Source organism: Syngnathus typhle, linkage group LG8, assembly GCF_033458585.1.
Source record: "Syngnathus typhle isolate RoL2023-S1 ecotype Sweden linkage group LG8, RoL_Styp_1.0, whole genome shotgun sequence".
Classification (NCBI taxonomy): Eukaryota; Metazoa; Chordata; class Actinopteri; order Syngnathiformes; family Syngnathidae; genus Syngnathus; species Syngnathus typhle.
In genome coordinates this window covers 14063755-14134453 of record NC_083745.1, presented here as the reverse complement: position 1 = coordinate 14134453, position 70699 = coordinate 14063755, and the positions used below count along the sequence as shown (strand labels likewise).

General features: G+C 45.6%; 3 protein-coding genes and 1 long non-coding RNA gene across 6 annotated transcripts; 2 read left to right on the top strand and 2 right to left on the bottom strand.

The window, feature by feature from the left end:
• Positions 1 to 5919: 5919 nt before the first annotated feature.
• On the top strand, positions 5920 to 8262 carry si:ch1073-126c3.2 (uncharacterized protein LOC555816 homolog). 3 transcript variants are annotated; one of them, XM_061285476.1, is made up of 6 exons: positions 5920 to 6048; positions 6120 to 6205; positions 6926 to 7034; positions 7537 to 7649; positions 7717 to 7831; positions 7933 to 8262. In XM_061285476.1, the coding sequence occupies exons 1-6, from the start codon at positions 6006 to 6008 to the stop codon at positions 8103 to 8105; spliced, it is 639 nt and encodes a 212-aa protein (XP_061141460.1). In that variant the 5' UTR covers positions 5920 to 6005; the 3' UTR covers positions 8106 to 8262. The 3 variants fall into 3 exon arrangements, with proteins under 3 accessions (XP_061141460.1, XP_061141461.1, XP_061141459.1); XM_061285477.1 differs by having other exon boundaries at positions 5921 to 6048; positions 6123 to 6205; positions 7930 to 8262; XM_061285475.1 differs by having other exon boundaries at positions 5923 to 6048; positions 7930 to 8262.
• Positions 8263 to 20405: 12143 nt separating this feature from the next.
• On the bottom strand, positions 20406 to 30902 carry ccdc172 (coiled-coil domain containing 172). The gene is made up of 6 exons (XM_061285654.1): positions 30824 to 30902; positions 30522 to 30607; positions 27108 to 27224; positions 26881 to 27040; positions 20582 to 20683; positions 20406 to 20512 (listed from the first exon to the last, which is right to left on the bottom strand). The coding sequence occupies exons 1-6, from the start codon at positions 30900 to 30902 to the stop codon at positions 20406 to 20408; spliced, it is 651 nt and encodes a 216-aa protein (XP_061141638.1).
• Positions 30903 to 35535: 4633 nt separating this feature from the next.
• LOC133158226 (uncharacterized) lies at positions 35536 to 39760 on the bottom strand. Its single transcript, XR_009715166.1, has 2 exons — positions 38595 to 39760; positions 35536 to 38506 (listed from the first exon to the last, which is right to left on the bottom strand). It is a non-coding gene; the product is annotated as an uncharacterized LOC133158226 (long non-coding RNA).
• gfra1a (gdnf family receptor alpha 1a) lies at positions 37918 to 67671 on the top strand. Its single transcript, XM_061285250.1, has 10 exons — positions 37918 to 38393; positions 39756 to 40058; positions 42558 to 42638; positions 59676 to 59854; positions 60487 to 60659; positions 61712 to 61821; positions 62820 to 62954; positions 63501 to 63673; positions 65319 to 65366; positions 66038 to 67671. Exons 1-10 carry the CDS (start codon positions 38354 to 38356, stop codon positions 66188 to 66190), a joined length of 1395 nt encoding a protein of 464 aa, XP_061141234.1. The 5' UTR covers positions 37918 to 38353; the 3' UTR covers positions 66191 to 67671.
• Positions 67672 to 70699: the final 3028 nt, after the last annotated feature.

Genomic DNA, 70699 nt, shown 5'->3' with positions numbered 1-70699 from the left:
TTGCTCTCCTCAAAGCACTGCTCTCCACAGCCACGTAATGCCACTGCCACCTGTGGGTAGCTCGCTCTACTTTTGTTTCCAGTCTCAAAAACATCACATTTTGCCTGAGGAGGGTTGATTTTGCCATTCAAATGACAAGTTATTTTCTTAAGCGGAATTGTTTCCCATGTCAGTGTCACGTTTTGCTAAAAAAAAAAAAGTAAAATTAGGGGGTCAAATGCTATCTCCGAATGGTTGGAGCTCAAATTACCCAATTGTTTTGGAGCAACTTCTATAGTTGAACGCATGCTTGCAGTGGCTGCCATTAAGAGTGGAGGAGATTACTAAACACACGGGCACAATTGTTGCTGTTGGATATTTGGCCTTGTTTGAAACAGGACTTCATTAAGATTTAGCAAGTGTACTCACACCTTGCACATCAAAGGTTTCCCATTTTCAAAATGTGACAGGCAATAGAATAGCCCATTTATAGCTTCCTGGCCTTTTGCAACAATTTCGGAAGATCAACTGAAATCAGGGCCTAATGCTGGCAAGAGTTGCAACTTCCCCAACGGCGGGAGGTTGAAAAGCAAATCAAACAGGTTGGAGGTTTTCAGACGACAGATTGCTCGTCAGTGGCAATAACGAGTCCGTGGCACTGAATGATTTGAGAATAAATCATCTTAATGGACAGATAAACAGACAACAGGGACATTTATAACGACACAAATTAGAAGGTTAAGGGAAAAACACTTCAGTAGTCGTCTGTGTTTAGCACAGTTGAAACGATCTGAGAAGGCAGGAAGAAGTCAGTCCTTCCCCCTTAGTTCTCCAGAACTGCACTCTTGAATCATGTTAGTCCTCAAGTAGGTTATTCCTGGACAGCGACCTATCCCGAACGAACAAGAAAAAAAAAACACAAATTCTCGATATCTTCTACCCCCTTAGTGAGGCATGATGACGCCTGATTTTGGTTATTCCAGGTGTCCTCAAAGTGTGGCGCGTCATAAAAACACAAACATGTTATCTAAATTGAATTACCCCCCAACAACTGCTCATGAATTGAGCTGGGAAGTGGCTCCACTACGTCAAGTTTATGAGCCTCCGTAGCTTTATTCAGGTGGCATTCATTTACGCCAGCATAAAAACAGGAAATTAAAGCCGTACGTCACGTAGGGGTGGAAATGCGGCTCAGGGCAAACTGCACAAGGTATTAGGCACACGCTTTCCATGCGGGCGCACGACGGGCATAATTTAGATGTCTTCTTTCAAACGAGAGCTGGGCAAATGTTTCATGAAGAGGAGTGCCGTGAAAAGCTTTTAGTGCACATTAGCCCCATCAATCCCATCCGCAACGGACAACGGGTTGCCACTTGTCTTCTTTTTATTTTATTTGTTTGTTGTTTTTAATTCATTCACGCCTACGCTGTGGCAAATTGTTGTTTTGTTGTTGTTTTTTCATTTTGCAAATGGGAGAAAAATCGCACTCTCTGTCACCGGATTACATCGCTCAAAATAAAATTAGAAACAGAGAAGGCTCAATGTAAGCCGAAAGTATTTTTTGAACTTGATGTACTTTTTTCAAGCAATTCAGGCTTTTGAAATATTTTCATTTTTTGTTTGTAAGTTTGGTCTCTAAAATTGCGCATAACGGATTTGACTTTTGTTTGACTCAATTTTATAGTCACTGTTGAAAATCAGGCACCCACCTCTTCTGAAGGCCCGACCGCTTAAAAGCCAATAGTCAAAAATTGTGACAACAATTCTTCGACTCACTTTGAATGGCTTTCAAAGTAAGCGCGCCGAGTATAACTGGTGTATCACAGCACACGACACTTTACTCTGATAAAAGTTGCGGAAAAACACACATGCCAGCACAAAGCGAGAGAGCCGAAAGGCAAAGAGTTCAATGCCAGCGCGGAGCAAAGGATGGCAAATCTCCGGGGCAGCTGGAATCAAACGCAGAGACAATTTTACGTGTTAACGAGCGCAAGCGTTTCTGCTACAAGCCTAAATTATTTATGCGGCTACTGATTGTCGTGCATCCATAATGGATCACATGGCCTTGTATTATTCAGGTGCTTGCCAACGCCGCGCTGCGACCGACACTGCGTCACGGCGGAGATGTTTGCTTTGATGCTGACTTAAGGCTTGAAAGCAGGCTCGCTCAGTGGTGTTAGCCGTCTGTGCTAAAAACGGGAGCTATCAGCACCACCTTCTGCTCCAAGCGGGATGTACATGCTGAACTTTTTTTCAGGCTCACCAAACACCTCACTGGAGGGCGTATCATTCTTGAGACGACAGTACAGTTAACTAAACTGCACGTCTTCATGGGGTAAATCACCTACCACTGCAAGTTAAAGCAAAATGTAAACCTTGACAGGTGGTTCCACAGAGGAGGAGGGATACAGCCACTGCTGCTCATTTCATTAAACACCGAGCAACAAAATATAGTAGCCAGAAACACATTGTCAGCATACCGGCCAGTAGACTTTGCACCGATCTGATCAGCTGAACACCCTGAAGCGGTCGCCAGCATAAGGCAGGGCACACATAGACAAATAACCACTCAAACCTGTCAACAATTTGGAACGGTCAATCAGCGTACTATGCACGTTTTTGGAATGTGGGAGGGAACAGGAGCAGACCAGTTTGACTCTCCAACGTGAAAGTGGTTAAACACGTGAAAAAGACACGGTTATTTTGTGTCATCTCAAGCTTACCACTTTACCGTGTCCGTCGTTTCTATAGATTGAAGGAACTGAACCATAAACAAAACAAAGTCTTTCGGCAAATCCTTCTCTATACTGACAAAAGATTTCTGAAACACTCGTCCGTGAACAAGCAGGACATAGACGTGGGAACACTGCTTGAAAAATGAAATTTGACCAGGCACTTTTTGAGGTTCTGATGCTGAGGGATGATGCAATGAGTTGTGTGAATTGATGCATCCAACAACAGAATATTTTGATCTCCCCATGAGTTATTTGGACTACAAAAGTCTCTCCGACTAAGAAAGAATTTGCAAAACCATTTGGCCATACCCATTACCCTGTTTCGTAGTGCCGCCACAACCAATGTGATTGTAATAGATAAAAATATGTACCGTAATTTTTGGACTGTAAGTCGCCTTTTGTTTTCATAGTTTGGGTGGGGGGGCGACTTATAATAAGGAGCGATTTATACGTATGTGTTTTTTTTTCAAAAGATTTCCCAAAAAAAAAAAAAAAAGTGAAACTGCGATAAACAAACCGCGATGTAGCAAGGGATTACTGATCACAGGATGTCAAAGATGACTAAGGGCCCCACGTACTACCGGCATCATTAGCGTCTTTGTTTCTAAGTGACACGGAGGACAAAGAGTTTGAAGGATTTCAGGATTTGGAGTGAGACAGAAGGTTTGAAATACTATTATGGCTTTTACGCACGCCCGGTCCTACTCTACAGAGCTCTCTTTCACCTCCGTGGATAGAAGTCGAGGGCCGGCGCTCGGCCGGGTGGCTGTCCGGGGACGGTGGATGAGGCTCGGTCATGGCTTTTACGCACGCCCGGTCATATTCTATGGAGCTCTCTTCCACCTCCGTGGCTGGAAGTCCACGCCGCCACACGCCTGGAAGTTTGTTTTGTTAAATAAAGAGCCGTTTACCAAACCCACGTCTTTCCTTGAACTTTGTTAACGGTACAATCTAGTTATATACTAGATTTGTGGAATAACGACGAGGCTGACGTCAGGGCGCACGCGCGGCGTGGGTGACAAAGGACGAGGAATTTGATCGATGGATTTAATGATTTAGAGTGTACAGATGGTTTGATAATATTATTGCTTATATAATAGTTATTTGATATCTAATTTATATATCGTTACATGGGCCTGTGGAATATTTTGAAGTGCAAGCCCCGTCAGCGGCGCGCACCCATTGTTGACAAAGGACGATCGATGGATTTAATTAATTGGAGTGACACAGATGGTTTTATAAAAGTGTTATTTATGTAATAGTTTTTTTTACTAACTCATCAGGTGTGTTCCCTCAGGCCCGTTCTCAGCTCTTCGTTTGTGTTTATGTCACGTTAGCATACCGTATCGTTTAGCCTGTTGTTGCTCGTTCATGTCTGTTCTTGGTGTTGGATTTTGTCGAATAAATTTCCCCCCAAAATGCGATTTATACTCCGGAGCGACTTATATACCGTTTTTTTCCGTGTATAGTGCGCAATATTTTACTAATTTATTGTCCTAAAATCTGGGGTGCGTATTATACATGGGTACAAAGAAAAAAAATTTTAATTTTTTTTTTTTTTAATTTTTTTTATTTTTTTTTTTTAAATAAAGTCATGGTACAACAAAACCAACAACAGGACTGACCGACAAAGTCGTGGAACAAAAAGACAGGGTGACATTACCAAAGACAGGAACAGAATGACAGTAACACATGCAATGATCCAACGGTGAGCGAGGGGCAGACAGGACTTAAATACAAAACACGTTACATCGATTGAGGTGACACAGGAAGAGCGGGGTGACACGAACAGAAACTATGGCAACCTAGACACATAGCAAAACTGGGGACGAGACATGACAAATCTCCCCCGAAATAAAACTCACCTTTCTTCTTGTTTGTTGTCAATCGCGCATCGCATTCAGCCATCCTGCCCAACACACTTAGTAAAATTCATAATTGACGACACATCGTTTGATGCGATGGTGCAATCCTCGATGGTGTGTTATTGTGAAATATTGTTTGTTTTTTAATCTCCATCGCGGACCGGACGTCATACGGAGGCCGCCATTACAGATGCGCAGAACGGTTGCGCAAGACACGTCAGCTATATAAAGAGCGAGAGTTCAGTTCTCCACCTATTAGTTTCAATTCACAGTTTAATTAGCAGTTTCAATCAGCAAATAACAAAATGCGTATTACAGGTAATATTTTATTTCACAACACTTTGCCTTGTTCCTTTCATCTCTGCTGTTCACTTCAAACACGCTCCATACGAACGCAATGCTCTTGTATCAGACGCTCGCTCGATCACCTGCTAGTTTGCCGTCTGTCACAATGTACCCTACACAAATCCGAAACATTTGTTGCGGCTCCGAGTCACGACGAGGGGCAAGTTTTGGTTTCCAAGGGTGTTTTTATTCCTCTTCAACGTCTCTCCCATACAGAGCCGCCGTGTGCGCACGGAGCGCGGTGGTGCGTTTAGGGGCAGTCGGAGAAATCAACGCCAACAAAAAAAATGACATCCAGCCTAGTTAAGACCATACCAAAGACTTTAAAGATGGGACCCATTGCCTCCCTGCGTGTGTGACGATCTTTGGGACTTAAAAAAAAAATAAAAAAATAAAAATTAAAAAAAAAAATTAAAAAAATTCATAAAAATTGGGTGCGTATTATACATGGGTACAAGCTTTTTTCCAGCATCAGCATGCCATTGTTAGGGGTGCGTACTATACATGGGGGCGCACTATACACGGAAAAAAACGGTATGTTTTTTATCACGTTATTGTGCATTTTATGGCTAATGCGACCTATATTCCGGAGCGACTTTTAGTCCAAAAATTACGGTAATAGAAAACGGAGAAAACTGAACGGAATAAAAAATAGCACCCAAACAGATCATAAAAGCATCTCTGCAGCACCTGGAGGGATAGATTACACTTTTCTACAATCTTGGAGACTCCAAGTACATAATAAAATGAATATAAAAGCAGGGATTTTCCATGATACGTCTCAATCAATCAATCAATCAATCAATCAATCAATCAATCAATCAATCAATCAATCAATCAATCATTTTCTAGCTAACAGGGACTCTGGAACCTATTTTCCACAACAGCCCAGTTCTTTTCCCCCTTTTTTAGAGGAACCTTTTTCATTACAACCCGTACTGTTTAAAAGTCGTCAACTCAAGGTTTTGAAACAGAATATTAGCCAATCCCGTTCGGGGACCGTACTTTGCTCCCAAAGGCCGAGTCAATACATTCACCGCCACTGTTTGATGTTTTTAGTAGCGCTGAACAACGAACGAAAATGGCACTGAAGGGAATATTGGCTTGGCTCTGCTTGGTTGCGGGTAAGGTTACCACCTGAAGGAGAGGTAGCCTGTTGGTGACACAATTATTTGATTTAATCTTGTTTTTGCAGCAGTGTTCCCCTGTTCACATCAAGATGACGTTCAAACAAAGAACTGCAGCTCCCATTTGCTGGAGGAGCTATCAGATGATCTCAAGGTACTTCTGTCTAACAAGTCAAATATGTGAACTGTCCAGGAAGTTGCAGGAACCTTTTCTTGTACCATTTGCATAGCTTGCTGACTTCTCCGGACATAGTCTTACTTCAACTAACACTGAAATAGATTTGCTGCGGATGCACAAAATTATTGAACAGAAGATATAGATCAGGCTGATGCAGCAGGCCGAACCAAATCAAGTACAGAAAGTAATGAAAACATGTCATAGCAAATAAGTAGTCAGAAAGCAAGCCGATGTTGAGGTGATGTTCTGGCTTGAAAGGAGGCGTGAGGTCACTGGCATGGCCCTTACTGTCCAGGGTGTACGCAACCTCTTGCCTAGTCGGCTGGCAATGACTCCAGTTTAGCCTTGTGAAACGTCAAGTACCAAATGAAATGGATGGATAGGTGTTTGCACTGTGGGAAAATATAGCCCCTTGCTAATTTTTGTTGCGATTTTCAAACATGAACAAGGAGATATCGTGCAGAGAGAAATGTTACCGAATATTTCTACAGCACTAACCGCTGACACTTGTCTTTGGTTTAGATTAGATTCAAATTTATTGACATTGAGAGCAGCACAAGTGCTTTAGATAGTGTCATATGACGACAGAATTCCATTTAGACAACAGTTGTGTGTAAATGAGCCACAACCCATGAAACTACATTCTGGACTCAGATTTAAAGACAGTCAAAACGCGTTTCAAACGTTATACACCAGATGGCAGCAGCGTGCAACACAATGTCCAGGTGGACCCCACAGCAGAGGGCGACCCTGCTGCTCTACATGCGGAATCTGACTGAGATGCTACACACGCAACATCTGAGAGGTAAGAAAAACAACTTTGTGGAACATGGGAGTCGCTGATGGTGTAGGGGTACACTTGCCTGTCTAGTGTGCCGACACCGTGAGTTTGATTTCCGCATATGACGGTGTGTGTGTGTGTGTGTGTGTGTGTGTGTGTGTGTGTGTGTGTGTGTGTGTGTGTGTGTGTGTGTGCGTGTGTGTGTGTGTGTGTGTGTGTGTGTGTGTGTGAGAGAGAGAGATCCAGAAAATAAAAATACTAAATAAATAAATTAAAAATCTCTTGGAACATCTGGAGACCGTTTTCCACATGAGCTCCATTCACAAAGTCCAATTGGCTCAATTATTTAGTCAACAGGATTGCATAAACACATTACGGTGAGGAGTATGCCAACTGAGAAGTGTTTCAAATGTTAGAGCAGTAATCAAGTGACAGTTATTGTCAAAACACTACCATCACCATCGATAAAAACTCTCCAAGAGCTTTTTTGGACAAGCCCGCCTTTGAAAGCGCCCTTTACATTCAGAGTGCCAAGGAGGCGAGCCCGTGAACTGCCCGCAACCCGAAGTTCCCAAAAACGGAGGCTTGGTGTGCACCACCGTGGCAAACAGGCGCTTCTGCAAAGCTCTGTGCAACCATGTACGTAAGCTACGCAGGAGGCCAACCGGACCGAGTTGACAAATGACGTTCTTGTGGCCGCCCTCAGGGTTACGACTTTGCCTTCCTGAGAAAAAGCAGAGTGTTTGACGAGTGCAGCGCAGCGACGGGTTACAAGTGGAGAAGTCAGTATGTTGGAGGAAATACGCTGGCGGTGTGCAATGGTAAGTGTGAAAATGGAGCGACTTTTATGGGTGCTTTCACCATTGAGATTCTAATTCTGATAGTCCACTATTATGCAACACATCTTGGCTGCCTATAGAAGCAACTCTACAAGTGGCGGGGGCCAAGTCGGCGTACTTCCCCGAGGATGAGGACTGCCTGACCACCAAGGGTCAAGAAAAAAAGAACGACATCGTTTTACAATTTGAAAAGGAGCTCAAGAACCACGACGGTGTCGACGGAGCTGTAGAGTCCCCCTGCCTGCTGTGTGGATGAACATGAAAACGATCGGAGCGTCCGCAAAGTATACAGTGCTTCACTTGGTGTTTGTCTTATCCTTTGATCTATTTGTTTCAAACACCCCTTTTTGTGACAATGTGGAAAATGAGTGGCCACAACTACTTTCCAAATGCACTTTGAAAATAAAAGTTCACATTGTGGAATTTGGCCTCTAAATGGAAAAAAAACTAACTTCAGAATTCCATCTATCCATCCATTCCTTACGCAAACGGCTTTGCGGGCATGCCAGAGCCCATTCCAGCAGTCTTCGAAATGAGAAAATAAAAATCCATGCAGGCATTGCGTACTAGAGAACAGCATGGCACCACTTATTACACTGACGTAAGGCTGCCACACTGGGAAACAAAATCATTCATTCTATTCCTCCTCGTCTATGTACAGGTTTAAAGAAGTCACACTTACGCTATTTGCTACACCAAAGACTTCAACTTCACTCAACGTGAGGAGAATGGAGAATTTAAAGATCAGCTCTACGCTATTTGCCACACCCAAGATCTCAACTTCACTCAACGTGAGGAGATTGGAGAATTTAAAGATCAGCTGTATTTTTCTAGGATAATAAAAACATTTATGAAGGTAAATCTTTTTTTTTTTTTTAAAGTAACCCTCTACTGTGTAGAGCAGGGGTCCCCAAACTTTTTCCTGTGAGGGCCACATAACTTTTCCCTTCTCTGATGGGCGGCCGGTGTCAGTTTGTAACAGAAAATGTATGACGATCGTAGGGGAGCTTAAAAAATTTATTGTTTTGCAGAAAGCCACACATAACCAAATAACGGTTATTTAATAACCCTTTCCAGGTTCTTTACAGATAAAAAGTCAGGAAACAAATAATAACACTATTGATGAAATAAATAAGAACTAAATAACCCTCTCTGAGTTCTTCACAGAAAAAACAGGAAATAAATAATAACTAAATAATAGGGGTGTAAATCGCGGGTTTTGTCACGATACGATATCATATCGATACAAAGAACTACGATACGATATTTGCCGATATCTTAAAGCCTGCTGCGATTCATTCACGATACATCACGATATAGTGCTCTACGATCGATTTGTTTTTTTTTAAATAAAAAATATAGAACAATATCCTGATTTATAACAATTCATACGCAAAATCAACAAGGTACTGCAAACTCTTTATTTAGGAAATCACAAGAGTATTGTAGTATAAAAGTGCTTACTTTAACACTGAACTTTGATGTCGTGTTTTTTCTTTAAATGTGTGGCGAGATTTGTGGTCCCTGAATATTTGATCACCGCATGGCAGGATTTACAAACTGCACGTGTCTTGTCCATTGAGCCATCTTTTCTTTGGAATCCAAAGTGCTTCCAAACGAATGACTTGAAGCCTAAAGGGGAGCAAATTTCCTCGTCTTTTTGGACACTAGCCATAGCACCAGCCCAGGAGCAGCCTACTAGTTGTCGACTCCCCTTTCACGTGCCTGCTCTGCTCACAACACAACACCGCGGCGCGCACTGCTCCCGGAAAGAGGAAGCAAGCAACAATGAACTGGATTTAAAAATAAAGTCGCGTCTAATGTCCGAAGTCAAACACGGCGATATAAATCGATGTTTACGTTTAGCATCGATGCCAATAAATCGTAGAGCATTATATCGATTAATCGAAGTGTATCGATGAATCGTTACACCCTTACTAAATAACTCTCTCTGGGTTCTTCATAGAAAAAAAAGCCATGGAACATTAACTTTCTGTTGTGCCATGCACAATCTTAACAGATAAAAGTTCAGCTCAGTTGTCAGAGCAGAATCTCTCTGACACATATGAGCAGTCTCTTAAAGTTCTTGTGTTCCTTCCTTATAATCATTTTGTAGGTTCCAGTAGGCTTGTAGACACCGCTGTCTTTTTTGTTAAAGTTTGCTAGTGCGTCATAGTCTGGAGTAAAATTTGTTGTGGCAATTCTTAGACAAGATCCGAGGTGTTGGTCCGTTTACCTCGATCTGTGACGAGTTGATGTTGACGTTCATGTGGCTGAACGTCACGTCGCGTACGTCGAGCCAAATTGGCCACTCTCTTTTAAACGCTCGGCACTGTGTCCACCTTGCTTTTCCTTGGGCGACTCATTTTAATGGAAGGATTCCAGGGGAAGGTTTGTGGGTGGCTTTAGTGTAAAACTGCATGTGAAAGCTCAGCGCGCAAATTACAAGAATGCTGTCGTCACAGCCCACGCTCTAAATTCGGGACTGATACAAATAGAGCGCGAGTGCGCCATGTCCGTACTACTGAGTACGCACACGCACTTGTGAGTGTGCACCGAGCTTTCTGACACGGCTTCCGGTAGTAAATGCGCAGGCGAGCGCTTCCCCATCTACTGGGGAAACGCAGTCATTGCAGGCAAAATGACCAAAACCGCGGGCCGTAGTTTGGTGACCACTGGTGTAGAGGGTTACTTTTATGAAGGTAAATCAATTGTTTTTTTTTCTTTTTTTTTTTAAATTAACCCTCTACCATGTGTGTGTCCACAAATACCAGTTTTTTGACACGCCATGCAGGCTCAGAAAACAAGAAAAAGACATGCTTAGTAACTAGTTACTGCATTGCACACTCTGTCACAGAGTCTGCGGCGAGGTCCAACTCAGAATTAACAATTTGAAATTGGAACTATTGAACTGGTATAATTTACAATTGACGGCAAGACCGTTTTCAGATTTTAAAAAAAGAGTGTAAACATTTCACACACCTAAACACCCCAAGATAAACATCGATGATCATCGTTTCAAGGTATCTGATACTCATGCTTTTGCTGATTGAGGAACATCTCAAAAGTTCAACATCAAACTGATTAATAGAATGCATGCATTCTAAGAATTGCCAATAAAGCGGCATGCTAGATTGCCAAAGCAGACTTGAACGACATTTTTTTTAATGGGTAGGAACCCAAAGATGAATATTTGCCATCACATATGATCTCACGACACCAAAAGCTTGTAACTTTCGGTTTGCAATTATGTCAGAAAATCCAAGGTCCACCTACATTTTAATGTTCTCCCTTGCACTGCCCACAACAACAATGTGCCGCATCTAAGGATGCTCTCCACCCTCGCAGCTGTCCACCTTCTACAAGGAACACGTTCAAAGGACGAAATGACGACAAGGGTAAAAATAACCCCACTGTGGTGTTAAAATTGAGCCTCGGTGTGCTAGCTCAAAACTGAGGGTTGGCATGGCATGAGTACGTACGCTCTGGAGGTGTTGGACTTCCATCTTGAGAGTCTCCAGTAGGAGCTCGAGATCTCCTTCCTGATGCATCTCCAGTTCCTTCCTCATCCTTGCCAAGCAAAAAAGTGGAGGTCGAAGAAACAATTACAGAACAACAAAACATCAAGATGACACACGAACACTCGATTTTTTTTAAATGTGCTGTATGTACGTATTTCCAAGCAAATGTCTGAATTTACAATTTATAGAACACCGCTCGGGTTCAGATCGGGGGGGCCGTTCCTCCTAGGGGTGTAACGATTCATCGATACACATCGATTACCGTTTTTTTCCGTGTATAGTGCGCCCCCATGTATAGTACGCACCCCTAAAAATGGCATGCTGATGCTGGAAAAAAGCTTGTACCCATGTATAATACGCACCCAATTTTTATGAATTTTTAAAAAAAAAAAAATTATTATTATTATTATTTTTTTTTTTTTTTTAAGTCCCAATGATCGTCACACACGCAGGGAGGCAATGGGTCCTATTTTTATAGTCTTTGGTATGGTCTTAACTAGGCTGGATGTAATTTTTTTTGTTGGCGTTGATTTCTCCGACTGCCCGTGAACGCACCACCGCGCTCCGTGCGCGCACGGGACAGCAAACGAGCAGGTGATCGAGCAAGCGTCTGATACGAGAGCATTGCGGTCGCATGGAGCGTGTTTGAAGTGAACAGCAGAGAAGAAAGGAACAAGGCAAAGTGTTGTGAAATAAAATATTACCTGTAATACGGATTTAGGTAGAGAACTGAACTCTCGCTCTTTATATAGCTGACGTGTCTTGCGCATCCGTTCTGCGCATCTGTAATGGCGGCCTCCGTATGATATCCGGTTTGCGTGTGTGCGAGAGCGAGAGAGAGCGAGAGAGAGAGCGCGCGAGAGAACGCTCAACCGTAGCGCGCCGCCGACCGCCCAACTGCACCGCGCTGGTCGCATTAGTGTGACAGAGCCGTCGCTGAAATTTATAAGATATTTTTAAAGTCCTGATGTACTTTCTAAAATTTAAGTGGACCTCAGTGCGCACTGCGCAGGGAGCTTAATTTGGTGCGGTCACGCAACCGCAGCGCGCCGGGCGCTCACTGTCGCATTGCTTAAAGAGCGCCTTTGTGTTTTAGGATGAACAGCAGAGACCAAAGGAACAAGGCAAAGTGTTGTGAAATACAATATTACCTGTAATACGCATTTTGTTATTTGCTGATTGAAACTGCTAATTAAACTGTGAATTGAAACTAATAGGAAGAAAACAACTCTCGCTCTTTATATAGCTGACGTGTCTTGCGCATCCGTTCTGTGCATTTTATTTCACAACACTTTGCCTTGTTCCTTTCTTCTCTGCTGTTCACTTCAAACACGCTCCATGCGACCGCAATGCTCTCGTATCAGACAAGGCTTGCTCCATCACCTGCTCGTTTGCTGTCCCGTGCGCTCACGGAGCGCGGTGGTGCGTTTACGGGCAGTCGGAGAAATCAACGCCAACAAAAAAAATTACATCCAGCCTAGTTAAGACCATACTAAAGACTATAAAAATGGGACCCATTGCCTCCCTACGTGTGTGACGATCATTGGGACTTAAAAAAAAAAATAAAAAATAAAATTAAAAAAAAAAAAATTTTTTTGTACCCATGTATAATGCGCACCCCAGATTTTAGGACAATAAATTAGTTAAATTTTGCGCACTATACACGGAAAAAAACGGTAATCGATATAATGCTCTACGATTTATTGGCATCGATGCTAAACGTAAACATCGATTTATGTCGTCGTGTTTGACCTCGGACATTAGACGCGACTTTATTTTGAAATCCAGTTCATTGTTGCTTGCTTCCTCTTTCCGGGAGCAGTGCGCGCCGCGGCGTTGTGTTGTGAGCAGAGCAGGCACGTGAAAGGGGAGTCGACAACTAGTACGCGGCTCCTGGGCTGGTGCTATGGCTAGTGTCCAAAAAGACGAGGAAATTTGCTCCCCTTTAGGCTTCAAGTCATTCGTTTGGAAGCACTTTGGATTCCAAAGAAAAGATGGCTCAATGGACAAGACACGTGCAGTTTGTAAATCCTGTCATGCAGTGATCAAATATTCAGGGACCACGAATCTCGCCGCACATTTAAAGAAAAAACACGACATCAAAGTTCAGTGTTAAAATAAGCACTTTGTATACTACAATACTCTTGTCATTTCCTAAATAAAGAGTTTGCAGTACCTTGTTAATTTTGCGCATGAATTGTTATAAATCAGGATATTGTTCTATATGTTTTATTAAAAAATATATATATATCGATCGTAGAGCACTATATTGCGATATATCGTGAATGAATCGCAGCAGGCTTTAAGATATCGGCAAATATCGTATCGTAGTTCTTCGTATTGATATGATATCGTATCGTGACAAAACCCGCGATTTACACCCCTAGTTCCTCCCAATCACGCCCTTCCAGGTCTCACTGTCATTGCCCACGTGAGCATTGAAGTCACCCAGTAGAACGATGGAGTCCCCAGAAGGAGCGGTCTCCAGCACTTCCTCCAGGGACCCCAAGAACGGTGGGTAATCTGAGCTTCCGTTTGGTGCATAGACACAAACAACAGTCAGGACCCGTCCCCCCACCCGAAAGCGGAGGGAGGCTACCCTCTCGTTCACCGGGGTGAACCCCAATGTGCAGGCGCCCAGCCGGGGGGGCAATAAGTATACCCACACCTGCTTGACGCCTCTCACCGTGGGCAACTCCAGAGTGGAAGAGAGTCCAGCCCCTCTCGAGAGGGCTTGTACCGGAACCCAAACTGTGCGTGGAGGCAAGTCCGACTATATCTAGTCGGAACTTTTCTGCCTCGCACACCAGCTCGGGCTCCTTTCCAGCCAGAGAGGTGACATTCCATGTCCCAAGAGCCAGCTTCTGCAGCCGGGGATTAGACCGCCAAGGTCCCTGCCTTTGGCCGCCGCCAAGCTTGCTTTTCACCCGACCCCTTTGGCCCCTCCTACAGGTGGTGAGCCCATGGGAAGCGGGACCCACGTTTTCTTTTCGGGCTGTGCCTTCGGCCATGGGGCCCGGCCACCAGGCGCCCGCTTTCGAGCCCCACCTCCAGGCCTGGCTCCAGAGGGGCGCCCCAGTGACCCGCGTCCGAGCGAGGGAAAACTAGGTCCATATATTTTATTCATCAGAAGGGGTCTTCTGAGCCGTGCTTTGTCTGGCCCCTCACCTAGGACCCTTTCGGCATGGGTGACCCTACCAGGGGCATGAAGCCCCAGAAAACATAGCTCCTAGGATCATAGGGGCACGCAAACCCTTCCACTACTCACGGAGTCGTCACCTCTCGAGAGGGCTTGTACCGGAACCCAAACTGTGCGTGGAGGCAAGTCCGACTATATCTAGTCGGAACTTTTCTGCCTCGCACACCAGCTCGGGCTCCTTTCCAGCCAGAGAGGTGACGTTCCATGTCCCAAAAGCCAGCTTCTGCAGCCGGGGATCAGACCACCAAGGTCCCTGCCTTTGGCCGCCGCCCAGCTTGCACTGCACCCGACCCCTTTGGCCCCTCCCACAGGTGGTGAGCCCATGGGAAGGGGGACCCACATTTTCTTTTCGGGCTGTGCCCTCGCTTTCGAGCCCCGCCTCCAGGCCTGGCTCCAGAGGGGGGCCCCGGTGACCCGCGTCCGGGTGAGGGAAAACGGGATCCATTTATTTTTTTCTTCATAAGGGGCTAATGTGAGCCGTGCTTTGTCTGATTTTCTATAATGAACACCATGTCCTCAGGTGACTCTCCTGTGAAGCTCCTGAAGTATGCAGACGACACCACTCTCATCGGACTGATCCAGGATGGTGATAAGACTGCGTACAGACAGGAGGTGGAGCGACTGGTCTACTGGTGCAGCCAAAACCACCTGGAGCTGAACCCGCTCAAGACCGTGGAGATGACGTGGATTTCAGGCGAGTCCCTTCACCACTTTTACCCCTCACTATCCGCAGTAATACTATTCTCTCCACAGACACCTTCAAGTTCCTGGGAACCACAATCTCTCGGGACCACATAGACTCTGTCCGGAAGATGGCCCAGGAGAGGCTGTACTTCCTGAGACAGCTCAAGAAGTTCAACCTGCCGCGAGAGCCTCTGAAGACCTTCTACACTGCCATCATCCAGTCTGTCCTCTGCACCTCCATCACTGTCTGGTTTGGATCGGCCTCCAAACAAGACAAGCACAGACTGCAACGGACAATCAGGACTGCAGAAAAGATAATTGGAATCAACCTCCCATCTATCCAAGACTTGTACCTGTCCAGGACCAGGAAACGTGCAAGGAACATCTCTACAGACCCTTCTCACCCAGGTTGCAGTCTGTTTGAACTACTCTCCTCCGGACGGCGTTACAGAGCCCGGTACACCAAAACCAGCAGACACAGAGACAGCTTCTTCTCCCAGGCTGTTGCTCTGATGAACTCACACCACTCTTAGAGTCTCAGAGTCTTTACTGTGCAATAACATCCTGCTCTCCACACCTTTTTTGAATTTGTCTACACTGTTTGTACTATGTGTCCTCTCTGCATCCATTGCAGCCTGGTCATCCTGAAAGAGGGATCTTCCCATCTGTGGTCTCTTCTCAAGGTTTCTCATTTCCCCTAGCTGGAGTTTTGAGTTTTTCCTTGCCCTTTTGGGAGTTTAAGATCAGGCGATGTTTGAGAATATTTGCCATTTTTCACATGTCCTGTGTTGTTAGTCACCTAAATGTTGAACAGAGGGTGTGATTTACCGAAGTCAAATTCCTTGTTTGGCACGCTCAAACATGACGAATAAAAACTCTTGAATCTTGAATGTTCAAACATAAGGGTGTCCATGTGTGCACTTGGCACCAGGACACCCTAGGCCGCAGTTCGATGATCGACTTTGTAGTCATGTCATCGGATTTGCGGCCGCATGTTTTGGACACTCGGGCGAAGAGAGGGGCGGAGCTGTCAACTGATCACCACCTGGTGGTGGGTTGGCTCCGATGGTGGGGGAAGATGCCGGTCCGACCTGGCAGACCTGTGAGCGTCTGCTGTGAACGTCTGGCGGAAGCCCTTGTCAGGAAGAGCTTCAACTCCGTCCTCCGGCAGAGCTTTTCCCACGTCCCGGGGGAGGCGGGGGACATTGAGTCCGAGTGGACCTTGTTCCTCGCCTCCATTGTTGAGACGGCCGACCGGAGCTGTGGCCGTAAGGTCATTGGTGCCTGTCGTGGCGGCAATCTCCGAACCCGCTGGTGGACACCGGCGGTAAGGGATGCCGTCAAGCTGAAGAAGGAGTCCTATCGGGCCGTTTTGGCCTGCGGGAGTCCGGAGGCAGCTGACAGGTACTGGATGCCCAAGCGGAACGCGGCTTCGCCTGTTGCTGAGGCAAAAACCCGGGCGTCGGAGGAGTTTGGCGAGGCCATGGATAATGACTTCCGGACGGCTTCGAGGAAATTCTGGTCCACCATCCAGCGTCTCAGGAGGGGGAAGCAGTGCAACGTCAACACTGTTTACAGTGGAGATGGCGTGCTGCTGACCTCGACTCGAGACGTTGTGTGTCGGTGGGGAGAATACTTCGAATACCTCCTCAATTCCACCTACACGCCTTCCATTGTGGAAGCAGGGCCTGGCGACTCTGAGGCGGACTCTCCAATCTCTGGGGTCGAAGTCAATGAGGTAGTTAAAAAAACTCCTCGGTGCCAAGGCCCCAGGGGTGGATGAGATCCGCCCAGTTTTCTTAAGGGCTCTGGATGTTGTGGGGCTGTCATGGCTGACACGTCTCTACAACATCGCGTGGACATCGGGGACAGTGCCTCTGGATTGGCAGACTGGGGTGGTGGTTCCCCTCTTTAAGAAGGGGGACCGGAGGGTGTGTTCCAATTACAGGGGAATTACACTCCTCAGCCTCCCTGGTAAGGTCTATTCAGGGGTGCTGGAGAGGAGGGTCCGTCGGGAGGTCGAACCTTGGATTCAGGAGGAACAGTGTGGCTTTCGTCCTGCCCGTGGAACAGTGGACCAGCTCTTCACCCTCAGCAGGATCCTTGAGGGTGCATGGTAGTTCGCCCAACCAGTCCACATGTGTTTTGTGGACTTGGAGAAGGCGTTCGACCGTGTCCCTCGGGAGGTTCTGTGGGGGGTGCTTCGGGAGTACGGGGTACCGAGCCAACTGATAAGGGCGGTTCGGTCCCTGTATCACCAATGCCAGAGTTTGGTCCGCATTTCCGGCAGTAAGTCGGATTCATTCCCAGTGAGGGTTGGACTCCGCCAAGGCTGCCCTTTGTCACCGATTCTGTTCATAATTTTTATGGACAGAATTTCTAGGCGCAGCCGAGGCGTTGAGGGTGTCCGGTTTGGGGACCTCAGCATTGCGTCTCTGCGTTTTGCAGACGACGTGGTGCTGTTGGCTTCTTCAGGCCATGATCTCCAGCTCTCACTGGAATTGTGAAGCGGTCGGGATGAGGGTCAGCACCTCCAAATCCGAGTCCATGGTCCTCGATCGGAAAAGGGTGGAATGCCCTCTCCGGGGATGAGATCCTGCCCCAAGTGGAGGAGTTTAAGTATCTTGGGGTCTTGTTCACGAGTGAGGAGAGGATGGAGCGCGAGATCGACAGGCGGATCGGTGCAGCGTTGGCAGTAATGCGGACTCTGTACCGGTCCGTCGTGGTAAAGAGAGAGCTGAGCCAAAAGGCAAAGCTCTCAATTTACCGGTCGATTTACGCTCCTACACTGACCTATGGTCACGAGCTATGGGTCGTGACCGAAAGAGCGAGATCCCGGATACAAGTGGCCAAAATGAGTTTTCTCCGCAGGATGTCCGGGCCCTCCCTTAGAGATAGGGTAAGAAGTTCGGTCATCCGGGAGAGACTCGGAGTAGAGTCGCTACTCCTCCACGTTGAGAGGAGCCAGATGAGGTGGCTCGGGCATCTCATCAGGATGCCTCCTGGACGCCTCCCTGGGGAGGTGTTCCAGGCATGTCCCACCGGTAGGAGACCCCGGGGACGACCCAGGACGTGCTGGAGAGACTATGTCTCTCAGCTGGCCTGGGAACGCCTTGGGACCCCCCAGGATGAGCTAGATGAAGTGGCTGGGGAGAGGGATGTCTGGGAGTCCCTCCTGAAGCTGCTGCCCCCACGACCCGACCCCGGATAAGCGGAAGAAGATGGATGGATGGATGTCTGAATTTACTTTAGAGGAGGATGATGGTGCTTAATCTTACTTGAGAGTTACATGTGATTTAAGCTCAAGGATGATGATGCGGTTTAATGAAGCGTGTCATTCAAAAGGAAGCGTTTTAATCTTGTCATGTCATACGGCTCGGAAGCAAAGCAAAAGGTGAAAAACATAAGACACCCTTTTGTAACACTACAGTCAAGTGTGACTGTATTCCTTTGTCGTCGCTGTTACATTTTTTACATTTCAATCCCCAGCAGATGTTTGACGGTTCAATAGCTCATTACACACCTCCCTCTTTTTGACTGGAAAGTAAAAAAACACTTGAGGCAAAATTACATTTTGCAAAGGGCAGCGCTTGTGTTGACTTTTATAGACCATAAAATATTTCTTTTGCAGGGGTCCTGTTGTATTGCCATTTTCCATCTATCGTTTGCGTACAGCGGCGGTGTCCTGTGTAAGCGGGACAAAAAGGCCTCACACACACACACACAGGCAAGCTCTAAATCCTCCCGTCTTGTACCTCATACGCTTTTGTGAGGGGTAGAACAATATGCGCAGCGAACATTTTCTGAACGACTCCAACACTCATTCAAATCGACACACATTCAATTTGGAGCGGTCGATGCGCGCGGAGTTTAATATGCCTCTTAAAGAGACAGCGTGGCAGGGCCTGGGGCGGGATTGATGGCTCCTGATCATAAGAATGAGGCGAGGAGAGGGGGGGCGCTTTTAATGAGGCTGACGGATGAACAGCACACACCAAGCACATGCATGATTTAGCGTCAGGTCAGCGCTGGATGGGACAAAAGCCAATAGCGTGAAGACAGCACAATCCAAACAGCCTGCTTCAAAACATTATTGAGAGGCGCATTAACATGAACCATATTCATTGCACCCTGTCCAAAAAGTATTGCTCTCATACAAGTGAGTGCTGTATAGAAAAAAAATACATGTTAAGGCATTTTTTTGTGGGTCATGGTCATGATACAAGCAATAACAATCCCTTCTTCCTGGAAGTCCACTGATTTCCCGTCCTTAATGAAACAAAAGAGGCGGAGCACGAAGAGACGGCGGCAGGGGCATTCGTTCAGCCGCCAGCCGAATCCACGTGACAGGTCACGTCACGTCGCCAAAGTTGTTCTCCATTTAGGACAAAAGAAAGATTGCCTCAGATGCCAAAAGGCAAAAGAGGGGTGTAGCGTGTCCCTATACAGCTTCTACGTTACGCGATAATTCCTCACGTGTGGCCTGCTGCGAAGCGTCCTCACTAAAAGCCCCAACCCGTACGCCTCCTTATTCAGTCGGCGTCAAAAAGCCGACAGGCTCGACAGTGTGGCCTCGGCGTTCGGAATATACGGCCGACAAGTTAATTATGCCAAAATGGGCTTTCTCAGGATTGCTCGAGAAGGAACGGCGAGGCCAGCAAGGCGCCGGCAGCGGTAGCAAAGTCATCTTGAGAAAGACGGATTTGTAGCTGCAGCTGTTAAGCGTACGTATTTAACAGTAAAGGAGCCACAGAGGCCGTTGGCGAGATGTCCGCCGGGCGATTAGCAGGAGGCGAGCTTTCCGACAAGGAAGAGAAGACTCGTTTTCACAGCCAATCAAACATAACGGCACGCTGCACGCAGATTACCAGGACGCCTCCAAACGGTTTCTGACGTGCGGCTGTCATCTGTGACTTTTTGTTTTTGCTCGGTCTTACACCTTTTCTGTGCTAATTGCTACATTTGCACATGACATTCGATTGCATATAATTACTATGTTTCTCTCAAACGTGTTAAGGTACACCCAATCATCATTAATTTATTTTCCTTTATGTTGTGTGGTGGTAATGTTTAATGTAATGTAATGTTTAATGTTTAAATCGACACTATTTGTTGTCCAAGTGTTTTGTGTGTCAACGTTTTCATGAAGAACTCACGTGACGATGGCATCATCCGTGAAGGCTTTCTGACCGACAGCCTGGTTGTGGGCCCGCAGAGCCGCTGTCATTTCTTTGGCCTCACTCAGCCGCCGCTCCGAGACTAAAGGTCGATTTGAGATGAGGGATCGGACTCATGTCGGATCCGACGTGCGATGCAGCAGTAGCTGACCTGCAAGCGTGCTTTTGAGGGCCTGCGCTTCAAGCTTGAGATTCCTCCTCTGTGACAGTAAGTCGCTCATGTGGCAGCTAGCCTGGCTCATGTCCTCCATTTCTGGATTGGTCAGGACAAAAACAAGACAACCAGAGGAACATGTTGAAATGTTTCCCAGACGGTTCAACGTTTCTTTAATGCCACTTTTTATGTGTGAGTACAGTAATCCATCGCCACTTTGCGCTTCGCATATTGCAGCCTCGGTGCATCGCGGGTTTTTATGAAAACAAATATTGCGGATATATTCGGTGCTTCGCGGCTTTTTGCGGCATCACTTGGAGCGTGGGACTTTGTCTGCCCACATGTCTTTACAGCACACTATTGGCCGGTAGTGGAGGCAAGACCAATGGGAACATGTTGATCCTTACTGCTGATTGGCTTGGAATTGTCAGAGCAGTTCTAACCACGCTTTATCTCAGCCTCCCGCAGTCATGCTAGGTATCCACTCTTCCACTTCGTTCTGTCGGCAGAATCGGAAGCATATCTGATTTGCACTTCCTTTTGACACAATCGAGACAAGACGACCAAATGCAACACAGGCTCACACAAAGTTTAAAGTAGACAAGGAGGGCTGCAATGATGGCAGAGCAGGACGACGAGGCAAGCTGACGAGCCGGTCAGCGCGCGCGTCATCGAAGCACTTTAAAATGTTTAAAGAGTGTTTAAAAATACAGTAAAGTGTTTAAAAATAAAATTATAAAAGTCTTGTGCGGATGGCCTCGCGCTGGGCCGCGGGAGCGCGTTAGCCAGCCAGCCAGCACGGCAACAGCAGAGCAGCAGCCGTGACACGTTTACACTTTAAAATGTTTAAAAAGTGTTTAAAAATACAATAAAGTGTTTAAAAATGAGATTAAAATAGTCTTGTGCAGATGCCCTCGTGCTGGTCCACAGGGGCGCGTCAGGCCGGCAAGAGCAGAGCCCGTGACACATTTACATTTTAAAAAACTGTTTAAAGTGTTTACAAATACAACAAAGTGTTTAAAAATACAATTATGAAAGTCTTGTGCGGATGCCCTTGCGGTGAGCCGTGGGGGCGCGTCAGCCGGCCAGCACGACATGTTTACACTTTAAACATAATCCACCGCGAACTTGGAAAGTCTCACATGTTGCGTTGCCATTGTCTCAGACACTCGAGTCTGTGGCTCTCCAACTCAATGGTCCTACACCTACTGTTTTAGTTAACATTTACCGCCCACCAAAACCAAACAAGGATTTTATTAATGAATTCACTACACTTCTCACTCACATCTGCTCACTTTCATCTAATACAATCCTGCTGGTTGACATTAATATTCACATGGACAACAATAACCATGCTCTCACTAAGGACTTAATTTCTTGCCTGGACAGCTTTGGTCTTAAACAATACATTCATTTCCCTACTCACTGTAAAGGTTTGCTGCTCTGGTGTCACTCCCCTCAATTGCTCTGCTGCTGATCTCCCCATCTCTGACCACAAGCTGGTTTTATTTAATGTACGTAAGTCTCACACTGTCCAAAACTAAACATTCACGTACAATATAATTCCGCAACATCAGAAACATTAACCTGACCGACCTCACAACTGGCATTGACAGTTTCTCCATCATCACCCCCCCCCTCCCTACACCACAGATCAGTTGGTTCATTTTTACAATGATGGTCTCAAAGCTCTGCTTAATTCACTTGCACCCATCAAAACCCAGATTGTTTTATTCCCTCACTCTGCCCCCTGGTTCTCCCCCCCACCTACGCCAGCTGAAGGCCAAAGATCGTCAGCTGGAGCGGCTCTTTAATAAAACTGGACTCACTGTACACAAAGAAATGCACCACGCGCACATCCTCCTTTATAAGGATGCCCTTTCCTCAGCCAAATCTCAATATTTTAAAGAAAAAATCAGCGCTGGTGCTGGTAATACCTGGGCCCTGTTTTCCGTAGTAAACAATTCCACCCCCCTGACTCCCTCCCCCTACACTTCTACTCCACTGATCACTGTAACTCTCTGATGTCATTCTTCAACTCAAAAATATCCACCAGCAACTGGCCCCCCACTCATCCAGCTGTCCACCCCCTTTTGTTCCCAACCATCTCTATGCCCCTCTTCTACTTCTAACTCTCCTCTGTCACCAATCTATCAAAACTCATCCGGACTTCCAAGCCATCTACCTGCCAACTCGACCCCCTCCCATCCTCCCTGGTTATAGCCTCCCTCCCCTCTCTATTACCCCTAATGACAGCCATCATTCACTCCTCTCTCACCTCTGGTTCTGTCCCATCATCGCTCAAGACTGCTGCTGTTACACCTCTACTGAAGAAACCTGGTTTCGACCCCAACATCTTCAATAACCTCTACCCCATCTCCAACCTGCCATTTATCTCAAAGATTCTAGAAAAAGCTGTCACATAACAGATTCAGGCCCACCTTTCCAAAAATAACCTGTATGAACAGTTTCAGTCCGGTTTTCGCCCCCGTCACAGCAGAGAAACAGCCCTCATCAAAATCACAAATGACCTGCTAATGGCAGGTGACCGGTATAATATCCATCCTCATTCTCCGAGACTTGAGCGCAGGTTTTGACACCATTTCCCATTCCATCCTCCTCGACCGACTAGCCTCCATTGGCATATCTGAGACACCCCTAGACTGGTTCCACTCATATCTCTCTGGCTGTAATCAGTTCATTCAGTTAAAATCATTCGCATCCGATCCCTCACCCCTATCCTCCGGTGTTCCCCAGGGCTCTGTCCTTGGCCCTATCCTGTTCATCATCTACCTCCTCCCACTTGGTCTCATATTCCGTAAATACAACATCAATTTTCACTGCTATGCGGACGACACCCAACTCTATGTTTCCTTCAAACCCTCTTCCTTCTTCCCACCCTCCTCCCTCTGTGCGTGTCTACAGGACATCAAAACTTTCTTCACCTCCAATTTCCTCAAAATGAACAGTGACAAAACTGAGACAGTTCTCATTGGGTCAAAATCCATACTCTCCAAGCAACCCAGTTTCACCCTCACCATCGACAACTCCATCGTCTCCCCTTCCCCCCAGGTCAAGAGTCTGAGTGTCGTCCTCAACAGCACTTTATCTTTCCAGTCACACATCAACAACACCATGCGGTCAGCCTACTTCCACCTCAGAAACATCAATCGCCTCCGCCCCTCACTCACTCCCAACAGCACCGCAATCCTGGTTCATTCACTTGTCACTTCCCATTTGGACTATTGCAACTCCTTTCTGTTTGGTCTCCCCCACAAACTCCTCCATAAACTCCAACTGGTTCAGAACGCTGCTGCTCGTATCATCACCAAAACCCCTTACATCTGTCACATCACCCCCCGTTCTTCACCAACTACACTGGCTTCCCATCAAATACCGTATCGCCTACAAAATCCTTCTCAACACATTCAAAGCAGTCCATAACCTGGCCCCCCATATCTGTCTGACCTCATCCATACCAATATCCCCACCCGGTCCTCAGATCTGCCTCCGCCATCAACCTCACCGTCCCCCCAGCTCGCCTATCCAACATGGGGGCTATGGCCTTCAGCCGTTCCGCCCCACGTCTCTGGAATCCTGACATCAGAAACATTGACTCAATCACCTCATTTCAATCCCACCTCAAAACCCATTTATTTAGACAGGCATGCCCAAGTTGACTACCTACTGCACTTGATGCTCTGCTGCAAGCGCTCTTGGCTTTTTTAAACTGTGTCCTTTCTTGAATTGTTTTTACGCCTACATGCGGCGACCTTGAGTGTCCTGAAAGGCGCCTTATAAATCAAATGTTTATTATTATTATGATTAAAATGTTTAAAAAAGTGTTTAAAATACAATTACCGTTTTTTTCCATGTATAATACGCAAAATTTAACTAATTTATTGTCCTAAAATCTTGGGTGCGTATTATGCATGGGTACAACAAATTTTGAAGAAAATCTCCCTCGAAATAAACTTGAAATCACCTTTTTTCTTGTTTGTTGTCAATCGTGCAACGCATTCAGCCATCCTGCCCAACACACTTAGTCAGTAAAATTCATAATTGACGACACATCGTTTGATGCGATGGTGCAATCCTTGATGGTGTGTTATTGTCAAATATTGTTTGTTTTTTAATCTCCATCGCAGACCGGATATCATACGGAGGCCGCCATGACAGTATGCGCAGAACGGATGCGCAGAACGGATGCGCAAGACACGTCAGCTATATACAGAGCGAGAGTTCCGTTTTCTTCCTATTAGTTTCAATACACAGTTTAATTAGCAGTTTCAATCAGCAAATAACAAAATGCGTATTACAGGTAATATTTTATTTCACAACACTTTGCCTTGTTCCTTTCTTCTCTGCTGTTCACTTCAAACACGCTCGATACGAACACAATCCTCTCGTATCAGTCGCTTGCTCGATCACATGCTCGTTTGCTGTCCCAATGTATCCTACACAAATCCGAATCATTTGTTGCGGCTCCGACTCACGACGAGGGGCAAGTTTTGGTTTCCAAGGGTGTTTTTATTACTCTTCAACTTCTCTCCCATACAGAGCCGCCTCTTTCACATGTCCGCACGTCATTTTCCTCTCTTTTCATTTTAACCTAACTAATAGCGGTGGTGCCTTTATGGACAGTCGGAGAAATAAACACCAACAAAAAAAATACATCCAGCCTAGTTAAGAAATCACCAGAAAGATCACCATGACAATTGTGAATAATAAATAAATAATTATTATATATATTATATGTATTATTATTATAATAATAAATAATTGTGATAAATAACTGGAACATCACTCAAATATTGGTGATCCCGTTGAGAGTCTCACATATTTCTTCGCTATCGAGTTTGCCACTGCATGCGCAGTGATACTGACCGGCAGAATAACATCCGGTTGTTCCCAAAGATGATCTTTTTTCTGAAATAATTTTACGTTTACGGACTTAAGTAGGAGTCAAAATTTGGGTGCGTATTATACATGGGGGCGCATTATACATGGAAAAAAACGGTAAGTATTTAAAAGTACAATAAAAAAAGAAAAGTATAAAAGTCTTGTGCGGATACCCTCGCGGTGGGCTGTGGGGGCACAAGAGCAGAGAGGAGCCTGAGATGTTTACACTTCACATAAGGTTCATAAAGGTCTTGTGTGGCTATTGTAGCAATATATTTACTCTTATTTATTTTCTTATTTATTTTAATAATTAAGAATATTTCTGAAAGTCATTTTGACAAAAAAAAGTACAAAATACAAAAAAAGTGTTTAAAAAAACGAAGTGTTTAAAACTACAATAAAGGTTCATAAAAGTCTTGTGTGGATATTGTAACAATATATTTAGTCTTATTTATTTATTTATTTGAATAAATAAGAATGACTAAAAAATGTTTACAAAAGGGTTTAAAAATACAAAAATAAGTTCCACCCCTCACCATCCTCAGTAGTGCTATTCCCACCACAGACACCTTCAAGTTCTTGGGATCCACAATCTCCCGGGATCTGAAATGGACCGGCCACATAGACTCTGTCCGGAAGAAGGCCCAGCAGAGGTTGTACTTTCTGAGACAGCTCAGGAAGTTCAACCTGCTACAGGAGCTGCTGAAGACCTTCTACACTGCCATCGTCCAGTCTATCCTCTGCACCTCCATCACTGTCTGGTTTGGATCGGCCACCAAACAAGACAAGCACAGACTGCAATGGACAATCAGGTCTGCGGAAAAGATAATCGGGACAAATCTCCCATCTATCCAAGACTTGTACCTGTCCAGGAGAAGGAAACTCGCAAGTAACATCTCTGGAGACCCTTCTCACCTAGGTCACAATCTACTACTACTACTACCCTCCGGACGGCGTTACAGAGCTCTGTACACCAAAACCAGCACACACAGACACAGCTTCTTCCCCCCGGCTGTCGCTCTGATAAACTCACACGTCTCATAGAGACTCAGAGACATCACTGTGCAATAACATCCTGCTCTCGCCACTTAAATGTTGTTAGTTACCTGAACGTTGTCAGTCACTTAAATGTTGTACAGAGGCTGAGATCAACCGGAGTAAAATTAACTGTTTGGCATGCACAAACTTGGTCAATAAGGCTGATTGATTCTGATTTAAGAGTACAATAAAGTGTTTAAAAATACAATAATGGTTCTTAAAAGTCTTCAGTGGATATTAACAATATTTTTTCTCTATATCGCGGGTGGTCTTGGAACCAATTATCCGCAATAAACGAGGGATTACTGTATGTGTGTGTGCGTGGGAGGGGTTCACATTCATTCATGGCTAATGACCTTTGTACAATGAGTCCACCTCCAAGTCCAGCTTGAGGACCTCCGTGTGAGTTTGACAGGGTGTCTCTCTGCTCACGTGGAAACTAAAATCACAGTTGAAGCTCAAGATCTCCCGCAGGAACTCTCGCTCCTCGTCTTTCAAGGCTGCCATCATCCTGGCCTGGCGCAGAAGGTCAAAACACAAGATTCAACTCACACGATGACTTACTCAGATGACGAGAACGCACCAGTCGTTCTTGCAGCCGAGCCTTCTGGCTGAGAAGCTCCTTGCTTTGCTTAGATATCTGCTCATCACATTTCTTCATCAAGTCCCACTGCAGCCTCATCGCAGACAACTGCTGATCCTGAGGCACAAACCAAATATAAGACAGATGCGCCGAGGGGAGCAAGTTAGAGTACTCGCAAAATATTCTCGTGTGTGTGTTTGTGTATGTGTATACGTATACCGCATGAGCGCATACACATCATATAGATTGTAAATACCGTATTGGCCCAAATATAAGACTGAAAAAGTGGGGGTCGTCTTAAATTCGGGGTCTAGACATTATACCCATTCACAATGCTAGACGCACCAGATATCTTTAAAGCGAATGCTGAACTTAACTCCCCAGGCCAAAGCGAACCCCTGTCACAAAGAAGAAAAAAAAAATAGCTGTTAGAAAGGTTCCTATGTTGATGTTAAAATGTTGGAAAGTTACGTCATTGCGCTTTAAGTCTCACGTGAGTTACCTTACTTTATCGCGATTGTTGGAGCTTGTCCGCAGCGGTAAGTTAAAGGTTGCTGGTATCGACTGAGTATGTTGCTGTGATCGTGTGCGTCTTTGACACAAAGTGAGTATAGATATTTCATTGTTACTACTAGGGCTGTGGACTCGGACTCGGGGACTCGGACTCGGTCGGACTCGGTCGGACTCGGTCATTTTTGCCGGACTCGGACTCCGTGCTGATTTTGACCGAGTCTACCGAGTCCGACAATAAAAAAATACTTTCAATTTTATTTTCATCATGCTGCTGAGAATGCGCGTAGGAATACTGTCCACAGGCCTGCTTACGATCAATGCGGCCACGTTGAGTTGCACTTAGGCTAATGTTTACATTATGTACCAATGTCAAGGACCATTATGTCACCCAGCTTATATCATTGATGTGTTTCGATAGTTGTGGGGTCGTCACTAATTATTTGTGTTTAGATAAATGAGTTATAATGGTGTAATTAATGATTAAAAAATATTATCTTACATGTCCTGTGTTTCAGAATGGTTATTTAATTGGGCGAGAGTGTGTGTTTTCAAGCGTTTTGCCTCATGCCAATGGCACTCAGGGCTAAGGGTGGGCTTCAATGACTATTTTTGTAAAGCCACGCATTTAATACCATGTCAAATAATATATTAGAGTTTAGGTTATGTTCCAATGTATCCACTTCTATCTGTTAAATTGTCAACCGTACATTTATGACTACGCCATGAGAGATCTATGTTATGAACTAGCACAACTCCGGTAGGGCAGGGAAAATGTTATCGATCCGACGTCCGATTGGAACGTCGCCTCACTTTTACGTCCGCGCTCTCAGCAAGGGATCCTATATAAGCCGAACCAGCCAGTGTGAAAGCAGTTGCGTTCGTTCTGCATATATAATTAGCTATTTTGTCCCTCGGATAATCATGGCATCCAGAAAGAGTCATGTATGGACGTATTTTGATGTCACATGAATTAACAGAAAAAATGGACAGCCGGACTCGGACTCGGTGGTCAAGAGGCCGGACTCGGACTCGGTGCAAAAATCCGATCGAGTCCACAGCCCTGGTTACTACTGTCTACTGTTGTGCCGTTTGTCTGATCGCAGTTTGTTCGTGTGTGCGCCGTTTGATTGATAGCTTCGGCGCGCTCCTTCAAGTTTGCCTCGCATCGTACAAGTAGCCTTTACGCAGCGGCACGGCGGTTGCCAGCAAATGTATTTTGTTGTCTCGATGACTTATGTTTGGTGTGTTGCAGAGAGTATTTCATTTATGGTTATTTAGTATAACAGAACCATTACGCGCAGTTAGTTATGTAATGTGTGCTATCTACTAGTGTTGCGTGACGTCAGAAGTTGAGCGTTGACTTACGTGCTATATTTCTGTCTGTTGCAGGACCACACACCACACACACACACACCACACACACACCCCACACACCCTTCATACAATAATCACACGCACAAGAATCACATTCACACACCCAATGACTCACCCATGTACACTACACACACCTGCTCTCACATCCTTACGACCAAACGTGTGCCTATACCCTTTTGCCAGTTTGCCTGTATGCCCCTATGAGCCACAGTGCCTGTTACTTTTTTGCCAATAATTCAGTAAAGCAATCAAGATTGAACGACGTCTTCCCTCCTGTGTTCTGACTGACACCCAAGGGCGAAAAGAGCATAACCATCCGAGCCAACCCCCTATACAGTCCTCAGGCTCCCCAACAATAGCGGTACCAGTTTGCATTATTTTATTGCAAAGTATTTCCTTATTCAGATTTGTTTCAAGACTACAGTTACAGTGAGACTACACTTTAATGCAGTTATTGCAATTGTGTTGTTTATCACAATAGATTGGTTTATTTACATTTCAAAAACCAGAAGCCATTCGTTTACAAATGTGATTGCATTTTAGTTTACATATTTAAATGTTGAGATATTAAGATGTGATATAGACAGTTTTTGCACGATTTGGACGAGGCAAAACAACGTGCTTTTTTTCTCGAATATAGTGTTATCATTTGTTTCAGATGTAGTGTAATAATTTTCTGTATAAAAATTAAATTTGGTGCTCAAAAAGTATTTTTTCAAACTTGAGTCTTGAAAAAGAGGGGGTCGTCTTATAATCAGGGTCGTCTTATATTCGGGCGAATACGGTAGTGCATTTTGTCTGGAGTCAGAAGAGGTTGTGCTCACACGCACACTCGCACGCATGCACACAGAAAGATTTGCTAGCGCCCAGGAAGCGGTGGCTCAAGCGAGCTGGAGTCGGACGTGGCGTGCCGTGTCATGCGTGTGTTGGCTAATGTTATCTGCTGGAAATTAGGCATTGATCTGGCCATCGATTTACTGTCGGGCTCATCTAACAAACGGAGGAGATTAAGTGTTTGAAATCATAAAGCGCATCTGATGGTCAATATGCCAATGTAGCTGATTTCTGCTGACGCCTCACTTGACACTCCTGCTTAGTGACTCTGAAGCAGAAACAAGTGCAACCATTTTGTGTTATGTTCGCCATCACGATTGGGAAAATGACACGTTATCAGCCCAAAAGAAGATCCCGTTTGGCAAATGAAATAAGGTGAAATGCCATCTATTTGTGATTTTTTTTTTCCTATTCTAACTATTCACTGACTGGGTCGGGAATATAATAAAACAGCTCATGGGAAAGTTATTTCTTCCAAAATGGCATCTGTAAGCCAATTATTCTTCACGATGATTGTGAGAAATGTCTTTGAAATAACATTAGGACCGAACCAATTACTCCAATTTTGTGGGCCGATATTAGGCTTTTGTAAACCAATCATAAGGAGTTTTGCCAATGAAAAGCCAATACATTTTTCCTCATGAAGTCACTCATAATGGCGGCCTCCTCTATTTGCACAATACATTTGCTTACCTTCACTTCAAGTTCTTCCGTGGTCTTCCGGTACTTTTCTACAGCAGCTTTCACTTGAGACTTGCATTCAATGATGGCTGCTTTCACTTCGGCAATCACGAAAAATAACCAAAATTAAAATACACGAAAAAATTGTGATGATTGGAAGCACTCATGTCTCTTCAGAGAGTTTACCACAAAATGAAAAAAATGAATAATTGGACTGTCAGACTGTAACCCCGCTATGCTAAGCAGGGTAATCTTAGCATCGGCGAGAGCCAATTGAAATAATTCCGCACCGATGAACAAAGTGCACAACTCACCTTCTTTTAACTTTTGAGTCTGCTCACTAAAATGTTGTTCTGTCAGGAGGATTTGGTGAAAGAGTTTGTTCAAACTCATAGTGGATGTGAGGAGGTCTGAAGAAGCAAGAGAGTTCTTCAGGGCTCTGAAAAAGACTGGATTATCAGTCGAAACTGTCAGCATGTAACAATTTAAATTAATATTGTCTGAACAAAAGAATATGTTCTTATTTTAAGATTTATCATTAAAAGTCTGTATCACTCGAAATTTAAAATCAATTAATATTGGTCACGTTACACAGGCAAGCTAGCCACCAACTCTGTTGGCCATGACCACCTGTTAATTAGTCACAATCAGCATAGCAGCCTCCAGTCAACTTGCACTACTGCCGCTAAACACACCTACACGTGTTTTATATTCAACTTTATTATTTTTTTTAGTGCATGCTACGTAATGCTTGTACAACTTTGGATTGATGTGACTCCGGACCGAGAGTACCGTTTTTTTCTATGTATAATGCGCCCCCATGTATAATACGCACCCTAAAAATAGCATGTTGATGCTGGGGAAAAAAGTCTGTACCCGTGTATAATACGCACCCAAATTTTGACTCCTACTTAAGTCGGTTAACGTAAAATTATTTCAGAAAAAAGATCTTTGGGAACAACCGGATGTTATTCTGCCGGTCAGTATCACTGCGCATGCGCTAGCAAACTCAATAGCGAAGAAATGTTTCGGATTTGTGTAGGGTACATTGTGACAGCAAACAAGCAGATGATCGAGCAAGCGTCTGATACGAGAGCATTGTGTTCGTATGGAGTGTGTTTGACGTGAACAGCAGAGAAGAAAGCGCATCTGTAATGGCGGCCTCCGTATCATATCCGGATTTTAAAAATATATATATATATATATTTTTTTTGTACCCATGTATAATGCGCACCCCAAAATTTAGGACAATAAATTAGTTAAATTTTGCGCATTATACATGGAAAAAAACGGTAAATGTTTTTAGCTGAGACGCTAACACTTTAGCATCATTACAACAGCTTGCTGCCTCGCTACTGGTCCTGTATGAATGAATGAATGAATGAATGAATGAATGAATGAATGAATGAATGAATGAATGAATGAATGAATGAATGAATGAATGAATCTTTATTTCGAACATTATTTAAAGTATAAAAACAATAAAAAAACAAAACAAAAAAAAACAACAAACAATATATATCACTGTTCGAAAAGGAGTAGGAAGAAGCCTAGGCTTTCCTGTGAGGAAAACATGGCTTTTGAGGACTCACAATAGGGGTAGGAATCTTGAGGCATCTCACGATTCGATTACGATTCAGAGGCGACGATTCGATTATAGATGCATTTTTAATTTATGTATATGATGCACTTTTTCCACATTTCTTTTTGTCTCACTGAATGAGCATTCGTCACTTGCAGTTCAAAAAACACTGCATTTGTAACAAGAAACAAAGAGTTGAATTAATTTCCATTACCGTTTTTTTCCGTGTATAGTGCGCCCCCATGTATAGTACGCACCTCTAAAAATGGCATGCTGATGCTGGAAAAAAGCTTGTACCCATGTATAATACGCACCGAATTTTTATGAATTTTTTTTAATTTTTTTTTTTTTTTTTTTTTTTTTAAGTCCCAATGATCGTCACACACGCAGGGAGGCAATGGGTCCCATTTTTATAGTCTTTGGTATAGTCTTAACTAGGCTGGATGTAATTTTTTTTGTTGGCGTTGATTTCTCCGACTGCCCGTAAACGCACCACCGCGCTCCGTGCGCATGGAGCGTGTTTGAAGTGAACAGCAGAGAAGAAAGGAACAAGGCAAAGTGTTGTGAAATAAAATATTACCTGTAATACGGATTTAGGTAGAGAACTGAACTCTCGCTCTTTATATAGCTGACGTGTCTTGCTCATCCGTTCTGCGCATCTGTAATGGCGGCCTCCGTATGATATCCGGTTTGCGTGTGTGCGAGAGCGAGAGAGAGCGAGAGAGAGAGCGCGCGAGAGAACGCTCAACCGTAGCGCGCCGCCGACCGCCCAACTGCACCGGGCTGGCCGATTATTGTGACAGAGCCGTCGCTGAAATTTAGAAGATATTTTTAAAGTCCTGATGTACTTTCTAAAATTTAAGTGGACCTCAGTGCGCACTGCGCAGGGAGCTTAATTTGGTGCAGCGCGCCGGGCGCTCACTGTGGCATTGCTTAAAGAGCGCCTTTGTGTTTTAGGATGAACAGCAGAGACCAAAGGAACAAGGCAAAGTGTTGTGAAATAAAATATTACCTGTAATACGCATTTTGTTATTTGCTGATTGAAACTGCTAATTAAACTGTGAATTGAAATAATAGGAAGAAAACAACTCTCGCTCTTTATATAGCTGACGTGTCTTGCGCATCCGTTCTGTGCATTTTATTTCACAACACTTTGCCTTGTTCCTTTCTTCTCTGCTGTTCACTTCAAACACGCTCCATGCGACCGCAATGCTCTCGTATCAGACAAGGCTTGCTCGATCACCTGCTCGTTTGCTGTCCCGTGCGCGCACGAAGCGCGGTGGTGCGTTTACGGGCAGTCGGAGAAATCAACGCCAACAAAAAAAATTACATCCAGCCTAGTTAAGACCATACCAAAGACTATAAAAATGGGACCCATTGCCTCCCTGCGTGTGTGACGATCATTGGGACTTAAAAAAAAAAAAAAAAATTAAAAAAAAAAACATTTTTTTTTTTTTTGTACCCATGTATAATGCGCACCCCGGATTTTAGGACAATAAATTAGTAAAATTTTGCGCACTATACACGGAAAAAAACGGTATATTTTATTAACCTTTATGGAAATATCCATTGGAACGGAAATGCATGAACATTTGAACTCTAGTGTACAGCTCAAGGTGCTTTTTGTGTTTCATGTGTTACAAATAAAACAAAAGTGCTTTCAGGCTTAAATGAGCGACTACTTCAGTACCAACAGCTCAAAACAGTAAATAAAAAAACTCAAGCCTCCTGTGTAGGGTGGAATCGTGCTGTGTGACTTCTCATATTCGTTGTGTTGCCAACGTATTTTATTTTAGCGCGACAAATCTTGCATACAACGCAGCTTTTGTCCAATTAATTTCCTCCGTCAACATTGTAGAATCCAAAATGATTCCACACCTCTGCTTTTAAGTTTTTAGGAGAAGGTCGGATCTCTCGGGGAAGTGTGTTGAATATCTAAGGCTCAGCCATGTTTTTTTTTGTTGTTTTTCTGGAGGTGTACTGCGGAAGTGTGCTGAGTGTGCCACTCTGGTCTCGGTCCGTTCCGCATAGCGTCTTGGAGAATGCGCTTTCCTTTATTTTGTTCCGCTTTACTTGGCATATTTAAATAATCGGAATTTGGATGTTTGCGAATCGTTCTCGAATTTACCACGGCCGAATCGCGATCAATCTAAGAATTGGAAATTTCCCCCACCTCTAACTCACAACACCTGCCATTTGTCTTTTAAAGGATCTTAGGACATTTACAGCCATTGAGTCATCACTAAAACCTCGTTAAGACTCAAGGTCGGTGAATTTTAGGCCCCGTTTTCACTTTAGTTTCGTTAATTGAGTGACATGACTCACCCCGCGACGCCGCCGGAGTTTCTTTTATTGCCATTTAATGGCTACTCTGCACGTCGTGGCACAGGAACTTCCTGCCAAATAATGCCCCGTTCCTTCTGTTGACAGGAGACGCTACACAATAATTAATCAATATTACTGCCTGAAGTTTGTAAATTTAATTCTGTGTACCTTGCCATTATGTTCTGTCTCTACGAGAAGTTGTAGTATAAAATAATGTGTGTTAAACTGTCTATATCACATCTTAATATCTGTTAAGTTATAGTTAATTTTGCTTATTTTTTGTGTAGTTTGTTTTGTTGTAATTGTTTGATATTAATGTTCTGTGCTTACGAGGGGGCGGAGTTGTTTAGTTGTATTGTTTGGTGTATATGGGTAGCTTCCACGGGATGTTGTAATATAGAAAAAATGTGAGAGTTGCCGTTGCTCACATTGCCGTGTGTTTACTTGATTGTTTTTTTGGCTCTGGTATATTGTTGTGTATTGCTTTGTGTTGTGTTGTGTTCCTGTCAGAACTTGGTTGTGTTTGTTATTGAAGCTTAAGAAAAAAAAAATATATATTTATAAATTTGTTAAAATGGTTGTTGTTACCGTTTACGTATGTTATTGTAATTCTTGTTCTTGCTTTTTGTAATGTTAACGATGCATCTTGGACTTTTGGGAAGGAGATTAGGTTTGTGGCGCATTTAATGTTTTATGACTGTCTAAGGCACCGGTGTCAAACTCAAGGCCCGGGGGCCAGATACGGCCCGCCATGTCATTTTATGTGGCCCGCGAAGACAAATTGTGCATCAAATTCGTGTGTCATTACTAGAATAGCAAATTGTCTTCACTTTTAATATCTTTATTTTTAATATTTGACCAGTTTTTACTCATCTGATTTGAAAACGATTTATTTGTCAGTTTGTTTTGTAGCTTTTACTGTATATGAGGTGCTCATGCATTTCATAATGGCCCTCCAAAAGCTTGACACCGCTGGTCTAAGGCAAACTCAGGTACTCACATTTAATCCGCTATAAATGCATGTAAATACCATTTTTAACCTTTATTTAATAAATTATATGTTGAGCTACGCAGCGTTGTACCGTGTGACTTGAAGAAAGAGTGCTTTGAGACAAAGACTTCTTTTGGGCTCTTCTTAGCCACTTTATTTGGAACTATGTAAACATGCGTTTGTTGCATCATCGGTTGGGATGGAGAGAGGAAATAGAACTAACAAACGCTCAACATATCACATTTCAGGTGGGCGTGACCTTAATACCATAAATGAAGGTTTCTCAACTTCTATTAGGTACATTTGCGCTCCTCTCATGTCAAACAAATCACTGCACCTGAACAGCAGCATTATATCTGTCTCAGCATCTGATACAATTAGGCTTTCTCTTACCACTATATGAATAAATGGTGGGCAATCGCCTGACAAGAAATAACATCCAAGAGTCATGTCATATTTGCATTACCATTTTTTTCCATGTATAATGCGCCCCCATGTATAATACGCACCCTAAAAATGGCATGTCGATGCTGGGAAAAAGCCTGTACCCATGTATAATACGCACCCAAATTTTGCCTTTTTTTTTTTTAAAGTCCCAATGATCGTCACACACGCATCTGGGTGTGGTGAAATTTGTCCTCTGCATTTGAGCCATCCCAGTGTGATTTTGATCCATCCCCTGGGGGAGAGGGGAGCAGTGAGCAGCAGCGGCGCCGCGCTCGGGAATCATTTGGTGATCTAACCCCCCAATTCCAACCCTTAATGCTGAGTGCCAAGCAGGGAGGCAATGGGTCCCATTTTTATAGTCTTTGGTATGACCCCGCCGGGGTTTGAACTAACAACCTTCCAGTCTCGGGGGGACACTACCAGTAGGCCACTGAGCCTATCATGAATCATGAATGTGTTCCACAACTTCATGTGAGGATTATTGGTATTGTTACTTGGGGCACTATTTGACACCCACCCAGCACAAATTCATTGCGTGTTCTTAAACACGCCGGGTTACTTAAGTCCATAAACGTAAAATTATTTCAGAAAAAAGATCATCTTTGGGAACAACCGGATGTTATTCTGCCGGTCAGTATCACTGCGCATGCAGTAGCGAAGAAATATGTGAGACTCTCAACGGGATCACCAATATTTGAGTGATGTTCCAGTTATCACAATTAGTTTACCAAGTCTGTGTTTTGAGTTCCTCCAATAAACCCTGGTCCAAGCTGCACTTGGTTGCCCCGCTCCTTTCCACACTCCATCCGTGACAAGATTTTCTTTAAAAATCGTTGTACCATGATTTTCTTCTTCTTCAAAAAAAAAAAATTTACCCATGTATAATGCGCACCCCAGATTTTAGGACAATAAATTAGTTAAATTTTGCGCATTATGCATGGAAAAAAACGGTAATTTAGAATATTTTATCAATTTATGACCTTTTAAATCACAAATTATTAAGTGTACTAGAACTAATAAAAAAAAGGTCATATTTGTACATATTTTACGCATATATATGTACGTTTATCATCGACTAGTTCAGGTTTTGGCAATCGGTCCGCGGCCCTTTAGTGGTCCGTGGCGGTATTGCAGCTGGTCCGCGAAACTGAAAATAGAAAATAATTGTATTAAATTTTTAAATAGGATTTATTTATTATTTAAACATTATTTATTTTCCAGTTAATTTTATGGATCATTTACCCATCCAAATTATGCCAAATGTAGCTGAGACTCCCAAAATAAACATACAGATGCAAATAAATAGCCTGTATAGGTCTATCCTCCTTCGGCGCAAAATAAAATAATATTTCGCCAAAGTAGTGGTCCCCGAGTTGCTTCTTGGTTGTAATGGTGGTCCCTTGGACAAAACCAGTTGAAAGCCCCTGGACTAGTAGATAGTTGGATATTTCAATTCGAAATTTAAATGCCTTTGCGTTATTTTATTTTTTTATGATCTTATTCATTGTTCTTTCGTACGTATCACATTCATTCGTTTTTTTAACCTCGCCTATGAATGAATAGACACGATGAGGTCTCGTCTGTGTGCTTTACCTAAAATACTGGACAGATGGCGCCAGTCTCCACCATGTTACGAACCCCTTTGGACGCGTTTATTGTGCAGTCCTTATATTCCATATGCATACGTATATTTGACCTTGTTATCCATCCTATATCATGTGAAGGATAGGATGTCTTCAGTGTGCGTGCGTGTGTGTGTGTGTGTGTGTGTGTGTGTGTGTGTGTGTGTGTGTGTGTGTGCGTGTGTGTATGTGTGGTGTGTGTGTGTGTGCGTGCGTGCCTTGATGGTTTGTAATATAATCAACATGTCTCTGACAGATGTCCAATGGCTACCGAAATAGCATTGCAACTTGCAAGACTTTTCACAAATATAACTCTGCTGTGTGTTTAGTTTTTGTTTGAATAGACGTGCAAATGAGATCTGTGCTGCAGATTAAACTTGTTGAAATGCTCCGAACGATCCTTTCGAGTGCAGAAATTATACTTTGAAAAGGGTTGGGGGCAAACAGATCACCGGGTTATTTTCATTACGCGCGCGCTGGGACCGCGGTGCTCAATAAAGATAAATATGTACGTGTGCTCGTAACACGGTCACGGCGTTCTCAGGCTGCTGTTTCTCTTGAACATCCTTCTTATTGTTCTTGTTCTTGTGTGCGCTGCATGCATTGGTGGTCGCGCACTTGAGGGGGAAGCTGGTGCGCTCTTGCTGCTTGCTGCTCAATGCGCCACTCGGGCAGACGCGAGCATCCCGCCGGACGAGCACAATTGAACTCACAAAGCTTTTCCAGCCGGACTTGTTTCCAACGCGTCAAAAGGGAATTAATTTTCTTGTTGCTTTTGTTGGCGTGGCAATGGAATTCCTTCCCGTGGATTTAAAGTGAGCCCAACTTTGCGCATTTTCTTCCAACGAAGCTGTTTATCGTCAAGCGTGAGGAGAGGATGATGCTCGCTGGATTCTGTCTTCTTTTGCCTCTTTTAGGTACACGTCCACCTTTTTCTTTTCGGGCTCATTTGTATTTCTTGTCCTGGCTGTGAGGATGAAGCCTGGCGGGTTCGGGCTTGAGCAGAGCCCACGGTCGTCCGAAGTCCAAACTGCAATGTCAGAAAGAGAAAGTCAGCCGGGAGCTTGTTTGCCTTGTCAGGACGATCAACTTTACTTCATAGAGCTTTGAATACTTACAATGTAAATTTGAATGTTGTATAGGAGAGCGTGCACAAAGCGTAAAGCAATTCAATTCCAAGAAGCTGCTGTCAAAAGCTGCATCATCGTCTTTGCTGCCACTCAAAAGTCTGTCTAATGTTTCATCCTTTCGTGTTGCTAAACAAGATAAGCACCATACCACAATCACAAGACTTGATACAAAACGTGCTATTCGAGAAAATGATCCATGACAATGTTCAATTTGTTTCCCAAACCAAAGTGGCGATACGATACAATGATAAAAAACATCAATGCGTTCAGCCTTTATGTTAGAACCAAAATATCAAAAACGGTCAATTTGTTGTTCTAGATAACAATCCACGGCGATGGCAACATTTGGTCACAAAATGTATTATTAAAACAAGCTTAACGACACTATGATGTAGCTTTTTCAGAAGTGCTTCTTATAATGTTTTGATGCTTTCATGTAGCTATAGAAAAAATAAACCAACATAGCAGATGTACTTGTCTACTCTAGTTTGGTACAGATAATGCTGTTAATGTTACTATGTATTGTTCCACATACTTTGAAGCTTTTATTTTGCTAAATCATCTAACCAGAATATCAGAAACAATCGTTTTAAAAAAGTATAGTTATAGACAAAACAACATGATGAAATGAATGTTTTGTCCCAAACAAAATAATGATATATAGAAAATTGGAAAACAAAATGTTCGTCATTGTTTTCCAAAGTAGAAGCAGATGTTTGCAAATGTCTTATTTTGCTGAAACACAAATATAATCAGTCTGCTTTTATGGAGGACCAGACAACCCGGACAATATGTACTGTTGAGAGGCTGAAATTGCGACCGTATGACGTTAAAATTGTTGCTAAACGAGTCATGGATCATCAAAATAGTTGCAATCGTTGCACCTCGAACTGCTTTGGGACCATTTGGTTCATCTTTGTGCCAAAACATTATTTTGTTTGTCACGGGGGTCCGTGAAGTTTGGTCATACAGTACCTTTCTCGATTGGAAAACAAATGGATTGCCAACCTCTTGTGGCACCTGTAGGCAATTTCAAACCTTTTTATGCAGACAGCATTTCCTCACAGAATTTTGCAAGACCAAAAATGACATAATGGCTCTGATTTGATGAATACTGTTTCTAATATGGGTGCGCCTTGACCTTTCCAGATGGACTGCACGGGGTCGAGGAGGGCGGACGGGCGGCGCGCACGGACTGCGTGCGGGCCAGCGAGCAGTGCCTGAAGGAGGCGTCATGCAGCAGCAAGTATCGCACCATGCGGCAGTGTGCAGCCGGCGCCGGCAAGGAGGGCAACTTCAGCGGGGCGCCGCGCCGCGACGCTCAGGACGAGTGCCGCAGCGCCGCGGACGCGCTAAAGCAGAGCCCGCTCTACAACTGCCGCTGCAAAAGGGGCATGAAAAAGGAGAAGAACTGCCTGCGCATCTATTGGGGCATCTACCAGACCTTACAAGGTGTGTCTTCTCATGCGTCTGTATGGAGTGGAGGTGACATCAGCATGACTCGTTGACATGATTGTACACTCACCTCCTCACTGTGCCAAGTATTGTTACGTCTGTCTACATGTTCCTTATGATTACCAGCAGAACAGATGCTATTTGTTAGCCCACATGTGGTCTTTGCCATTAGGATTTAGCATGAAGCTAAACAGATTTGTAACTCAACTCAGCTTTGTAGAAAGACAAAAAACACCACCCAAAACAAAAGCAGCTGCACATCAAGTCAAAATGTTTGTCAAAATACATAAAATCTAAATAAATAAATCAAATCTGTCATTTTTACAGCTGAGGCCGTATTTGCCTCGTCAAAGGCAACAAAGTCCAAAAGTAGCACAGGGCTGCACATCCATGAGTGGTCCAGCGCAATCGTGACCGATCAGTCAGCCTCCCCTCAAAAATCGACCCCCTCCTGCCCCCTTTTATGCGCGCCTGCAAAGGCTACACGGACTTTGACCTCTGCAGTCGCTTTCTGCGGACATAATGGAGCTTGAAGGCCCTCAGTACTGGCCAGCTTAAAGGCTGAGCGAGGAAGAGGCGGGATAGCGAGCTGTGTGTGTGTGGGGGCCGCTAAACTCTGTTCCGTCAGTCCCTGCGAGACAACTAGCGCTCGTGCAACGCCGCTGGCCAACCCGCCCAGTCGAGCGTGAGGCTGCGGGCCGCCGTGGCTATCGACTGACCCGGATACCCGTGACACGCGTAAACAACACGCCAATATGCACACGAGGTCTGTACTGAGTACCTCTTGTACGTTATGCTATTGTGTCCGCAGCTTCACATTTGTAACTACCGTTTTTTTCCGTGTATAATGCGCGCCTATGTATAATACGCACCCTAAAAATGGCATGTTGATGCTGGAAAAAAGCCTGTACCCATGTATATTACGCACCCAATTTTTTTTTTTTTTTTTTTTTTTTTTTTTTTTTTTTTTTTTTTTTTTTAAGTCCCAATGATCGTCACACACGCAGGGAGGCAATGGGTCCCATTTTTATAGTCTTTGGTATGGTCTTAACTAGGCTGGATGTAATTTTTTTTGTTGCCGTTGATTTCTCCGACTGCCCGTAAAGGCACCACCGCGCTCAGTGCGCACATTTGAAAAAGGCGTGCAGACGTGAAAAAGGCGGCTCTGTATGGGAGAGACGTTGAAGAGTAATAAAAACACCCTTGGAAACCAAAACTTGCCCCTCGTCGTGACTCGGAGCCGCAACAAATGTTTCGGATTTGTGTAGGGTACATTGTGACAGCAAACGAGCAGGTGATCGAGCAAGCGTCTGATACGAGAGCATTGCGGTCGTATGGAGCGTGTTTGAAGTGAACAGCAGAGACGAAAGGAACAAGGCAAAGTGTTGTGAAATAAAATATTACCTATAATACGCATTTTGTTATTTGCTGATTGAAACTGCTAATTAAACTGTGAATTAAAACTAATAGGAAGAAAACAACTCTCGCTCTTTATATAGCTGACGTGTCTTGCGCATCCGTTCTGTGCATCGAATCCATAGTGCGCATGCGCAGTCATACTGCCTTCGTATGACGTCCGGTCCGCGATGGAGATTAAAAAACAAACAATATTTGACAATAACACACCATCAAGGATTGCACCATTGCATCAAATGATGTGTCGTCAATTATGAATTTTACTGACTAAGTGTGTTGGGCAAGATGGCTGAATGCGATGCGCGATTGACAACGAACAAGAAGAAAGGTGATTTCAAGTTTTATTTCGAGGGAGATTTGTCATGTCTCGTCCCCAGTTTTGCTATGTGTCTAGGTTGCCATAGTTTCTGTTCGCGTCGCCCCTCCCTTCCTGTGTCACCTCAATCAATGTAACGTGTTTTGTATTTAAGTCCTGTCTGCCCGTCGCTCACTGTCGGATCATTGCATTACTGTCATGATGTCTGTTTGGTTTCTGTTCCTGTCTTTGGTAATGTCACCCTGTCTTCTTGTTCCACGTCTTTGTCGGTCAGTCCTGTTGTTGGTTTTGTTGTACCATGACTTTCTTAAAAATAAAAAAAAAAATAAAAAAAAAAAATAAAGATTTTTGTACCCATGTATAATGCGCACCCCAGATTTTAGGACAATAAATTGGTTCAATTTTGCGCATTATACAAGGAAAAAAACGTCAATTAAACGCACCGCTTTCTTTGATGAATTGCAATTTTGCACCAAAAACGTACCACTCACATGCTATTTGAATTTGGCTCAGCAAATGACTTTCCGTTTCTCAAACAAGTGTCAGGCAAGTCAAAGTGCGAGTAAAACAACCGCCATTGATGTCATCTGTCTCTCTGTGCTTTTGTTTTGTTATCGTGGTTACACTTTCACTGAAAGCAAAATATCCCAAGTGGCTCTCAGTCGGACCCCGAGTCAGTGTTTTTATCTTTTCCGAGGCAGAATGCTTGCATGTGATGTTTGTAATGAGGAGTCTGCTAAGCGAGCATCTTTATCATGTTGCAGGCAACGACTTTCTGGAGGAATCTCCCTACCAGCCTGTCAACAGTCGCTTGACTGATATTTTCCGCCTGGCCCCCATCATCGGTGAGTGGAGCCCATACCTTGCACGTCGTCGCTCGTCTTGTTTGTCCGAGAGCCTCCGTAAAAGTCCAATACCCCCCCCCCCCCCCTATAATCCTTCTCCGCATGGAAGTGATCCCGCATGGTGGAGATAACTTCTGAGTCTCATTGAGCAGTGTTGAAAGCTCGCATGAAGGTTGTTTGGATAACAGCGATGCGCTTGTGTGGGAGATGGCAAAGTCGTACAACTCTGTACTTAAGACTTAGTGATTCTACTTAACGAGGGATTTGCAGTGTGAAAACCGCTCCAAGGATTTAAACAGTCGCACTGTAAACAAGCCGCAGACGTTAGCCACAGCTGCTACCGAAGGAAGCGTTACGAGAACACTAAATGTTATAGGTCTGAGTTTTTTGCGAGGGAACTGTTAGATGACATGCTTTGCAAGGTGACTTGAGCTAGGCCCTTGTGTCGCCGTGATTTTTCTCCTTGCTCAAACTGAGAAAATATGGTCTTCTGATAATCAATGTGTTATTAATGTGTGTGTGTGTGTGTTTGTGTGTATGTGCGTGCGTGCGTACGCGTGTGCATGCCGTTTGCGCATGTGCGCGCTAAGCTGTGCACAGCCCAAAATGGCAATTTTATGATTTTGCAATCTTCTTCCCGGTGTCTTGAGACCAAGCCGCAGGCTGAGATCGAAATATCAAAGACACGTCAAATCAAAGTGAGGCAGGCGCTCAGCCTCCAAGACGTCCTCTTAGCCTCAGCGGGGGCTCGGCTGGCCTAAAAACAACAACAATGCAGTGCGGGTGACGTCGTAACGCGGGCGGGCGGCAGCAGGATACATAGCGTCACTCACCTATTTAGAACATGGAGGAGGCCAGTAAAAGCCAAAAACAAACATTGTATGGGTTATCACGGCTGCAAGTACCCCACCCCCCCACCCCACTCGAACACCCTCAGTTCAAAATGCTCTCGCAAGTCGTTTACTTCCTTACTTTGACTTTTTAATGACTAGTTGAGCCTGAATGGTGACTTGTCTTTTTTGTGGCGTGTGACTTGACAAATGGTGTCACGCAAACCCCTGCTCTTTAGTTTCTGTTTTGATTTCTGCAGCAATTAGTGGATCATTCTGCCGGTTGGTTGAGTAGAATGAGGTCAGCAAGCAATTGGACCAGAATGAATTGTGCACTTGTCTTTTTTCTGTACGTATTTCAAATGGCTCTTTTTGGGTGGAGGTGGCGGCCGGTTTAGGCAGGTAGCTCGACTCATTTGCACTTTTGATTCGAAAACGGGCTCGCACAAAGGCCCACTTTGTTCATATCCGTACGGCATCCCGTCGGGGCAGCAGACGAGTCGGGCTGTGGTTCTTTCTCTGGATTTCCCTCCAAGCTGCCCTGTTTAGTCTGCTTTGCTTCCTACAGTTGAGGCAGCGGCGGCGGCGGCGGCGCACGTTTCCCATCCCTGCCAAGTCGACGGCCGGACCGCAAATGACGCCTTTTAAAAGAAACTGGCTTCCAAAGAAAGATGATGAGAGAAAGGTCTAAGTCAGGCTAAAACAAGTGACATAATGGAGTGTCTGGGCAGCGGCCAGATGTGCGCAAACTGATGAGATTGACATTAGGGCTTCCTCAAAGTGCCACGTAGGAATTTCTTCTTCTTTGTGTGCGAGCCGTAATGCAACATCCGCCAGGACCTGGCCTACTAAGCGTAGTTTCACAAGAGAAACTCAAGTGCAAGGGTGGGCAAACTTTTGTGCTCAAGGGCCATCTCTTATAGGAAATAAATTTGACATTTGGATTGAGTAAGCAATTCTTAGATGAGATCAATGAATTAAACATCGATTGAAAGGATGAATGAAACAATAATGGATTCTCATTTCCTCATTTGAAGTTGCGACAGCTGTGTCTGAGCAGTCCAAGTCAGCATGCTGTCACTATGACAAATAAATTTTAATGAATTGCCAAACTCACATTTTCAACATGAGTGTCCCAATATTTATGGAGCTGCCAAAGTTTTGCCACCCCTGCTGGAGTTTGGATTAGTAGCAAACCAGCCTGTGCTTGGGAGCGAGTTCTTTTCCAACCTGCATGTTTGACAAGCGTCCATGCACTAATTACAAAGCACTTCCCGACTTGTTAGGGATGTGTTCCCCCCCACCTCCCCCTCGCTCGCTGGCTCTGTGTGTGTGTTTAAATGTGTTTGTCTCGCCCCCTCGCTCGCTCCTTAATCCACGTCCTCCTCCTCCCTCTTGGCTGCCGGCGGAGCGTCACCCACGCGACGTGTCGACACTTCAAACGGCTGGCAGAAACCGTCGTGGAAACATCTGTTAGGGGGCGGCCGCCAGAAGCTGAAGATGCCCTCGGCAAGTGCTTCTCGATAAGTGGCAAACTCGTTTCGGGCCCGGGGGGTACGCTTTCACGGAAGTCACGCACGGTAGCGAGTGAATCATCTTTCCCCATTGGAAATTCCGTCGATCCGTTCAGACTCCCCTTTTTTTCAATGCTCATGTCAAATCCAAATGCATACAAAGACGCCATCTAGAGAGTCATGACAGTGATCAACAAAGTTCAGGTTCATCAAAGCACTCGTGAGACCCCTCATGGTGGAGCATCACGTCAGACAAAAAAGTCCAAATTGGCACAAATCCTCAGAGACGATTGGGCTCAACCTCTTAAAAAAAGAAATGTGTGTGATGGCAAAACAAAGATTTCAGATGAGGCTGTTTTTATTTTTCTTCTCTAGGAAGTCATTAGCTTGCTCCTTGGGGTGTTTTGAGTAGACCGTTTCACAGAAATGTTGTGAAATTGAAAAAAAAATGAACAAAACCTCATTTGTCCTCTTTAAATCAAGTTAGTTTTCCCTCATGATCTTCATTATTTGGGCTTTTTTCTACGAAATTGGGTCACCTTTTGGGGCCAGTCTGCATCAGAATGGAAGAGTCCCTCTGTCACACCCTGCGGAGTCTCTTCCTCTTTGCCCAATCAATAGAGCCTCGTGTTGGATTGGAAACTTGAGGCCCTGTCGACAACAATGTATTGATTTCTCTCTCTCTTGCTGTCTCTTTTTTTTTTGTAATTATTATTTCCCTCCCGAGCGGCCCTCCTCCTCCAGCGGTGCTCTTTTGCTCACGGAAGCTTCCGCGATGCCGTTGTCGAGTTCGGCTTTGGCTGACCTGGCGTTTGTGTTCATCTTTAATGGAAAGGCAAATGCAGCAAGAGGAGAGCAATCCTGCACATCCATGTATTCACACTCTTTTATTTGGAAGACATGAGGAGAAAGATATTTTGGCATTGGGAAGCACGATTTGAGAGCAAATCTTTTTTGGAATGACAGCAACTGTCAATGGTACAAATTGGATTGATTTGGGTAATGACATTCAGCAGTGTGTCGTGTCTTCACATGACTTCAAAATGACGTGTGTGTCAAAGTGGCTTGCCAGCGAGGCCCGCTTGCCAGCGAGGCTCGCTTGACGCGGTGGCTGCTCAGGGAAGCACGCGCCACGGCCTGCTTCACAGAACACAAGCCTCTGCGGCGTACTTTTCTCCTGAAGTAGTCAGTCATCTCAAATTGGTCCGGCTCTGTTGCCATGGAGATGTTTACCGCCGCAGCTAGGAAAGGGAAGCAATGCGCCGTGTCCACAAATCATTAGCGGCAGGTATTACGAAGGCTATTATTCAGTTTGAAATGCTCGAGCCCATCAGGCTCTCATTTCAGGAAAAGCTCGTCAAGGCGTCGCCGGCTGGAATGAGTTTGAAAAGCATTTCTTTTACTTTTGGTGCCCGAGCCGTTATTCCCTCTCTGGAGATTTTAAGCCCCCTTGAAATGGTTTTGCTTCTGTCTGCGGTTTTGGCAGAATTCACCCCTTTGGCTTGGCAACGTGACATGTCGGCCTTTCCAAAAGTGGCCTCAAAAAGTCAAGCATGAAGGAACTCGGCCAATTTGCTTTCAAATGGCTCACCATGCCAGTTTCCAGCAAAATGTATCGGTCCGATCAATGTCTGGGAAAATTCAACAGGCAATTTGGTGGGCACGAGAAGAAGCCATGCCCAAACAGGCAGGAGCCCTGCTCACTGGGTTTGAGGAACCCATTTTCTGGTCTTTCATCTCAAGCTTTTTCATGATTGCTCCCATATTCGAAGCTTAACCACATGGACAGATGGGCGATGCTAAATTGCATCATTCTGCCTATTTAGCCAGTTTGCGCTTGTAACGAAGACATAGATGAGTTGTCAAATTGTGTCTTTGTTGCATTCCAATCCTTGCAAAGGGCAATGCCTGCAGCCCCCGCGGTGCCACCTGTCAACCGGCCTCCTAATTCATCCCGCGTCACCGAGGTGGGGAGCCCAGACAGCCGGATCGCCGGGCCGCTGGCTGGACCGCCGGCTGGCTCGCGACGGGCCAAGAAAACCATTTAGTCAAAGGCGAGCAGGTTTGAGCCCCTCGGAGAGATGTTTTATTGCATGTGAGGCTGCGGGGCGATTTGTCATCATTAATAAATGCGGCCGACAGCTCCAATCAGCGGGTGGTGGCCGAGCGCCAGATCCGGCAGGTCGGCCACCCGCCATCGCAATGCCGCGCATGCAATTAACTGTAGTGCGCGCGCTGATGACTGAAATTTCATTTTTGGCTGTGGACGGGCAAAAGCAGCGCCGCTGTGGCGTTGTTTTTTTATTTTCTCGTAATTAGACCTCTTAGGAAAGTGGAAAACGGCCGGCAAGGGTGTCCTTAGAATCCTGATTGCCATGGGAACGAGCCTACCCAAAATTATACCCTCAATGGCAATTAGCTCCACATGCTGCTCGCCAGTAAACTTTTGTCAAGCGCTCAACGGTCGCTCCAATGCTCCGCCCGCACGCTGGATGAAAATTGTTTTTGCCCCTAGTTTATGTTGCTCAGACCATTTACAGGTTTTGTATTGGGTAAAGTTGCAACAAAAAAAACAAAATACCGGCAAAGACAACCGAGTTCAAGGTGTTAAATGTGACGGGCAGATGCTCTCCCGCCTTTGTCACAACTTAAACGGTCCAAGTCAAAGGGCAGGCTTACCATTTGTCCACACAAAAAGAACTTTGAGCTTTGACAGGCGCGGTCTGGGAAGAGCAAAGCGCATACGATTTGGTCTCGGGCTGCATTTGCATAATTCACGGCGGGTTAGACGATGCGTGCTAATAATTGTGCCGCTCAGGGTGCCGAGGATCTGCAGACAGGTGTGTTCCGGCTTAAATTGTCTACTTTGCTCCCAATAGCTTTTCCCCCAGAGTGGACACCACACGGTGAGTCTTTGATTAAACTCTCGTGTCACTTTTCCCAAAACAAGTGGGACTAGAGTTGTTCCTGTCCTTTTTTAATGTATATTATATATAAGTGAATACAGTCATCTCCTGCCACATCCAAGTTCACGTCTCGCAGGTTCAGTAGTTTTAATTTGTTTTTAAGTGTTCAGTACTGCGCACCTCTTTTACGAATGAATGTAGCTTGTGAGCGGATAGAAATAATAAGATCATTTCTGATATTACAATACTTTTTGTGACGTTTGCTATTTGGCATGTGAGATATATTTCACGTAAAATATTTGCTGTGGCACAGCAAAGGTTGGCAAACACAAATCCAGACGGCTGATATTGCTTGCAAATCTTTCGTAGGCTAAAGACACTGGTTTTGCGGCCCAATTTGTGTCGGCTATGTTGAATGAGGGCATTGATGCGCACATTTGCATTTGTTTCATCTGCAAGCACCCCTTTAACAACAACAACAACAAAATCCATGTCCGCGCGCGCGGCCCCAATTTGCCAGGCGGAAGCTGCCTCGGCGGGCTCCTCATTTGGTCGCATCGATCCGCTCGCCTCGCAAGCAATTGTTGGCTTTTTGGCGAGTAATGCGGGAAAACATCCCTCTGCTCGCCTCCTCTTTTGTGTTCCGCTTGGGAGAAAATGTCTCCGATCTTTGTGGTGCCAGCGAGTGGGCGGCAGATCATTGAGATGGCTTACAAAGATCAAACATGAAGGAGAAAGATGTTGCTTCTTTGTCTCACACTGCCACTCCTCGTGGTTTTGCGTGACAGAGCAGGGCTCTTTTACTTTCTTAAAATTGCTGGGACAGGCTGCAAGACTTGGCTGGATGTTGATTGGCTAACTTTTATAGTGACTTTCGTTACTTGTGCTATTGCAGCCAGACACATTTACATCATCCGGTTGTGACAAACTCGAAGAAGAAACAGAGGGACGTGAGTTTCAGGTACATCCCTTAAGCCGCACTCTGCCAATACAATATTGAGAAGTGCTGTCACCTTTTCACACACAATCCCATTTCTGTACTTTTCACGCAGCGTCCCCAAAAAAACTCTGCTTCGGTGTGAAAGAGGCTTCTGTGTGTAAAAGACTCGTGAAACTCAGCAAACCCCTTGCCTTCGTCCCTCCCTCCCTGCCTACCTCCCCCTCAAGCTCTCTTCCAAAATGTGAGTCAGCTTCCCGTCTCCTCGTTTGACTTTCCCCGTCCGTCACACCCGAACACCCCTCCGGCCTCCCTCTGGGCCGGTGCTGCTGAACTGAGCGCATTTCTTGCAGAGGGGACCCAACCCCGGAGCAACTCAGCCACTTTGTCTCTGCCTTGGGTGGGTGACCGGGCCCTGGGGGGCCCCTCTTCAACAGACCTTCAGGACCCCGGTAGAAACAGAAGGGCCCGCCCCAACTGGGCCATACTGGGTAACAAGACTGTGTGTGTGTGTGTGTGTGTGTGTGCGTGCGTGTGCGCGTGCGTGCGTGCGTGCGTGCGTGCGTGCCTGCCTGCCTGCGGGAGTTCGTGCGTGCGTGTGTTTGCATATCCACGTTACGTCCAAAGGTTTCTCGACCTCTTAAAGTGTTGCCTACCAATTGGGGTCTTCTTCTTGAATTAGCCTGTAGCAAAACCTAAACAACAGTTCTTGTAGTGCCAACACATACCAGTCTCCCATATGTTTCTGGAGTTCTCCCCCACCCAAGCACTGTCTTGCTTCCGGCGCCAGTCAATTCTGAACCATCCACGTAGCCAATTGGGGCCTTGGCAGCCCACTGAGAGAGTGGCTCATTCATCGGTTAACGGCGGAAGTCTGACGGACGTGTCCTTCTGCAGATGGATGGATTGACGGGGTAGCAAAGAACGCGCATGCCTCATTTCTGACAATCCCACTGTGTCATTGTCACATTTCCATTTTTGAGGGCGGGCGGGACACTCAAGGCTCCTTGCAGTACAACCCCCAGGACGTGATGGAGACCTCATCGTCTTCATCGAGTGTGCCGAGCCATTGACCGTCCACACTGCGATGGACGCCATAAGTGTCTCTCAGCGCCTGTCATGCCCGAGTCTTGGCGCTACTTGCGTGTGTGCCTCTCCTTCAGCAACCGCTTTAATTAAAAAGGAATCCCCACGCTCCCCGACAGGAAGGGGGAAGCAGCCCGGGGCTTATTTGTAAATGTTGCGTCTCCCCCAAAGTTGTCATGGAAAGAATTGACGATTTGCGCAGGCCCCAAAGACGATTCGCAATAAATGAAATGGATTGGCCGCTTTTGCTTTTCACATAGTGTTGTCGCGTGATTGTCACGTCTCGCCCCGTAGAAACCTCGCTCCAATATTTAATATCAGCTCATATGTTTAATGGGCTTTCATAGTGCCTGAGGAAGCAGAAGGAAAAACACAATTTCCTCCACTTTCCTGCAATGGACGTTTGGCTAATTTTTTCATCAAAAGAGCAGAGTAGAAGTTCTCGAAAAATGCAAATTTCTGACGCGGTTCTGTGCGGAAAAGCCGACTTTGATTAACACAAAGAAGCTTTGTGCCGACCTCCCGCTTCAATTTTCCTCTCAAGTCTCATTGTAAAGTCCTGATGAATAATTAGACACTGGTGACGGGACAGGATTATCTTTTATCGCACCTCCGAACACAAATAGAAGTGTGAGCACAAATGGAGGTGAGGCACCAAGCCGTCGGATGTTGTCCAGAGGCGCCACTCCAACCTCTGAACTCACGGAGGGAAGAAGCCATGCGTGCGTGTCGAGCCATTGCCGTGGTCTGCAGGGTGCTTCAACTTGAGAGATTTAGCCAGCCGGCGTCTTAAGTCTGGGAAGTCAAGGTTGAAATGTACTCGAGGTGGCAAATGCGCTTAAAGAGTGCTAGTGAGCGGGGGAAGCAAAAAGTCCAAAAGGTTTAAAGTAGCGCAGTGACAGTCAAACGGCAAGTGTCGTCAAGAAATGTGACGTCGTCTGCCGGAAAGAAAAATATTTGTGGGCCTTGCTAAATTGGGAGGCAGCTTTCATTGTTTGGTTGAGTTGCCATTTCTACCCGAGTGACAAATCAACAGCTCAGAGCGAGCACGCTGTTTCTTTAACGTGCAGTAGTCAGACAGTCTTCTTTGTTTCACTTTGCTTCAAGTGTTGTGATTTGACCGTCTCCGGTTTCTTGACAGTAAGCGAGTGATACAAACAGCTGCCAAAGAAAGTTGATTTTCATGATCATTCATGATTTGAATGCATGTGGGAGGGATAAAAAAAAAAGTACCACAACGCCATAAACTCCTAACTATTCAATGAAATTTTACTTTAAATTTGAATTTTGTTTCAGATTTTCTGCCAACATTCACCGAGCAAGAAACATGACGCATGCTTTATTTGTTTTAGTCGGCCGCAGCAAATAGAAAATGGGCTTCGCGGGCTTTATGTGTTCTTTCAATCATAAATCAGGCTTGAAGAACATGAATGTGCATTTGTGTGTGTCGTGTGTGTGTCATGTGTGCGTGCGCGTGTGTATGTGTGTGTGTGTGTGCGCGCACACACCCGCCACAACTAATCTTCGTGTCTACACAGCAGCTCGTGTGGCATATCAAGTAGCAGCAAATGGAGCGTGTCATGGAAAATGAACTCCCGCATTTACTGACTTGGACTCTTTGGCCTGCACAGCGCTGCGGGATGGCCGTTGGACCGCCCGCCCAAGCTTGGCGGCTGGCTTGGGCTCATTCGGTGAACGACACGAATCACCCAATTGGGCAAGGCGCATCCCAAATCAAAAAATGGTCTGAAACATGTGACCCCCCATGAGAGTGAAGGGCTTCGGAGGCTGGACAGATGGATAGATTGGATGTTGGCATTGTGAAAGTAGGTGGTGAAGCCTTGCTGGAAGCGGTTGCTGCTTGAGGGCTGCTCTCTTATTAATCTTTATCTGGTGGCACTTTGGCCCTAATACGGTTTGGAACAAGGACGTGCACATGGGCACACACAAGCCTGTGTGAGGCTTTTGACATGATGATGTAAACATTTCGCACTCATTCGACAGAAGAAGCGCGGAGCGAGTCAAGCCAAGGCTGAAAGCAAGCCAAGCAGGTGGGAGGGCTGACAAAATGGTCCTAGGGGGTTCAGGGGGTTTGTGTAGTGCAACTCGTGCGTGAGAGCAGTCACAACAGCCAATGGCAGGCTAGGCTTAGCGGACCGATTTTAGAAACGACGTGCGCTTCATGGTTGCCAGGATATGAGCGTCCAAAACTCCAAATGGTATCTACGAGAACATTTGCAACTTTGGATTCCAGACGAGTGTTTTTCTTCAAATGTCCACTTTGAAGCCAACCGCATCGTCCCGTCTGCACTCGAGCAAATCACAAAGACGTTGAGTGGCGAACGGATACTTTTGTCACCATGTGTGTGTGTGTGTGTGTGTGTGTGTGTGTGTGTGTGTGTGTGTGTGTGTGCATGTGCGTGTGTGTTGGTGGGGGGGCGTTTGACCCAAACGTGCACTTTTCAAGGCCAAAGCTCTTCTGTCCAATCGTACGATCAATAAGTGGTTAACATTCAAGCCTGCAGTCATTTTGCATTTGGCCTTTTGGCTTCATTGCTTCCAAATAATTAATAAGCAGAAGCAGAGTATGATTTTGAACGCCAAAGAGCTTTCGCTAAACTCAAATGTTGCGCAATGAATGAAAACGTCACTATATAAAACGGGAACGGTGACGTCGGAATGTTTTGGTTGAGAAATGTGGCGTGAGGGGGTCACTGGCTCAAATCTTTCTTTATTTGGACATTTTATTGGGGGAGTTTGGAGCATGGTCGCTTCTCCAGCCTAAGCATTTTTTTCAAAACAAAAACATACTGGCTGGGTGGAGGGATGGAGAGATGGAACGAATGGATGGACGTATGGATGGAGTTGTTGTGTGTAACGACTTGCCAAAGAGGAAGTTGGAGCGTCCAACGGAAGACGCTTTAATGAAGGCACTGGGGCGTTGAGTGCGAATGGATGATGCCTTGCGCCGGCCGGCTGGCGGTGCTTGAAAGAGAATTTTCTTTGTCTTTCGGCAGCCCTTCCTGAATCTTCTCGCGTCGACGAGATCCGATACGTCGATAACTTTCCGACGCTCGCGCCGCTAAAATGAGCTCAATAACTACGTCACGTTGGCGTTTATTGCACTAAAATTGATTCTCTTGAAAACATTACATGCAATTAAATCAATAATGAATCATTTTGTAATGAACTTTTTGAACAGGCTCATTTTGTTGTCACATTTGATTGTGGAGTCATTCACATTAAAAAATGAATTCAAATGATTTTGCAACTGAAAAACAATCTCCATTGCATAAGGCGATAATTAGAAAAGGTTTATGTCCAACAGGAGGGATGGGCGATTAATAGAGAACACTTTTTGTCCGATCGCCAAGGGGCACTGAAATGGGCAATAATATGTATATTTTCCTTATGTAGTATGCAATACCTGCATCTCACTGGTGTTCTTAACACTAGAACAGCGGCTGTTTTGATCTACCTCTAACAGCGGGGTGCGTCAATTGACGCTCCATCGATGCGACACGTTACCGTCGCACTTCACATGTTGCGCACGTCATGTTATCCCGATCGTCTTGTTCGAGCGTACGCCCCGATAACGTAATTGTATGAGGATATTGTAGGGGAGTGACGAGTGTAATTATATCATAGTTTATGGAGAAAAACAATTTAAAAGGGACATTCGACGTGTTGTCAAATCAGTCATATTTAAACTTGCGCAATGACGTCGGCATGCGGTCGCGGAGGAAAACATAAGTTTTGGGGGGAATTTTTAGCAGCATCGGCGATAATTAAAGGTATCAGTGTTTTTTATTTATGTCATCGCTAACACACACTGGGCGGTTATTAGAATATGGGTGATAATTGGAATAAATACGGTACATACATACTTTGTGAGGCTGTGGCTTGGTCAGATGAGCAGTGCGATTCTGAGTGAAGGGGCTTTTTCTTTTGTCATTTATTCCACTGACAGTTAGAGGCTTTGCTTGATTGAGTGACTTCTTTCAGCCAGGAAAATTATCCCACTCAAAGTTCCACTTCCTGACTTGCACAAACTCAACGACGTAGCCTGAGTGGTCGCTCAAGAGAAACGCAAGTTGAGGCTTGGGGGGGTTTGTGTATTTAACCCATCACGTTATTCATTTTTGCCGTGGTCTTTACGAGCCGGGAAGATCGCGGCCGGTCCAGCGGGACATCTGGACCGTGTCTGCAGGACAGACGCGCTGTCAACCTGCAGGATTCATGAAGCTTCTAATGGGCCCACTCCAGCGTCAAAATGAACCAACGAGATTATTTCGCACAGCTGTCGTCGCTTTCCACGGGGGAGGGGGTCGTGTGTGTAAATCCCGGCAAGGAGCCCTGAGGTGTTAAATGTGTTTAATGTTTAGATGGCGTGCGTTCTGTTGAAGTCACTTTCCACGCTGCGCTTGACGACATCCAGACGACTTGGTACCGGTTTGAAAAGTGCCGCCGGGTTGGAGAACAGAATGACGTGTTTAACAAACAAATTGAAATGTTTACTCTGATTGTGACTTTCAAGAAATATGAACAGGACTGGACACAGAAAGGCATACAAATGGAAGTCCTGAGAACGGATTGAGCAGCAGTCAGTCGGCAACGACGGGTTCTCAAGCGTTGGGCAGTTTGGAAACACCGGCTCGGCCATTTCCTTGGTCTACATGTTGCAACAAACTTTGCCTAATTTGCTTCTCATCATCGGGTCGCTCTCTGCCGCACGGCATGAGAGATGTTTGCTTTCATTTCTCCTGTGTCAACATATGGACGTGTGTGTTTGTGTGTGTGTGTGTGTGTGTGTGTGTGTGTGTGTGTGTGTGTGTGTGTGTGAGTGCATGTGCGGGTGCGTGTGTGGGTAGGTGGGTGCGTGCGTGCGTGTGGGTGTCTTTTATGCGTTCTCTTATCCCTCTTATCCCGTGTTACCTCAGCTGTAATGGTTCTTTAATGAATATCCATAAACCACAGGCGGGCATCTGGACAGGACACACGCACATACACACACAGCAACCAATAGGTCAGATCTTGGTTAGTGGTTGCCATAGTGATGAGTTAAGAAAGCCTTTAAAGTTGGGTGTTTGTGTGTATGGCAATTTGTGTGTGCATGTGTGCATGTTAGGTGTGATCTTTTAGCTTTTAGCTCGATGGTGCAAAGTTGTTGCTTGGACTCTTCAACTCAAGGGAAAAGCATGAAAATACATCTTTCATCGTGTCTTGAATGGTCTCAAGGTTTCTTGGAATCCTGCTGCCTTTTAGCATTTTAGCCATTCCAAATGATTTCATTCTAGAATTTAGGTGTAGTTTAGCAATGACAAGTTGACTGAGCTAAACCAAAGTCTCCTCTACCAGCCGTTTAGCATTTAGCTAAAAGTGGACTTTAGTAGTGGTCAAGGTATCATCCGCTTGAGCTCAACGAGACTCAATCTTGAGGCGGCTCAATGTCCTGCAGCCGTTTAGCGTTTAGCTGAGGCTTGGCCATGAAAACTTTTGGTGGTCAAGGAGTCGTCTGATTTAACAAGATCAAAACAAACAGCTTGTGGATGTCTTGTGGCCGTTTGATTAAAGTCCACGGCCACTGGCGTCTTCCTCATTAATCGGGCTCTCACGCCGTTTGCGGGCGCAAAGTAAAAGCCGCTGAGTGCCGATTGATCAGCCGTCTGACGACCAAATGGAAGGAGGATGTGGGTGCTGCGGAGGATGAGTGCTTTCTATTTGCTTTGATTGGTAGACAAGGTTGGACAGACCACCAGAAGGGACTAAAAGTCAAGACGGTGGGAAAGAATAAAAAGGGGGGGGGGGGGCGACGCTGCTCCAAGATAAGCCTAGGTTGATCGGAAATGTTTCAGCTAGTTGATGATTCCTAAAATAAATCACCGATCATTATTGCTACTGCTATTCTGTTCACCAGAAGAATGATGAAGTTAAAAATGCTACATCTTCGACTTTGTGCATTTCTTGATTTAAATATAAAGTATTCCGATGCAGGCGTCATTCCATCAAAGTGCGTTAATTGGAAGCCGAGGCTGCAGCTGTTTCTGATTTTATGGTCAAGTGGATAAATGCCATTTGATACATGTGCCTTAGCCTCATTGAAGATGATGTTATGGCCAACGACGCTGGTCTTGGTTACGAGGCATCTATCATTCTGGAGCCACTTTCAAGCGTTTGGTCTTTCAGACGCGTTAATTGCACACTTGATCTCCATTTGCAGTTCACAACAGGCCCTGTGGGGTTTTTTGTTTTCTGCCAAATTATCAGATCTTTTTATTTCAGAGCTCATCATCAACAGTTTAACTTCGTTCCTGCTCGTCATTGTGAAGCGTCAGTGTTTTGCATGAGACAGCAGCGCCCCCTCACAAGGGGCGACTTTGAGCAAGAAAGAAGACGAAAAGTGCCGAGCTGCAATAAATGACTAGTGGAGCGGCAAGCACTCCATCTTCAAATGAATGGAAAATTCTTTGTGAGATACCTTTTGTCATCTCAGCTTATCAACCGTAAATATTCTCCAGTTTTTGCAGACTGTCATCCAAAGCAAACATTTACTTTGACTTGACCAGTAAATGAACCAAATCTACATTTGTGCATTTTCTACTCGGCCAATCTGATCCAATGTCCTGCTTTCGAATAGTCCCCACCCCAAATTAAAAAAAAGGGATTCAGTACTTGTCAAAGTCCAGATTTGAACCTTGACCCCGAAAACCGCAACCCACACTTGCTAACTGCTCATCTAGCATCGTTGGTCTTCCTTTGAGTCTGACGAGGAAGATTTCAACGTTTTGCTTCATGCAATGAGCACGCATGTGAGCACACTGAGGCTCTTGTTCCCAAGAGGGGAAGCCTCATTAAGTGCTCTGGTGGCCGTGACCTCACGGGGCCGCCAGACGCAGCTTTCCGTGACACTTCCACTTCCTGCAGACTTTCAGCGGGATGTCCAATGCTTTTTTTTTTTTTAACTTACCAGCGTTCGTTGTCCTCTGTTTGGATACGATGCTTCTATCGAGACCCTTCCCCTTTAGTGTGTCGTGATGAGTTACATTAGTCAAAGTCAAAAGTCAAAGTCAGCTTTATTGTCAATCTCTCCACATGTCACAACACACAAAGAGACCGAAATTACGTTTTCTCTATCCCACGGTGACGAGACATATTACACGATAGACATACAAGTAAGCGACACAATATAAAAACAAGAAGGCAAAAATTCAAACAATAAATAGTAAGAGTGATGAATAAATAATAAATAAACAGAAGTATAAAAGTACAGGACGCTACGCAGAACGGGGAAGCGAGTTCAGGATCCTGGAGTATGAAGACTTGTATTAGGACTTGTAGTCATCGTGCGAGTACTGATGACGGGCGCAAATGGCTTTTCAATGGGGAAAGAGGAAGGCCCTGCCCCACCCTCCCTTGCCTTTTATATTCCCCATGACTCCACATTCTACAATATTTTGGCGTTCAACCAGACAGTGCTGGGCTTTCACAGTCAGTTCTTTCTCGTACATGGAATTTGGCTTTCAGAGAAGGCTTGAGATTTCATGGGAGGCTCATTTTTGTTGTGTGATGGCGAAGCATCCGATGAGGAAGCCAGCACTGCCCTCAAAGTGTCAGTGAACCCTCCGCGTAATGTTGTCTTTTACTATGCTGATAAAATGCCAGTAGAAGAGCAGAAACTTGTGTGAACTCTTTACACTGCAGGGAGCAATTACAGCAAATGGGACTTGTGCTATTTGCTGCCACGCCGCCGCCGTCACCTTATTGCACTGGGACACTCGTTATTAACAACAAAGTCAGGACCCCTGAGTGCAATAGGAGATGCTTTTTGTTCTTCTTTTCTGAAGAAAAAAAAAGAAAATACCAGCCAGCCTTCATCCTCCTCTTCCTCCTCAAACCGAAAGTCAAGGTGACTTCTGATCTCCTTCTATGGGCCAACGTCCTCGTGTGGAAATTTGCGTTCCACACGGAGCTGTCCTGGGCTAACTTTAATTGGGGTGGAGTGAGAGACGGGTAAAGGGGGGCGGCGGATTGCACCGGGGGTTCATCGGGAGTGGAGGAAACAGGAGACACGATAATCAATTTGCGGCTGCATCGGAAACATGAGCCACCGGGGGGTCCTCGCTCCCCCGAGCAGACATCCAGATGGCCCCAGGACCCGACCCCTTATTTGTGTGTGTGTGTGTGTGTGTGTGTGTGCGTGTGCGTGTGCGTGTGCGTGTGTGTGTGTGTGTGTGTGTGTGTGTGTGCGCGTGCGCGTGTGCGTGTGCGTGTGTGATGCCATCTGCCTGCAGTTCGTCACGGACCCAACTCCTTTCAAGTCCAACATCCATGTTGGCACACAATTGTTGATTTTCTACCATGCATGTTTTTGGAATGTGGGGAGAAACTTGTTTAGGAAGGAAAATCACCAGCACTGAAAGTCATACCCTTTGTTTGTCACTTTCCCTCAGTTGAGTGGCATTTCCTTTGTTTGGGGGGGGGTCGCCAAGTGCAGATTGGCTATTGATGGTTTCTTCTCAAACAAGCCAGACCGTGCGGGCGTTCTCATCCTGCTGCGCCCGCCCACTCACATCCAAGGAGCTCCCCCCCCAAGAGTCGATACCAAATTGCCTGTCGTCTCCTCGCAAGGGCGTCCGGGTTCCGCTCGGCTCCGCAGAGAGCGAGGAAGACGAGGGGGAGCGGGCCTTGCTCCTCGTTGCATTTGCTCTTCTTTTGGAGGAGGATGATGTGCAAAGCTTGTCGGGAACGTTGCACTTCAAAAACTGTGGTTTGCTGTGCTAAACGAAGCCACGCTTGGTTATTTTTCTTGTTGGAAAAACAAATTGTTCTCTAAGGCCCTGTGGTGTGGAGAACACAGAAGTTCTGGGCAAAGGCAGTTTTTCAAGAGCCTCTCTGAGCCCTTTTCCTTTGTCTTTCTCATATGAATTATTCTTGTCTTTTAGACATGGGGAGGGATGGGGATTTTCCTCAGGTATAAACACAATCAACAATTCCTGCAGCAGCTCGGATGTTGTCTTCTCTCGTTCACTGACCTCTTTTCTTTACGTCTTTCTGCCGTCTGTTAATGAGTCCATCGTCACCCCATCGTCGGCCTCGCCCCCCCCACCATGCACTTCTGATCTCCATTTGCCTGTTTGAAGTATTGCGTCTCATTAGCACACTTTTGAATTGAGTTCATGGCCCCCCTGCTCCCAGATGTTTGTCACGCCGTCCGGCTGGGCCGGCCGAGCGGCCCTCCCCTCCCCTGCCCTCTGCTTAATTGGCACTGCTTCATTAGACGGGCAAGACTCTTTTTTTCATTTTCAACAAGGCAGCAGACGGCAGCGCAAATACTCGTTAGGGGCCCATCACTGCCAATTAGCGGCAGATGACGTACACGCTGGCCGGATGCGTGGCAAACAAACACGAGCCGCATGTGCTGTGGCCCGCTCCGCGTTGGATACTTTTGTTATCTCTGCCATAGCGACCAGGAGGTGGGAAGCTTCTGCTCGTCTGCCCCGGAGACTCCAAGCAGCAATTGGGAAAATATATTTGGATAGTTTTTTTCCGTCACGAAATGAAAGTATACCTGGCTCAAATTTCGGTGTTCAAAGAAGAAAAGCAATCAAAAATAAATTTGTCTGAAATATCCCAAAGTTGATTGACTGCAAACAACGAACCAATTGTTGCTTGTTGTCGACGAGTGCCCGGCTTCAACTTGGCAAATGCCGTGCGCAATGTTTTTACGAGAAACTCTGTTATTGCTCTTCTTTCTGCATGGCCAGGCGAGCCGGCGGTGGCTCGGGAGAACAACTGCCTGAACGCAGCCAAGGCCTGCAACCTGAACGACACCTGCAAGAAGTACCGCTCGGCCTACATCGGCCCGTGCACCAGCCGCGTCTCTACTGCCGAAGTCTGTAACAAGAGGAAGTGCCACAAGGCCCTCAGGCAGTTCTTCGACAAGGTGGCGCCGCGCACGCGGCATTTGTCAATTCCTTTTGCGCGGTCGGCCGTCTGTTTGATTTCATTGACTTAACCGTGTCAACGCCAGCTTTGCAAAACCAAATGGTCTTCTGCGATGCCATTTGCTTGGGAATTGAGCTCATCCTAAACGTTGGGCTTTTTTCACAAATTGAGCTGAACTTCTCACGAATGACTTTGAAAAGCAAAAGCCCCGCGAGGAGCCGCCGACCCGGCCGTGCACCCTGCTGAGTTTCAATGGGGATTTAGTCATCAAATGACAAAAGCTATTTTTCCTCCCGGATGTTGCTTCCGTGCGCAACGACTCGAGCGAGAGCAATTGTTGTAAATATCGAGACGGAGAAACACAAGAGAAAAGAGAAAGTGCTGCACGGTTTTGTCATCTGGTGCAACGTCGTTGCGGTGTCGTTTTCTGTCGACTCGTTTCAAATGTGCTCGACGTTCAACGGATTGGCACTCATATAAAATAAAACTCATTTTAATGCGAAAGAGACATTTTTGCAAATGGAAACAAGTCAAACCAAAAAGTGCTGCATGTGCTGTCCTCGTCTCGCGTCAGCTCTGAGCGCATCTGAAAGAGGACACTTGTTGCGATTGTGCGTTTGACGGCGGCAGGTTCCTCCCAAGCACAGCTACGGGATGCTGTTCTGCTCGTGCCCGCTCAGCGACCAAACGGCGTGCTCGGAACGCCGGCGGCAGACCATCGTGCCTGTCTGCTCCTACGAGGAAAAGCAAAGGCCAAACTGTCTGGAGCTGCAGGCCACCTGCAGGACCAACTACATCTGCAGGTGCGCCAAAACCGTGTGCAAAGCTTTGACTTTCATCACACCGTCATCGTTTCAAATACGTCTTTTTGTCATGATTTCCAAGATTCAATCAGATCAACACAAATAATGAAGTCTGTCAAAGTGGTAATTTGAGCAATCATTACATTAGATCAGTGCTTCTCAATTATTTTCTGTTACGCCCCCCCTTAGCAAGAAGAAAACTATTCGCGCCCCCCGCCTCCCCACCGTGACTATCCTAACTTGTCTTGTAAGTCGTAAAATGTTGCACTGTCGCAAACGTCACAGAAGTAACAATGAGAGCGCCACTGCCCCCTGCTGGGAAGATGCGCAATTACACTTTATTCTAGTACTGCAAAAAAAAAAGCCTGTTCCCCAGGGTCACACGCGCCCCCCCAGGTATAGCACGGCGCCCCCCAAGGGGGGCGCGCCCCACTATTTGAGAAGCACTGCATTAGATCCAAAACAATTTTAGGAAATTTGAACATAAACAGGACTGCTCAGTCCGTGTGTGTGTGTGTTGTGTTACATAGTCTCCAGAGCCTGCAGCTTGTGGTTCACCAGAATTAAATTGAAGCATCATAAATGAGATCCATTTGGACAGAGGCATTGGCTCAGAGTCGCATGTGCACACATACAAACACACTCACACACACACAAGCACTGCCTGTGCAGTAAATTCCAAAGTTGCGTTAGCGTCGAGTCTTGCTCGGGTGCCGCCACACACTTGGCAGTCCATTTGTCAGGTGCCGGCGAGATGAATTGAAGTCTGGCGTTTTGCCTCCGTCTCCCTCGCCATATGTCGTCCATTTGTAAGATGCTCGATGCTCTCCTCCGCGACCACCTGACGGATGGCAGCTGACAACGTGTGTGTGGCGTTTGCCCGCTACATCGCGCTTCCTTGATATTTTTTAGAGGTGGGCACGACAGAAAATTTTGCTGATCCGTCAGTCTTCTGTTTCAGTTCAGTTTTTCTTGGAAAATGCCGTCAATTTTGCGGATTCCACCATAGCTGCTAGCGATGGCAAGCCAAATATTTTTCGTGTGTGTTTCAGGTCGCGTCTGGCAGACTTCTTTTCCAACTGCCAGTCAGAACCGCGCTCTCTGTCGGGCTGCCTGAAGGAAAACTACGCAGACTGCTTGCTGGCCTATTCGGGCCTCATTGGTGAGTCGGCGCTTCGTCGGGCAGGTGGTGAGACACAAGGTTCTCAAGGATGGAGCTTGGGATACGTCCTCGCTTGGGTGGCGTGAACGTACATCGGAGCAGTGAAGTTCTCGCATGCCACGGCATGTGGGCAATGAGAGCCGCAAGTCCTGACGGACTTTTGGGCCGCAACTGAACGCTTGCAGGGAGCTGCTGTAAGCCTCAACCTGCACTACCCTAGTTGCTGATTATGAGCATTATTTTTGTTTAACTGAATTTAAAACCCGTTTGGAATCAGTCACACATGGATATTGCTGTGCAAGTGATATCCAAAGGACTTGAAGCGGGAACTTGTGACAAGCTCCGAGGGACTTGAAGCGGGGGAAAAGTTCTCTCAATTTTCTCAAATCCTCATGGAGCACCCCCCAATAAGCACCCCCCCCCCCACCCTCCCACGGGACCCCCCTGCGAAACAAATCCACAATGTCCTCATGTAGCCCCCACTCAAAACAAAGGACTCATGGGTCTGGAGCCAGAGCAGCACCAGGGAAGGGCCTTTTGGGGGCAGTGAAAAATCACTGAAGCAATTTACTTGCTCTTGCTTCGTCACTCCTCCACTGCCCTCCACTTCCTGCTCGCACACACGCACACACACACACAGACACACGCACACTCACGCACACACACTGCTGGCAACAATGCACTCCTATCATGCTTCATGTTCAATGTTGGTCTTTTTGAGGCATGTTGGACATACGCTCCAGCCGGGCCCATAAATACCTCTTGCGGTACGGACACAGTTGTTGTCCATTTGGCTCGAATGGCCACCGCCGCATATTTAAAATCAAAACAAACAAGACGTGCTTTTGATGGCGTCGTTCGGCTCGCTTCGGAGGCGGTTTGCATTCGAATGGGCCAAACATTTGTTCACAAAATGGCTCCCCAAAATGGTCATCTTTTGCTTTGGCGGTTTGTCTTGGTTTGAAAAGGCAACAAGGTGTGTGCGTGTGTTCTGGCAGGCACGGTAATGACGCCCAACTACCTGCGCTCGGCCAAGATCAGCGTGTCGCCCTACTGCGACTGCAGCAACAGCGGCAACGACAGAGACGAGTGCGACAGGCTGGCCACCTTCTTCATGGACAACACCTGCCTGCGTGAGTCCACCAACAAACCACTGGCAGATGCGCTTTGAGAGAAGCCGACGCGGTTTGTGTCTGACAATGCCTTCTGCTTTGCGGGAGGCCAACATTAGAGCTTTAAAGGAGACAATCATTTCCACGTAACAAATTATCGCGCTACAAGAAAAGGCGCCAACAAAGAGCCATCAAAGAGCAGATCGGCGCCAGGATTTTGCGTGAACAACAAAGCAAACAAGCAAGGTCACGCCATTTTCTGCAGCACTTTGGTGCTGCTTTTTGCATGGCAACTTTTCTTTCCTCTCCTTTGCTGTGCAAGTGAGACGATCCGCAATTGCTGACCAGCTCGATTTGATCGATCCCCAAGGAAGTCAAGCGTTCAAACTTGCTACGTTTACGTGAGGACTCTTGAATTCTTCTTGGGGAGAGCGTCCTGCTCCGGTTAAAGGTTGGAAGCGGAACTAACTCGAAACGGCCCAACTCGCTCAGCTCGAGTTCACCCGTATATTCGGTCAGGCGTGCGTGATCATATCGCGCCACGCCTTAAGCTGTGTGTGTCCGCAGGCAACGCCATCCGGGCCTTCGGGAATGGTACGGACACGGGTATGTGGCAGCCGGCGTCTCCCGCCCAGACCGCCACCACCGTCGCCTCGCCGCGCCAACGCGGCCGCAACAACAACCTGGACAACCACCTCAACACCGACGGCGGATTATACCACTTCTGCGGCAGTCTGCAGGTGCGTGTACCTCCCTGTGTGCGTGCATGTCTGTGCGTGTGTGCGCGCATGTGTAGCTTGCAGAGCGGCAGCGTTCCCACCAGCGGGACTTGAGCTAGTGTAGCTGATGAAATGAAGCCGCGGCTAGTGGCAATTGTGCCTTCGGGCGGGAAGTCTGGCAGTGATGTCGGCAGTGATGTCGGCGGTGTTAGCGACGGCCCGCTGTAGCGACAGCAGTCAACCCAATGGCCCCAAAATGCAACTCACGTTTGTCATTTTCAGATATCCTTTATGCTAATAGAAAAGGCACAAAACAAACTGAAACCGATTCTGCTTATTCTGTCTTCTACTCTACAAAAGTTGCAGTCATCACGTTGTGGAAGTAATAAGAGCTTCATTTTCGTTAACCCTGAAAAATTGTATCAGTGAACGCTTCGTCTTGTGAGCTTGAAAGATTTGGACAATTTCAAGTGAACACAGTCTCATAAGGATACGCCGCGTACCAAAATAGTCATTGATGAGTTGATCTAAATGGCCCAGTGTTACCAGGACAACCACATGCTTGTCATCGTCGTCATCGTCCGCTTTGATCAAATGTTCAACTTTCTGCTACGGCTTGTGCAGCATTGCACGTCTGGCCTCAACGACAAAGGACGAAGAGCTTACAATGTTTGCTCGTTTGTCTTTGTTTTGCTCGTGTGCTCAACATTTGCCGTCAACTTTCATGTGGCATTTTCAACAAACGGCCTCACCCGCCACAATGCACTTGCTGGCCGGCGGGCTCGGCCTCGTGCCTCCCTATGGAAATGTGCCGCATGCTAATGTGACTTTTCAGCCAGCCGAGGCATGCAGGCGCAGGGCAGGAATATATTTGCCCGTCGTCTCTTTTTTCAGCTCTTTGAATTGGAAATGAGCCACGTGACTGCTGCTTTTTTTGGTTTACATTTTCTTGATTTCAACTTCAGCTTTGATTTGCAGGGTCACATCTTACCTGCCCTCAAAGTCCCACAAGCAACAGCACGGCGCGCCAAAGTCATTTGGCCTTATTGTGCCATAATTAAGAGCGGCCCACAGAGCTTTCTTGCTATTGCCAATGCAAAGATGCCGGTTACTCGGCAAATCAACTTTTCAGCAGACTTGCAATCAACCGTATTTGTCACACAGTCTCAAACATGGCGGCGGGCAGACTTTTAATTCAGCGAATATTTCTTGGCACGCTATTTGATTCACGAGCCGACTGCAGCTGATCTCATTGAAATGAACTCTTGAAATAAAATATGTTTAAGTATAAAACGAGAAGCAGAATGGCGCAATGGAAGTGAATCAACAACTTTGCTGATAAACAGGAACCATCGTTCAATAGAAGAATTCTATCAACAAACAGGAAGTGGAACAACACACGGGAAGTACGGATAATGTTGAGTGAAACAAGAACCCCAGTGACGCGCAGGAAGCATAACGACAATCACAAAGTTCGAACGGCACAGTACGTGTAACGTGAAACAAGTACGCGAGTGTCAAGCGGCAAGTGTTTGCCAAGACAGTTAGAAGTGCACATAAAACAGGAAACAAGCGCAAAGACAGAGAGGGGATGTCGGACTAAGCCTGGTACCACACAGGTGTCGCCACTGCTGACTGTGTTTTATTTTTTTTAATTCTTGAACAGGCTCAGAAGCTCAAGTCCAACTCCAGCGCAGACAGCGTCTTCTGTGTGGTGAGTCAGTCGACTTCTTTCAAGTGATGGTGCGGCGCGGTGCGAGCCGCGATGGCTGGTGGACTTCCTTTGAGGGGGCCAAGGCAAAGTTCACTCCAAATGTCACCGTGTCCAATAAGTGCCATTCCGTACAGATGACCTGCCTGTTAGCTCGCGGCTTCATTAGCTTATGCTAGCAAGCGCACACGCGCACAAACGCAGAAATTTCTGCGGTGGCATTTAGCCGTAATAAAAACAACCTTTGGACGTCAATGCAGATGAATTCATTTAAGGGTTGACGAAGGCTCCTGTCCTCGGCTCCCTTTTACCGCGGCGTTTCTTGCATCGCTCGGAAAATGCAAGTCAACTTTTTGTGCACGGGACACAAATGAAAAAATGTGAAAGACAAACTCTGACACTTATTGACAATTAAAAGGACGCAATTTTAAAAGTAAATAACGTGGAAGCAAATAAAATCGGCTCAATAGTAAAAAAAAAAAATCCATATAATTGTGACGGTCAAGTGCCAACAGACGTCTCTCACTCCATTTTACTGACGCCTGACAGAAACACGCCCAGCCTGTCTGGCAGAACAGAAGATGAAGGATTGTTATCAAAATGCTGCTATTGAAAGAGTTCCAAGTGTGGCTGAAATTTGGTGTGGCTGCCTGTTTTTTGTTGTTGGCCCGCAGGACCCGCAGCTGGATGGTCCCAGCACATCCAATGCCATTGTCAGGAATTCATGCGTTGGCCGACGGGCTTCTGTGGCGACGCCTCTGCTGCCCCCGCTGCTTTGGCTGTGGTACTGTGGCCGCCATCTTGCATCCTGGCCAGATGAATTGTAGCCTCGCAGTTGAAAACGTCGGACTGACAAAATGAATTCATTTAAAAAAAAAAAAAGAAACGTGAAATTGTTTCCTTCCTTCTCTTCCTGATTGTACGAATTCCCATCAGATTGCATTTGATTCTTCAGATTTTATGTTTACATTTTTCAGTTTACCGTTTTTGTTGTTGTTTGTTGTCACTTTTATCTATGATCGGCTTTCTGATGTACGTACATGTTTTCTTGCTTTGGTCATACGGGCAGTGGAAGATTCTGATGTATAGACACAATATACGAAAAAAAAAAAAAAGTCTCATCAGTAAGAATTGATGCGAACAAGCTTCATACTTTTTATTTTCCATCCATTTTCTGTACTACTTGTCTAGTTTGTTAATGATTCCGCACATGGAGAATATTAGCTTAACTATATTAGCATAACTCTAACATCACAGAAAGCACACCAAAGTTTAAAAAATAAAATAAAAATTCCAAGTCCAGTAGCTTTCAAAGACACACCTGAGTGAAGATGCAAAATTCAGCCCCCGATGCTGGTTTTGTTTAGCAACTTAAAAGTACATAGGTCCACACATTTACAATGAGTAGACCCACCAAAAATTTTCAAGAACTAAATACAGGCAAGATTCAGGACATCTGCTCTGTTGGGCCAGCTTCGCTTAATTTCGGTCATTTGCACAAGTTTTCCAAAGACATCTTTGAGAAACACTCCCAATGCTACCGCCGCTAATAAACAGATGAAGAATGCTCAATTTAAAAATAATAAAGATAATCAACAGTTTGGGCAAGGTTTAATGACAAGGCGAGACACTTTTTTTAATGCCTTTTTTCCAAGATAAGGGCAGCAATAACTCAAGTCATTGTACTTGAAAAGGTTCAAGTCAAAGCCACGAGGAAAAACTTGGCCAATGCTAATGCTAACATATATATTTGTAAAATATCCAACGCAAACGCCACGAGTGCTTGGGCCTCACAAAACTTTACTTTCATATTCTTTCGGCAATTGTTTTGACTTGGAGGAGTCTTGTTTTTTTACAGTCAGTTCGTAGACGTCATGTACGTATGTTTTCTCCTGCTCTGTATGTGGTGTTGATAAAATTGCAAGGCTAACCGTGGAACTCCTGTTGTATGTCAGTGGAAGCACATTTCTTTACTATGTTGCTTAAACACGACAATGTTTACTTTCCTTTTTTGGGCAAAGGTTGGACTTATTTTTCTACATTTTGATTGGTTGGTTTGCGTTTTTTTATGCGTATAAATGAATGAAGACCTCAGCTTGTTTTCACGACTAGCGATAATATTCTAATCTTAATGATAACACAAAGAAGGTAAGACGCAGTGTGGTCAAGGGTTTAAAGAAGGGCTCGGCTGTGTTTTTGACACGCAAGAAAAAAGGCGGCGACTCTTCTACTACTTCTTCGGCATCCCGCCATAATCCTCGCTTGTGAAAAATGTACAAATACAAATAAACATGACAAAGCACCCAAAGTGACTGCCTTTTGACAAGCTACTGGGCTACATACACACTTGTCTCCAGAAAAAATGCTTTTCGGGAAAAGCTTCTCTCACCAACAAAGGACAGGCCAGGACAGTCTTGTCTGTTGAGTTTGCTACGATAGTTTTGTGTTTCTTGTATTCATTGTGTGTGGATGTGGCGCGCTGGCTTTGCCATCCCTTGTATTAGCCAATCAGCACTCTCCAACCTTGTGTGTCTTGCGCAGGTATTCCTGATTGTTTGTATGAAGCCCTTTCCATGTTTGTAAACCAATCTGGATCACAGTCGGTGCAGAAAGGACGTCAAATGTACATGCAAGCCGAACAATTGTAAAGGATGACCCCTGACTCGTAAAACTAACATTGGCAGATGGAAAGCAACTTTGCCGTCTTCCAGAGTGGGAGGAAGATGTTGCAAATCGGCTCCATGTTCAACCTGGTTTTGTGGAGAAAGCGACTCGTGTTCAGAGCGAGCATGCTTGGGCCATCGTCAACACAGCAAACTCAAATTGCACGACAGCGGTGAGTAACCAAGCCAGCTTGTCTGCTACTTTGTTTTGCCTCTTGTGAACTGACACCATCCTGACTTTATTTCGAGAGAGCAGCAATAAGCAATTCTTTATTATTTATATTTTGCCGTATAGTTTGTGGCCTGTGGAAGGACGTCGAAGATGCCGATGCTCCGCTCGCATCGCGAGGGGAGGGGGTCATTAAAGGGAGCAATAACGAGAAATCGGGGTGTGGGGCTGGTAGTTTTTCTTGCTGACGCGTGAATCCGCGTGTCTGCCAAGCGTCCACTTAGGTCTAAAATTGCTCGTCTTTCATGTAGAGAAAAGAAGCACTTAGCTCCTCGCTAATGGTCGGCTCCCTTTTAAAAGAGCGTCAAACAAAAAAGCCCGATAAACTTGCTCAGCCTTTTTTGTCTTCTATCAAATCAAGCTCCATCAATGAGGAGGACTGATATTGTACTTGGTCTCTGTTGGCTTCACCTTCTATCACGCTTTGTTTTCTTCATCAGAGTCGGTGGGGGTGGAGCTTGCTCCCCTTCCCAATTGACATTTGTAGCTAATTGCACATTTGGTGGTTACAAACCCCAACTGTCCTTTCAAGCCTAAACTTGGCTCGGAACCCCAACCCTTGTTTAAAACCTGGTTAAAAGCCTAGCAGAGGCTTAGAACCTTCATTTTAAACTCTTAACTCCTTTCTTGAAAGCCAAATTCCTATTTGAACCTGAACCCCCAGGCCTAACATCCAGAATTAGAGGTTAACCCTGACAGGACACTACAAGTCAAGTCAAGTTTATTTGTATAGCCCTAAATCACAAGCAATCTGCAACCCTTTTCCAGGCTCAAATTTCAAACCCTAACGCAAGATATTTTTTGAACGCTGTCTCTGCTCCCGCAACACGGCTTCATGGCGACGCCTCAAATATGCTCATTAACTGCGCACCTTAATGCACACATTAATTGTACGACACAAGATCTTCACCGGCACCAGCGGGACGAGATCACGTTACGACATCCGACGCAACGGCTAATGTTTCCCGACTATCGATCACGTTCGACCTTTCGGCTCAGCGACGCCGCAGAGGTCACACGCAGAGACCTGATAATGAGCCACGCTAGCACAAACATACACAAGCTACACATTTTCTACACAAGAGTGGATTGGAAGGATTTGCACAACCATAAAATGGCCTCTTCTAAATGGCAGACACCATCTTTTCAGACATAGCGTCCGGGGCCTTTTTGGGGTCATAAAGATCACAAGCCCAATTAAACAGGTTCCAAAGATAAAAACATCAAGGGAGGCCGAAATGCGCTCTTCCTATTTTTCTTGCCAGTTTCTGTGTCGGCCGTTATTAGTAGCGCTAATGACCCAAATGTCCAGCTCGTGTGCCAGATGTGGTTTTAGTGCCGCGTCTGGAAAACCACTCGAGTTGTTTTTAAACAAAGCAGATTGATTTTTCATCCGGCAAGAGAGATCGTAAGAGGTGAAGTGCGGAAATCGAAATAACAGACGAGAGTTGCGGTCGAAAATGCGAATCAAACTTGTGTCTTCGACGTAGCCTGAACCCCGGAAAAACATGAAGCTCGTCGTCGTTGCCAACTGGTGCCAAAGAGGTCTGGATGGGGTTTCGTCATGGCCGGCTCCTCACGCTATGTACACGCTTGTACCTTGAATAAAGCAGGGTTGAAAACAAAGGCCAATCTGAAACTAAAGCCTCATTTGTAAACCTGTCCCAATTTTCATATGGGCCTCTAATCTGAACCTGAGAAGAGAAGCCGGAATCCGGGTTGAAGGCTAACCGTCATTTGGATCCCTCACCTGTACTCGTTGGTCAGAATGACTCAGCAGATTTTCGTCATTCACCAGACCTTCCCAATCTCTGAGAACCTGACAGCGTTGAACGCCCCCGCTGCATCGCCGTACCCCCCCCTCGTCTCTCAAGCCCATCAGGGCGTCCATCCAAATTGTCTCCCGCTGTGCACAAAATGGTTGTGTCCAATCTGCTCAACAACCACCCCAAAAAACACCAAAGCCTTCAATTTCCTATCGCCTCTGTCTGAATCCACAGGGAGGCAGCCGCACGCGGTGTGTGTGCGTGCATGTGTGTGTGTGTGTGTGTGTGGAAATGGGGAGTTTGAGCAGAAAGATTCATTTTGTAGCCTGAAGACAGCAACGCAAGAAGAGGTTGGAGGGGGGGGGGGGGGGGGCTTTGGGGGGTCCACATCATTTGAGGTTGTTGTTTTTCCTCCTATGGCCAAGAAGAAGAAGAAAAATCCCTTGAAGACTCAGGTGGCATTACGGCGCAAAGTGGCAGCTTGATCCATGCAATCGAGGAGATGTTGCAGAAGATAAACACCAAATTAATAAATTCACCACCCCTCCTCCCCCTTCGCCTCCCCTTCCTCGTCCTCTCAAACAAACACATCCGTGCTCAAAGCAAAGACATCAGATTGAAGTGAACTGCTATTGACAGCGATAACGAACAGGCGGCAAAAACAACTAATGAGTGCAA

What these genes read in the sequence shown, in the direction of transcription:
- ccdc172 (XM_061285654.1), bottom strand. Translation starts at nt 30,902, where the DNA reads ATGAGTTTGAACAAACTCTTTCACCAAATCCTCCTGACAGAACAACAT. An exon ending in CGGAAGAACTTGAAGTGAAG is followed by an intron (nt 27,225 to 30,521) that starts GTAAGCAAATGT and finishes TTTGTGCCTCAG; the next exon opens with GATCAGCAGTTGTCTGCGAT. An exon ending in CCTCAAAAGCACGCTTGCAG is followed by an intron (nt 20,513 to 20,581) that starts GTCAGCTACTGC and finishes ATCGACCTTTAG; the next exon opens with TCTCGGAGCGGCGGCTGAGT.
- gfra1a (XM_061285250.1), top strand. Translation starts at nt 38,354, where the DNA reads ATGATGCTCGCTGGATTCTGTCTTCTTTTGCCTCTTTTAG. An exon ending in CCGCCTGGCCCCCATCATCG is followed by an intron (nt 42,639 to 59,675) that starts GTGAGTGGAGCC and finishes CTGCATGGCCAG; the next exon opens with GCGAGCCGGCGGTGGCTCGG. An exon ending in TCAGGCAGTTCTTCGACAAG is followed by an intron (nt 59,855 to 60,486) that starts GTGGCGCCGCGC and finishes TGACGGCGGCAG; the next exon opens with GTTCCTCCCAAGCACAGCTA.
- si:ch1073-126c3.2 (XM_061285475.1), top strand. Translation starts at nt 6,006, where the DNA reads ATGGCACTGAAGGGAATATTGGCTTGGCTCTGCTTGGTTGCGG. An exon ending in TTGGCTCTGCTTGGTTGCGG is followed by an intron (nt 6,049 to 6,119) that starts GTAAGGTTACCA and finishes TTGTTTTTGCAG; the next exon opens with CAGTGTTCCCCTGTTCACAT. An exon ending in TACGCTGGCGGTGTGCAATG is followed by an intron (nt 7,832 to 7,929) that starts GTAAGTGTGAAA and finishes GGCTGCCTATAG; the next exon opens with AAGCAACTCTACAAGTGGCG.